Below are 60948 nucleotides of genomic sequence, written 5' to 3' on the forward strand. Positions count from 1 at the left end.
ATCTAAAGCTAACATTGGGCACTGTGGCATTAATTAATTTAATTATTTAATAAGCTTCTGTAAAAAACAAAATTTCCCCTAAGGATAAATAAAGTTCTGTCTATTTGTCTTTCTAAAGTTCTAAACATTAATTGATAAAAAGACGTTATCAATATACAGTATAAATCTCTGAATGTCAAGATACCGAATGACTTGCATATAGTAAATTAGATACAGTGTAATTAAGGGAGAACTGGAAGTTAAAATTGTTCTGTAATGGAGCAGCAAGTAACAGTATCTCTGGTACAATTTTCTGAGGGAGTGAAGTGCAACATGATTATTTAGTAAACCGAAGATAATTATTGATGACCAGAGAATAGTGTAAGGCATATAATGAGGAGTTTTCACAATTGGAACAACTAAACAGGTGCATTTTCAGTACCTTCTACTTCATTCCATTGTTTCAAATTACAAATACTTGTATTCAGTAGTAGTAAATATGGAGATAAGTTAGTGTCATGCTATCTGCTTTTGATCTTTGTAGTAATGTCCTTTTAATTGGTGGCCTCTTTTGCCTTCTAATTATAATAAGAACAAAAGAGTTTGGAAAGGGGTGTTCATTTTAACAATATTAATTCTGCTCACTAGAGAGAGCTGAAGAGTTGAACACCTATTAAGATCTTGTTTAATGCTCTCCAATATGCTGCAGAAGTTTCCTTTCAACTAAATCCCAAATACCTGAACTGCTCTGAGAAAGTGAAAGGGAAGTCCTCTAATATAGTATTGCATGCTGGCATGTTAAATAGAAAAAGCACATTTTATGGAAATGGAAAAAGCAGAGATATTATAAAATTCATCTTGAAAGTCTTATAATAAGATCAGCAGTGGTAATTTGGGTGAGTAATAATAATAATAATTCATTACATTTATATAGCACTTTTCTCAGTACTCAAAGCGCTATCCACACAGGTAATGAACAGAACCTTTCTGTTGTGACAGATTAATGTCTCCGTGACCCCTTGAACCCTCAGACCAGACGTCAGACACCAGATAAAAGTCCAAATAATGGTTTATTATTAGTAATAATAATAATAAATGTGCACAAAGCACCCTCCACTCCACAATTCTCAATAATAATAATAAGAACAATAATCAATAACCAATCCTCCACTCCCAGACGCGTTGCCACCCTTCCACCCAGCTCAGCTCGCCATCTGGGATTTCCCATAGTTCTTTTATAGTCCTGATCCGGAAGTGTTTCGTCCTCTCTGTCCACGTGACGAGGAACACTTCCGGGTCATATAAAAACTCTTCTTTACCCCGGAGGCACGTCGTTTCTTCCTGTCATGTGATCTTGACGCACCTCCGGGTTATAGGGCACATAAGAGTCCGACAACCTCCCTACAGCGACTCCTGGAGGCCCCCATGGTATCCAGCAGGGCTGTGCATATAAACTACAGAGTCCATGATGCCCTGCTGGAATTCGGGGCACGTTCATGCTGTCGGGAGAGCTCCTCCTGGCGACCTGGGGATGAGGGCCGGAGTAGAAAGCTGGCAATCCTTCACACTGTCTACTTGAAGGAATATTCTTCTTCTGTTCATTCCTTTACAATTCTCTTTATTTAAAAGACTTGTAAGCAACAATTGACCAACTATTCTATAGCAATTGTGGGGAGATCTGATGTTAGTCAGTAGCCATTTTGGGTTCTGCTTTATAATATGAAATATTCCAAATGTATTTTGTTTACCTGTAGAGAGGCTTCTTGTACTTGTGTAATGGAGCTTAATTCAAGCACAAATGTTTGGTCCAAACCCAAATTTGCACAGAGTGGTGGCTCTGAAACTAAGGATCTTTGTTGGTGTCTGGAATGTTGCCACTTCAAATCCAGTTACTGCCAGAAGGGATCCTACTCAATTGGGCCCTTGAGCAAGATCCTTAACCTGAAAATTGCTTCAGGGGAGCTATATAATGACTGACCCTGCTCGCTAACCTCCAAAGGTCATGTGGAATGACAAGTTCCCCTCTGGGATTAATAAAGAATATCAAAAAACAGGAAAAAAATATTCATATTCTACTCTATTAAATACTTCTTTCTAGATCCAGAGATTTTAAGACTACTGAAAACTCACACATAGAGTCAGGTTTATAGTAAGCCCACAGTTGGCAAACATATGTATGACAACAGCTGCTTACCTTTAAAAAATCTACTTTTATCTTTTGGTATTAATTATAGAGAGTAAAGAGTGTGCATTAACATGAGCCTTTAACTTAAACTTAAATTTAACAAATGGTCATTTAAGTAAGGAGTTACCTTAATTGCCAGTCTTGCTTTCTGATTTCTCATTGTGAATACACATCCCTTAAATTTCTTTGAGTACATGAGTGGCACAATTAGAACAGGACTTCTTGTCATCATGTGCGATAAAACCAATGCTTTACATTCACTACATAGATGACATTCTTATAACCTTCTTTGCTTCCATAGGATTTGCAATTCATTCCACAACAAAAACAAAAACAAACAAAAATCAGCTTTCTGGACACTACAATTCGCATAAAGGACATATGACCTCTATTTTTCACAAACCAACAGACAGACGGACATATCTAAGAAATGACAGTTTCCACCCAAAGCATACACGGAACTCCATCATCTACAGCCAGGCAATACATTACAATCGTATTTGCTCAGACCCAATGGATCAGGACACACAACTGCAGAAACACAGGACAGACTTCATCAAACAAAGATACACTCCCAAATCAACAGACCTACAAATCAGGAGAGCTACGGCTATACCCAGAGAAAACCTTCAGGAATACAAAGGTGCAGAAACCAAGAACCGGGTCCCACTAGTTGTAACTTATCACCCACATCTGGAAACACTTCGCTTCAACCCATGGTATAGAAAGACAATAAACTGAAGGATATATTCCCAGAACCTCCCCTCCTTGCATACAGACAATCATCAAACCTTAAACAACTGATTGTCCGAAACTCTATGCGTGGCTCAGTAGCAAGTGGCACATCTCCCTGCCTACAGAACAGGTGTGGCACCTGTTCACATATCTACACAATAGATCAGGTAGTTATACCACATTGCCAGCAGGAGCATAAAATAAAGGGTTCGTTCACATGCAAATCTGCTTATGTGGTCTATCTAATCATGTGCATAAGGTGCCGCAACACTGGACTGTATGTAGGGGAAACTGGTCAGACACTGTGCCAGCGAATGAACTCACATAGATTTCATATTAATCAGAAAAGTGTTGATCTTCCGGTGGCAGCACACTTTAACAGTAATAGCCACAGCATAAAGGATCTGAGGGTCACTGTGCTTATGGGTAATTTCAAGACGCAACAGGAGCAGAAAGAATGGGAATACAAACTTACACTTAAATTCAATACTCTACAAAATAATCTGAATAGAGACAAGAGTTTTATTACCAGATATGTGGACTAACAGACTGATTGACCAGCTGACTACATCAGAGGCCTATCTTACAGACAATGCACTTCAAAAAAACCTTACATGACTTTCTCTAGTGATGGTTATCTTATCTCTACATTTTATTAGTTCATTGTTCTCTTCTTTCAGGGTTAATTCATCTAAGGTTTATTAATTTTGCTAACATTTGAATAAAAAGGTTGTTAAGATGAAAGAAAAAACACCTTGCCTGATGAAGGGGCCTTAGCTGCCTCGAAAGCTTGCATTTGTAATCTATTTAGTTACCCAATAAAAGGTGTCATTTCACCCTACTTTCTTTTGAGTACATGATCAAATAGTTCAGTGATGCAGAAGAACTTAAGAATACAGAAAGAGGAGACAATTTAGTTCATCTAGCTCATTTGATTTATAGTCAACAATTTCTAATATCACAAAAGATGCCAAAGTTTTGGCTTCAAATATATCCAGATTTCCACAACCCTTTGTGAAAAGATGAATACTTTTTGGATGCTGTATTAAATGGACTGCCCCTTGATTTCCACCCCTGTCCATTAGAATGGGATTTATTATTTAATGGACAGAATATCATTTATTCATTAGCCTTTCAGAAAGGGGCATGCTTTTGAGTCCAGGATTATACTCGGTTGCTCTTCTTTGCATATGCTAGAGCTGACAGGACCTCTTTTTTGCATGGTAATCAGAACTGCACACTGTATTCCAAATGCAGTCTCACTAGCACACTCTAGAGTTTGAAAATGGTTATTATTATCAATTTAACACTTCAGGAAATGTGCAGTATTTACACTTTCATATTGCAAATAGCAATTACTATACATGTAATGTATACTCCATAAATACAATTGCCAATGCTTGCATTATTACTAGTGGCATTTGGTTTCATTACATCCTACATCTGTAAACAAAAATGTTTTGAATTTATATATTCAATGACCATCTTCTTGAAAGAGATACAGTCATATGAAAAAGTCTGGGGACCCCTCTTAATTCTTTGGATTTTTGTTTATCATTGGCTGAGCTTTCAAAGTAGCAACTTCCTTTTAATATATGACATGTCTTATGGAAACAGTAATACTTCAGCAGTGACATTAAGTTTATTGGATTAACAGAAAATATGCAATATGCATCATAACAAAATTAGACAGGTGCATAAATTTGAGCACCCCAACAGAGATATTACATCAATACTTAGTTGAGCCTACATTTGCAAAAATATAACAGCCTCTAGACGTCTCCTATAGCCTTTGATGAGTGTCTGGATTCTGTATGGAGGTATTTTTGACTATTCTTCCATACAAAATCTCTCCAGTTCAGTTAAATATGATGGCTGCCGAGTATGGACAGCCTGCTTCAAATTATCCCATAGATTTTCGATGATATTCAAGTCAGGGGACTGTGACGGCCATTCCAAAACATTGTACTTCTCCCTTTGCATGAATGCCTTTGTAGATTTCGAACTGTGTTTTGGGTCATTGTCTTGTTGGAATATCCAACCCCTGCGTAACTTCAGCTTTGTGACTGATGCTTGAACATTATCCTGAAGAATTTGTTGATACTGGGTTGAATTCATCCGACCCTCAACTTTAACAAGGGCCCCAGTCCATGAACTAGCCACACAGCCCCACAGCATGATGGAACCTCCACCAAATTTGACAGTAGGTAGCAGGTGCTTTTCTTGGAATGCGGTGTTCTTCGTCTGCCATGCAAAGCGCTTTTTACTATGATCAAATAACTCAATTTTTGTCCAAAGCTCTTTGTTCCAAAATGAATCTGTCTTGTCTAAATGAGCATTTGCATACAACAAGCGACTCTGTTTGTGGCGTGAGTGCAGAAAGTGCTTCTTTCTGATCACCCTGCCATACAGATGTTCTTTGTGCAAATTGTGCTGAATTGTAGAGCGATGTACAGATACACCATCTGCAGCAACTGTGCCTGTGGCCTTCCATTTCCTGATTAAATTCCTTACAGTTGAAACTGACAGTTTAAAGCTCTGAGATAGCTTTTCGTAGCCTTCCCCTAAACCATGATACTGAACAATATTTGTTTTCAGATGTTCTGAGAGTTGCTTTGAGGATCCCATGCTGTCACTCTTCAGAGGAGAGTCAAAGGGAAGCACAACTTGCAATTGACCATCTTAAATACCTTTTCTCATGATTGGACACACCTGTCTATGAAGTTCAAGGCTTAACAAGCTAATCCAACCAATTTGGTGTTGCAAGTAATCAGTATTGAGCAGTTACATGCATTCAAATCAGCAAAATTATAAGGGTACCCAAATTTTTGCACAGCCAGTTTTTCACATTTGATTTAATTTCATACAACTAAATACTGCTTCAGTAAAAATCTTTGTTCAGAAAACACCCCAGTACTCAGATGTTCCTAGGAAATGAAAGACATACCACTGTTATCTTTTTTGTTGAAAGTAGAGTAAATTATTATGCAGGCCGAGAGGGGTCCCCAACCATTTTCATATGACTGTATACTGTATACACTGATCAGCCACAACATTAAAATAACTGAGAGGTGAATCAAATAAGATTGATTATCTTGTTACAATGGCACCTAGGGGTGGGATATATTAGGCAGTAAACAGTCAGATCTTGAAGGTGATATGTTGGAAGCAGGAAAAATGGGCAAGCATAAGGATCTGAATGGCTTTGACAAAGGCCAAACTTTGATGGCTAGATGACTGTGTCAGAGCATCTCCAAAATGCGAGGTCTTGTGGGTGTTCCCAGTATTCAGTGGTTAGTACCTACCAAAAGTGGTCCAAGGAGGGACAACCGGTGAATTGACAACAGTGTCATGGGTGACCAAGGCTCATTGATGAGCCAGGGGAGTAAAGGTTAGCCTGTCTAGTCCAACCCCAAACAAGAGCTACCTTAGCGCAAACAGCTGAAAAATTTAATGCTGGCCATGAGAGAGAGGTGTCAGGACACACAGTGCATCACAGCTTGCTGTGTATTTGGCTGCATAGCTACAGATCATGGAAAAATGGAAGAAAGTGGCCTGGTCTGACAAATCAAGTTTTCTTTTTGCTTATGTGGACAGCTGGATGCATGTGCGTTCTTTACCTGGGAAAAATATGGCAACAGGATGCACTATGGGAAGAAGGCATGCCAGCAGAGGCAGTGTGATGCTCTGGGCAAAGTTCTCCCTGGAAACCTTGGGTTCAGGCATTCGTATGGACGTTACCTAATGCATCATCTACCTAAAAATTGTTTGCAGACCCACATACAATCCTTTCATGGCAACTGTATTCCTTATGGCAGTGGCCTCTTTCAGCAGGATAATGCACTTTACAACACTGCACAGATTGTTCAGAAATGGTTTGAGGAACATGACAAAGAGTTCAGGATGTTAACTTGAACATCTATATTACATGCTGGAAAAACAAGTCCGATCCATGGATATCCCACCTTGCAACTTACAGGACTTAAAGGATCTGTTGCTAATATCTTAATGCCATATACCACAGAACACCTTCAGAAGTGTTGTGCAGTCCATGCTTTGACAGATCAGAGCTGGCAGGTGGTTTTAATATTAGGCAGGTGGTTTTAATATTGTGGCCGATAAGTGTAAGTAGGAAACTAAATTAAATAGTCTCCTCTAACTCTGTTTCCTTTTGCAAGGGTCTCATTTTCATTACAAGCCTAACCCTCTGGTTCCATGGAGCACAAACTCAGATACAGTGATCCCCCGCTATATCACGCTTCGCCTTTCGCGGCTTCACTCCATCGCGGATTTTATATGTAAGCATATTTAAATATATATCGCGGATTCTTCGCTGCTTCGCGGGTTTCTGCGGACAATGGGTCTTTTAATTTCTGGTACATGCTTCCTCAGTTGGTTTGCCCAGTTGATTTCATACAAGGGACGCTATTGGCAGATGGCTGAGAAGCTACCCAACTTACTTTCTCTCTCTCTCTCTCTCTCTCTCTTGCGCTGACGTAGGGGGGTGTGAGCAGGGGGGCTGTGTGCAGCTGCTTCCTGAAGGACATGCTGCACGGAGCTTCGCATACTTAAAAGCTCAAAGGGCACGTATTGATTTTTGACTTTGTTTTTCTGTGGCTCTCTCTCTCTCTCTCTCTCTCTCTCTCTCTGCTCCTGACGGAGGGGGTGTGAGCTGCCGCCTTCAACAGCTTTGTACCGGCGGTGCTTCGCATACTTAAAAGCCAAAAAGCCCTATTGATTTTTTTTTTGACTGCTTGCTTTGCACTCCTTTGAAAAGGAAGATATGTTTGCATTCTTTTAATTGTGAGACAGAACTGTCATCTCTGTCTTGTCATGGAGCACAGTTTAAACTTTTGAAAAAGAGACAAATGTTTGTTTGCAGTGTTTGAATAACGTTCCTGTCTCTCTACAACCTCCTGTGTTTCTGCGCAAATCTGTGACCCAAGCATGACATTCTAAAAATAACCATATAAACATATGGTTTCTACTTCGCGGATTTTCCTATTTCGTGGGTGGCTCTGGAACGCAACCCCCGCGATGGAGGAGGGATTACTGTATTCACTTCACACACAGGGTGGAAAACCAAAAGAAAAACTCTATCTGCACAAGCAACTATTCAGGCCTTTGACTGCAAGAAACAAGCTCATTCTATTTAAACATTAACTTTGGTATTTTTCAAGTCAAAGCAACATCTTCACAACTATGGTATATATTAATTTTCCAAGTGAAATTGTATTCTAAAGTGAGGCATTTTTCATACATTAAAAAAATATTTTTAGCTTACTCTTAATTTTAAACCGGGTTTTAAAGGACACAAGTCCAAATGTAGAAGCAAAACACATACAACTTATTTAATACATTAATTTTTCTGTCCAAGTGTTATCAAGTATTAATTTGCAACTTGTGATTGCACACATAGTGAACAGCACATTAATGTAGTTTTCAGGAAAAAAAAATTGTAGGATTCAGCCATTGTAAAAGAACACTGGCAGTGCGTGTCATCTTGGTGCTTGTCCCCCTCTATAATCTCTCAACCCCAGAGACATGTTTTCCTCTAGCATATATGTTTCATCTCAAAAATTCTCTTCTGCAACTGTTATTGAAATTGCTGAATGTTGCTGCCCAAGTGCAAATTGTTGTCTCCGTTCAGGTAGACAGCTAGACAAGAATACCTGAACAAATGTCAACTTTGCAATCAATCTCAGTCTTCCACTACATGTGATGAAGATCATAGACAAATCTGAAAAACTGTTGATGTTTTAGTTGTTTCAGTCATGGACAACAGAAAGCACCTGCAGCAATGGAGCAAATGCAGGTTCATGGAGATTGCTGCTGGAGCTTGTGTTACATGAGACAGCATCAACAATGGTGTTCAGTAATGTTAAAAAAGATTGTTAACAATCATTCAAAGTTGAATTAGAATTGCTATGAATCTCAACCAAGAATAAGTAACAATGAAAGTTACAAATTTCTTTTTCTCACTCAAAAATATCATCAGTTGTTCTTCCTACCATATAATTAACAAGAATGACTCAACATGCATTATAAAATTAGATACAGTAATCCCTCACTTATCGCGGGAGATAGGTTCCAAGGCCGACCACGATAACTGAATTTCCGCGAAGTAGGGACACCATATTTATTTAATTATTTAACGTGTATTTGGACGTTTTTAAACCCTCTCTGTATTGTTTACAACCCACCCTTTACTCTATTAATAACAGGGACAACTGCTAAGCAATATGAAATCGGTAGATAAGTTTACACTTACTGTATAGCGAAGTACACGTAGCTATATATGACGTGATGATGGTGATGAATATGCTGCACAGTAAAAATGATGACACTTGCCTAACGCCTGACTTTATTGAAAAGAAACTAAACTTGCAGCGCCGCTATTCAATGACGCGCCGCTATTCAATAACACTTGCCTAACGCCTGACTTTATTGAAAAGAAACTAAACTTGCAGCGCCGCTATTCAATTACACTTGCCTAACGCCTGACTTTATTGAAAAGAAACTAAACTTGCAGTGCCGCTATTCAATTACACTTGCCTAACGCCTGACTTTATTGAAAAGAAACTAAACTTGCAGCGCCGCTATTCAATGACGTGCCGCTATTCAATAACACTTGCCTAACGCCTGACTTTATTGAAAAGAAACTAAACTTGCAGCGCCGCTATTCAATGACGCGCCGCTATTCAATAACACTTGCCTAACGCCTGACTTTATTGAAAAGAAACTAAACTTGCAGCGCCGCTATTCAATGACACTTGCCTAACGCCTGACTTTATTGAAAAGAAACTAAACTTGCAGTGCCGCTATTCAATTACACTTGCCTAATGCCTGACTTTATTGAAAAGAAACTAAACTTGCAGTGCCGCTATTCAGTGACACTTGCCTAACACCTGACTTTATTGAAAAGAAACTAAACTTGCAGTGCCACTATTCAATTACACTTGCCTAATGCCTGACTTTATTGAAAAGAAACTAAACTTGCAGCGCCGCTATTCAATGACGCGCCGCTATTCAATTACACTTGCCTAACGCCTGACTTTATTGAAAAGAAACTAAACTTGCAGTGCCGCTATACAATGACACTTGCCTAACCCCTGACTTTATTGAAAAGAAACTAAACTTGCAGCGCCGCTATTCAATGATGCGCCGCTATTCAATTACACTTGCCTAACGCCTAACTTTATTGAAAAGAAACTAAACTTGCAGCACCGCTATTCAATGACGTGCCGCTATTCAATAACACTTGCCTAACGCCTGACTTTATTGAAAAGAAACTAAATTTGCAGCGCCGCTATTCAATGATGCACCGCTATTCCATTACACTTGCCTAACACCTAACTATATTGAAAAGAAACTAAACTTGCAGTGCCTCTATTCAATGACACTTGCCTAACGCCTGACTTTATTGAAAAGAAACTAAACTTGCAGCGCCGCTATTCAATTACACTTGCCTAACACCTCTCCTAAGGGGAGATACTGTGGGATCTAGGCATCAGTCAAAGCACCAAATACAGACCTGATTGCCGTCTCCCTCCCATGTAACAATCACAGCCCGTGTTACAATGCACTTAGTCACCGAACCTGTTTTGTTGTTCTTAGACTAGGAAATACTACTACTATATTTAAAAACCCGCGAAGTCGTGAATCCGCGAAAAGTGAACCGCGAAGTAGCGAGGGATTACTGTAATTAGATTGTGACACATTTTGTTGCATCATGGCTTAGCTCTATCACATAATCTGCCTGTTTTCATTTCCCCAGGAAATTTTTATCATATGTGCACGCAACATGCCACAAAAGTGCGTAACATTGAGTAGACTGTAGATTGCCATTGTGAGCATAGTAATGGCATGCAGGTGGCCTTGACTCTTTCAGAAATCTAAAGCTTGATAAAATGTAGTGTAGTCAGTCCAGTCCAGATTTATTGTCATTTGTACAGAGCACAATGAAACTTAGCATGTGCACACGTGATCAACACATACTACCTGCCACTTGGAATGCGCCTTGCTCCTAGGCTATGAAAAATGCAATAAGACAGAATGTAATCGGTGATAAGTAGCCCCTTCCATAACCCTAGTCCTCCTTGTGCCTAACCCACCCTACAGGTTCATTGTTTATAAATTTAAGTTAGGTAAAATCATATAGAAAATCTTTGGGAATGTGTTTTTTTTACACATATCCATAATTGTAATTCAACCTAACCTTTACATCTTTGGGACCTTTGAAACCTGGGTCTATTACAGTTTGGGTACAGTTTTCTAATATTTGCTCGTCTACATACTCTATTCGTGTACTTCAGTTTTCTTTCATATCCAAAATATGTACAACTAAGGATAATTGGCAAATCTGAATTTGTCCTGTTTGAGTAAAAATGTGTCTGTTGTAATGTCACCTGCCTCATACAGCTGTAACTGACCTTGCCTCCCTCTGTTTCAACAATAGTAAAAAGATAGAGATAGATGGGTATTTATTGGCAAAAAATAAGTTCTGTAAACGATGCTTTAAAAATTAAATAACGAGAAGAGTAATATAAAAATAATGCATGTATATTCTGAAAAGTCTATGTTTTATTCACATTTTCTTCACCTGTTTAACATTTTTAATAAGTCTGTTTTCCATTAAATAATTAAACACAAAATTGAGAAATAAGCATGCAGTCTGCACTATCTATTATTATTATTATTATTTCTGTATCGTTGTTGTTAATTCAGTTTGTCAGTGCTCAGTGTTTTAATATTAAAAATTCCTCTTACAATAAAATTTAAAATATTTGTTTCCAGCTAAAGTACATTTTATGCATCTAAATATTACTTAAATAGAAATGACTGGAAAAAATAATATTTGCAGTAAAATATTATGTAATGTTTATTCTAATCTTCTGTGAGACTCTGCACAAGATATTTGAGCTGATATTCAAAATGTATCTTCTGTACACTCTCTAAACCAACAGTATGAATCATGATGCAAATTAAAAATGGGAGGAAATTAAAAGAAAGCTAAATGCATTATCTGTGGAAAAATAATTGGGATTAAATTTATTTTATAAGAAAGAAAGTGCTCCCAAGATGACTCTAATATTAAAACAATGGCACTAAAGATGAAAATATCTAAATGACATACTTAATTACTAACTAAACACCAAGTAAGGGATGTGGCCGTTTTCAGGAATGACAGAATGGGCAACACTGAAAACTTGGAACACCAACCAGGTCATCCAGTTTAATACCGAGAGTCCAACACAAAATGCGCATTAAGGCGATAAAGAAAACAGCCACTTGGGCACAAAACAACAAAACAAGCTCTTTGGCTTCAACGGGAAAAAATGGTTCATTCTTGGGAGCTCCATCTGGTGGTTTGCTCTCAGGAGGGAATGACACCACTTCCTTCTGGGCAGCCGGCCGGCTTAATAGTGCATACACTGGAAGGGGCAGATGCAAGTGCCCTCATTGGGCATTTTTGCGGAGCTGTGGACAGAGAAACAGAAGAGCAAGTTAGCAACAGTGCATCTCTCACCGCAGTGGGTTATCATACACCTCGATCAAGCCCACGAGGAGGTCCTCTGACAATCATGCATGACAGAGATTATATTAAATCACAAAATATCAACCTAAAACATTTAAAAAAATAAAGCGTTACAATTCCACATCCTTGTCCATGTCTGGTAGATAGGATTGGCTTCCCCATCCACCCTTTTACCAAAAACTGCATGCTCTCTCAAGCCTAACATTTCTGTGTCTGCCTGTCTCGTTTCCGACTGTTAATATTGTTTACAGTTCAAATTTACTTCTTGATCATTTGCTTAGTTTTTCAACATTTTAATTCAGTTTTATGCATTTTTTCATTCTTTTGCTCACTTGTTGATAATGTTACTCTATTTTCACATTAATGTTTGCTTCCAGAGATGTTTCCTGTTGCAGCACATTGCTATAAATGCATTAATTGATAGCAGATCAGTTGCCATGTTATTTAATAATGTAACTAAATATAAAAGAAAGAAATATTGTTGGTTAAGAATCCTACTGTTAACTACTGTATTTGCTTGTAGTTTTACCATAAATAAGAAAGTTCGCCAAACTGATTGACCTTTCACTGTCTTAAAATACTGATATCAGTATTTATGCTCTTACCGTTGCCACACATAAAGTAAAATAATTAAAACTAACAATGTGTGTTTTTTCATGGAAGGACTATTCTTCTTGTTCATATTAAGCTCTCTTACTCTTGCTATTGAGTCTGATGCCAGGCAGAGTCCTTTAAAACTCAGTTAAGATTTCTCTCCATGTCAAATCCTAGAAATAATTCTGGGATCTGAAGCAGGTCTACCAGCTTGAAGGAGCTGTGGCCTCCTGCTTACTTTTATTATCTCTGAGTTCATACTTATCCAGCAACATTTATACTGGCAGAGCATACCAACAACCTGACAGCCAGTGTGTTTCCAGTCCCTTCTCACTAGAGTTATTCATGCCTTACCCTGTCCTAGGAAGTCAACCTATCACTATCTTAAAAGAAAATGTTATATACTGCATTGGATAAAACATATACTACTACATTTGGGTGTTTGATGTAAGCCAAGACTAAAAACAGCACTTTTTGTTTTCCCTAAGATTATTTGTTTTCCCTAGTTTAAAATAAACATTGTCCTTTCTTTATCAGCAGTTGCAAAAATTAAGAAAGGCTGTTACCAAAAAAATGACATACATAGGTTGGTGAAATGTTTTGCCCATGTCTAGCATGTATGAATGTTGTTTTCTCAAGAATGTATATGGCCAACAATGCTCTGACAGGAAAGCCTGCTTCAAACCTCACTGTTGTTTGCCATTTACAAACATTCAACTGGACTGTTGCATAGGAAAAAGGAGATGTGGTTTGAGATATGAAGGTGGTCTTCTATGGATCCTTGTACTCTTCAAGTGCCTGGCCCAGATACCTCATCAGATCCAAGAACTTTAACTTGGGAAATAAAGGGAGAGCATCATCATTAATGAACACAGAAAATTGCTTTGATATTCCAAAATGTTTGCCCTGTTTATTTATAAAATGGCTTGTGACTTTGGCTTCTTGAAGGGTCCAAACACAATGATACGGAATCAAGAGGTTACATTTCAAAGTGTGCAATATGTTTAACAATTACTGATGATACAATATCTCGTGTCACGATCTTTTGATAATACAAACAGGAAGAAAATAAACTATTAATTTCAATAAGAAATTTTGTGTGCAGAAGCTGAAAATCATTAAAAACAACCTGGAATAAATGTAGAGCTGGTTGAATAGCATGGATCTGAAGGAAATAGTGCATCTGCTGCACGCAACACTGTAATATAGAGGTATATCCTGCACTTAGACATTATCGGTGTGGATTTTACATGTTCTCTTTGTGTCTACTTAGGTATTCATCTGGGCAAGCCAGTGTTTCTCTCACATCCTTAAAGACGTGCAGGTTCAGTTAATTGTTCATTTCATTTCAATCCTTTGTGAGTGTGAATGTGTGCAAAAATATGCCCTAAGAAGGATCTGAACCCCATCCACAGCTAGTTCCTGCCTTGAGCCTGACGGTGCTGGAATAATCTTTAGACCTTATGAAACCTGATATGGATTCAGCAGCTTGAGAATCCATCCATCCATTTTCCAACCCGCTGAATCCGAACACAGGGTCATGGGGGTCCGCTGGAGCCAATCCCAGCCAACACAGGGCACAAGGCAGGAACTAATCCTGGGCAGGGTGCCAACCCACCGCAGAGCTTGAAAATGTCATTTTATGTTTATTTTATATCAGAAATTATAAAGCAAGATAAATAATAAATGCACTTACTGGATGAAAAGGAGATGCAGTAAAAAAGCAGCTCTGTAAATCTGTAAAACTGGAATTAGCATTCATTATACAACCTATGAACAATTAAAAGGAATGAAGAATGCAGCTGGCATCAAAAGAGAGGAATATTTCTGGGTTCATTAGAGAGTTGTGGTTTCAATTCTCCATCCAAAAATTACTTTTAAACAGACATGATAATCCCTGTACCTTTCAGCTTAATCAGAGTGATAACCTTCTTTCCTACAAAACTGGGCGTTCATTCCAAAGTACATGAAAGGCCAGTCATCTAAGAAACTATTCATAATCAACAATTCAAAATAATGTTTATTCATAAAAGCAGCCCATTATACTTGTAGAGTATACTTCAATGTAGTGCACTTTATCATCATTCTGTTCGGGCTCACTATATTCCTCACTGTAAGAAGCAGTACACACTACAAATTGAACTCTTAACCCCTTGGATGCATTACTAGCTTCATGCAGAAACAGAAGTGGGACGAAAATTCATTGACAAATTTCTAGGAGCCAGATGAGCTACTTTTGTATGCTAATGGAACATCATGTAAAAAACAATGGTCTGATATTTTTTGAAAACAAACATGAATTAAATTCGCGAAGCAGTTGCTCAAATAATCAGGCTCATGCTTAAGGAGTACCCCCGTGCACATGTATACCCTTTGTACTGCAATCTATACTTTGCTTGGCCATCACCTCTTACATTTTGATTGGCCTTTTTGTCCTTGGTTCTTCTGAGATGACCATGTATTAGCTAACAGGAAAAACTCACATTACATTTGTAATACGTATAGGCATTTATTTCAAAACCCACTTATCCTGGTCATAGTCTACAGTATCTAACATTATAGAGCTGAGTGTTGATGCACTCACAGGATAAACACCATCATCAACTGCATAATAAAATCTAAGATGAAACAGTAATTCCCATCTCTGCCAAAGCCTACTTTATTCTTTATTGAAAGCAATTTTGCTTTTCTCTATCTGTGCTTAGTCATATATGCATTCAAAAATAGTTTCCAGCAAATATGTTAATTTTCATCCATCCATCCATCCATTCTCCAACCCGCTGAATCCGAACACAGGGTCACGGGGGTCCGCTGGAGCCAATCCCAGGGCACAAGGCAGGGAACCAATCCCGGGCAGGGTGCCAACCCACACTAGGGCCAATTTAGAATCACCAATCCACCTAACCTGCATGTCTTTGGACTGTGGGAGGAAACCGGAGCGCCCGGAGGAAACCCACGCAGACACGGGGAGAACATGCAAACACCTCGCAGGGTGGACCCGGGAAGCAAACCCAGATCTCCTAACTGCGAGACAGCAGCGCTACCACTGCGCCACCGTGCCGCCCTGTTAATTTTCAGAAAAGTCTTTTTTTAATATTAATTAATTTGTTTTATTGTTGTTATTTTTTGCATCTGATCCAAAAACAAAAAAATGTCTTCTCTTTTGGCACTGTTACAGGAACAGAAGCTCAGTCTTTCCTTTCATGCTCTAAATTTTATTTTTTACATCATGAAGAAAGCCAGTCAAGATTGCATGTCAGGTAGAAGGAGCAAAACACATTGAAACTGACCTTCAAAAGTCACTCCCCAAATACCATCTACTACAACAAAGGTTATATCTGATAGAGGATTCTGCTGTGTGAAGAAATACTGAATTGGACAAAAAGACATATACAGTAATCCCTCCTCCATCGCGGGGGTTGCGTTCCAGAGCCACCCGCGAAATAAGAAAATCCGCGAAGTAGAAACCATATGTTTATATGGTTATTTTTATATTGTCATGCTTGGGTCACAGATTTGCGCAGAAACACAGGAGATTGTAGAGAGACAGGAACGTTATTCAAACATTACAAACAAACATTTGTCTCTTTTTCAAAAGTTTAAACTGTGCTCCATGACACGACGGAGTGGTGGCTCTGAGGTTAGGGATCTGCGCTGGCAATCGGAAGGTTGCCGGTTCAAATCCCGTAAATACCAACAGGGACTCTGCTCTGTTGAGCCCTTGAGCAAAGCCCTTAACCTGCAATTGCTCAGCGCTTTGAGTAGTGAGAAAAGCGCTATATAAATGTAAAGAATTATTATTATTATTAAGACAGATGACAGTTCCGTCTCACAATTAAAAGAATGCAAACATATCTTCCTCTTCAAAGGAGTGCGTGTCAGGAGCAGTGACTGTCACAGAGATAGAGAAAAGCAAACAAATCAATAGGGCTGTTTGGCTTAAGTATGCGAAGCACCGCGGCACAAAGCTGTTGAAGGCAGCAGCTCACACCCCCTCCGTCAGGAGCAGACAAAGAGAGATAGAGAGAGAGATAGAGAGAGACAGAGTTTGTTTTTGAAGCACAAATCAATACGTGCCCTTCGAGCTTTTAAGTATGCAAAGCACCGTGCAGCATGTCGTTTCAGGAAGCAGCTGCACAGAAGATAGCAACGTGAAGATAATCTTTCAGCATTTTTAGACGAGCGTCCGTATCGTCTAGGTGTGCGAACAGCCCCCCTGCTCAATCCCCCTACGTCATGATCAGAGAAAGTCAGCGCAAGAGAAAGAGAAAAGTAAGCTGGGTAGCTTCTCAGCCATCTGCCAATAGCGTCCCTTGTATGAAATCAACTGGGCAAACCAACTGAGGAAGCATGTACCAGAAATTAAAACACCCATTGTCCGCAGAAACCCGCGAAGCAGCGAAAAATCCGCGATATATATTTAAATATGCTTACATATAAAATCCGCGATGGAGTGAAACCGCGAAAGGCGAAGTGCGATATAGCTAGGGATTACTGTATTCATAAAGAATAATTTTAGCTGCAAAGAAAACAACAGAACAAATGCACAATAAAATGAAATGTATGCATTAGAACTATAAGGAAATCTTCAGGTTTTTTTTAGGAAATTCAAGCCAAGTCAAATTTATTTTTAAAGCATATTTAGAAACAACTGATGTTGACTAAACTGCTGTAAAATAAAACTAGCCTGCCACCACAATTTAAAATCTCTGTATATAATCTTCATTTGGATCTTGATCTTTGTTTGTCCGCGAATGAATTAGAAGAAGAAGCACTAGATGGCAGTAGAGAGACAGCTAAAACATAGGCATTGCATTAAGAATCTCCTCCAGGCTTATACTACTGAAGACTGTAATACTCCAGTCACACCTCAAAACACAGACATTCAAACTAAACAAATTGTTGTGCTTTAAATTAACTAATCTTTATATATAATCTTCATTTGGATCTTGATCTTTGTTTGTCCTCGAATTCCACGCATGCGTAGACCACCTTCCAGTTTAGTACGTTGCAGTTACTCACGGATGTTAACAATGTGCTGGAATAACGAAAGGGGTGGTGGACAGTGTTACACTGGTTAGCTCCTGAGGCCTGGTTAGAGAATGAGATTGCCAAAGATAAAAGGTACGTGCCTACGTAACATATGAATGAAAGAAAGACAGTGGGTAAAATGAATGACAATGTAACAGCACGTTCCAGAAATTATTATTGTTACGTTGTATCCGGCGAATGCTGCGCGTCTCACAGTTGTACCGTGGCTTGCTCACATCTCAGTGAAGTGATCCCTATTTATGCTTTAAAGAGCCTGGATACCTATGTGTCCCCCTTTTATAACCATTGTTCCGTGTATATTGCCTTACTCTTTGGATTGCCACAAAGCAACCTGCAAGATTGGAGAAAGGTTGAGAAGAGATCGTGAGAGGAAACGACAGCATCGTGAAAACGAGACGGACTGTGAACGGAGAGAAGCAGAAATGCTCCTCCACCACCACATAATTACTATTCGGACAGTGATTCCGAGTAGGCCGTTCCTATCGAATCAATGTCCAAGGGTTTTGTTTTGTAATTTTGTTTCCCTTATAAAAAATCATAATGCTGTGCGACGAAGGGCCCAGTTCACAACTGGCAGCCGCGTTTAAACAGGGAGCCCTTCACAGACAACTTTAACACGCGCAACGTAGTTGGGCACACATGGCTAGTTTAAAATAATACAATAAGAGAGTTAACCATACAATCTTATAAGGGCTTGTAAACCAAGAAAAACACAGATCCTTAAAGGTAATTTAAAAGAATCAATAGAGAAGAAGAACCTGATAGGAGGGGTAGATTAAGCAACATCTGATTAGGAGAGGGCAGCCTCGCAGTAAGGTCTTCCCTGCATGGAGTTTGCATGTTCTCCCTATGTCTGCATGGGTTTCCTCAGGGTTAGCTCTGGTTTCCTTCCACAGTCCAAAGACATGCAGGTTAGGTGCACTGGTGATCCTAAATTGTCCCTAGTGTGTGCTTGGTGTGTGTGTGTGTGTGTGCCCTGCGGTGGGCTGGTGCCCTGCTCGGTTGTTTGTTCCTGCTTTGTGCCCTGTGTTGGCTGGGATTGGCTCCAGCAGACCCCCGTGACCCTGTGTTAGGATATAGAGGGTTGGAAAATGACTGACTAACTGACTGATTAGGAGACCTGAGCAGTCTTGAGGTAGAATAAAATCACAAGATAAATGAGTTATGACACATGGTCAGCCTATTTATTATTTCAAAACAAACATAAGGACTTTAAACTTGATTCAATGCCTAACTGGAAGCTGATGAAGAGTAAGTAAGGGGGGGGGAACTGTTGTTCTACTTGGTGCCAGTCAAAAAGTCTGGTAGATGCATTTTGAACAATTTAAAGGCCATAGACAGAGAACTAATTAACTTCCAAATACAAAGAGTTACAATAGTCAAGCCAACGTATAATAAAACCATGTAAAACAATCTACTGTATAGTTCCTTAAAATAAAGAAATTATTTTCATTTTGCAATCTCTCTAAGTTGGAATAATCGACTATTGAGAAGACAGTTTATTTGTTTTTCAAATCTTTACATTGAGTGAAAAATGACATTGAGATTTGTGGCATGAGTGTGAACATTTTGTGACAACCTGTCAAATCAGACACATAGGAGCTACTCCTCTGCGGGAGACTTCAAGATGCCGACTGGCTTTTCATTTGGTGTGCCACGATATAAACAGTGCCCTACCGCTGCAGTTGTCTGGGCCATGGGGACACCACCAAAATAATAAAAACAGGTATTTTTCAGTTTGTCTGCCACTTGCCTGTTCTTTAACCATTCACTCTCCTCTCACTCTGAAGCTGACTTCCTCTTAGCTCCAATGCTTCTGCTCAACAACCACACACGCACCCTTTTTTTCTGAAAACACTGTTAATTAACCCAACTCCTGTCACTCAGCTCTCTCTAGGGAGGTGCCTTGAGCCCTCACAAAGTGCTTTCCCTCAAGACTCCACCCTTAACTCTGCCTACTCACCACAGCCCATGCAGTAGCAAGACATGTGAAACTATAAAGATGAAGGTTCTAGTTTATTAGCTTAGTCTTGAGCGCCATAAAGAATGGCCTAACAAAAAAAATCAGTCTTGCAATCATTTCATTTTATGCCAAATTTACCCCTGGGGAGAAATATCTATCTATCTATCTATCTATCTATCTATCTATCTATCTATCTATCTATCTATCTATCTATCTATCTATCTATCTATCTATCTATCTATCTATCTATCTATCTTTACCTGGAGCAAATTTTTTGTCATACAGCATATCCTCAAGACAAATGGAGAGTGGTTCCAGAGAACTGAGATTCACGCAACTTCAGAAGAAGAAACAATCCCCTATTGTCATCGTCACAATAATAAGAGACATTATGTTTTTCTAAAATTAAACCAAGTTGTAACAGACGCGCAAGTGGGGCTACAATGTAACCTTCAGGTACCCCACAGGTAATTGGTGCTGAAGAAGAAGAAAAATGCCTAACTTTAACAGAAAATTATTTGGCTAAGGCTATGGTAAGAGGCAGTACCGTGTTGGCTTCACACTTCAGATGGTCCAAAAGAACAGAATGACCCATTACATCAAAAGCAGAGCTGAGATCTAGAAAAAGCAAAGTGTCACAATTACCAGAACTGATGTAGAGCGATAGGTAATTTGTCACTAGGACATAGGTCACATATACCCTACATAACTATAAACTGTCTCAGTCTGAGTATGTGTATAAGTGTACCTTGCAATTGACTGATTCCCCGGTTCAACTTTGGTTCTTGCCTAGGGCCCATTGTTGGCAGGATATGTTCTAAGCTCAGTGTGTTCAAATTGTGCACTCTAACTGTCCCAGTGTAGGTACTGTATGTCTGGATGTGTGAACAAATTTGCCTTACATTGGTCTCACACCTTGTTTAATGTTGGTCCCTGTTTTGTATTAGATGTTACCAGGCTTTGGCTCTCCAAACCTGACAAGTAGATTGACAGGTTCAGAAATTGGTGAATAGATAACAACACAATAGTTAAATAAAAAGAAATCATTCAATCCATTTGTCTTCCTTTCGTAGATGATAGCTATTTTGTTCCAAAAGCACATCAAAATGTTGTATAAAAAAATGACCCAATGTCTTCAGTTCAACTATATGATTTGGTAGTTTGTTCCAGATGCTCACAGCACTTTGCTTAACAAAGTGCCACCTAGTTAATTATATGAATTTTTTCCATATTATGAGATATTTTCTTATTTTGTAAAGGTCATTTGTGTTTATATTCAGTCTCTTTATACTAGTGGTCAGTGACTTGGCTTGACCACCAAATGGATGGCTCACAAAGTGGTAATACCAGCCATGTGTAGTTCACTGTTCTGACTTGCCAGCTTTAGCCTCCTGAGAGGGTAAATCCCATATTTAAATGTCTTTTCAAAATGTTGTTAAACACAGATGGAATACAGAACAGCCTTTCCTTATTTTACATTTCTCCAAGGTTCCCCCCCTAGCTGGGGTTCAAATTCTATATTTATGTCTGATTTGTTCATTTTTGGTTCCTTTGTTTATTTTACAATTATTGATTATTTAGCTCCTACATATTTGTGTATCTTGTCATATGTACCATCTGTTTTGTGGGTGGCCAACCAAGATTCAGAGCCATTTGACCATAACCGCAAGTGACTGCCCTTGAGCCCTATAAAAGTGGTGTCAACTCAGAGTCCCTTGCAATTCATTCAAATGCTTTTAGGAATTGCTGAGTTTTATGATTATTTCTGTTCTTCTGCTTTGAGAATTACTGGATTTGTGACCTTTTTGCCATGTTTTTGACTTTGTTTCCCACGGCCGTATTGGGACATAGTTCGCTATTGGGCTGACTTATTGTTTAGGCAATTCCTTTGCTATTTAAGCTCCATGGAGTGTTTTTGTGCCCCAGGGCATTTTTCAAAGATAAATCTCTTTTATTCATAAAGATTCTATGTGGCCTTTCATTACTAGGCTGGATTTTGACTGTGATTTTTTCCCTGTAGTGGGTATTTTGAGTATTTTTGGGTCTTTGTGTGCCCCAGCTTTCTTGAGCACATAACACCTTACCCCCAATTGTAAAAGGTCAATTAACATATCTGTAAGGAAATATTGTTGATGTCATGCTATGATACATAGCCTTTTCCCATTATGTTAATGCGGGTAGAATATTGAAAGACTACAATATTCTTATCATTCCTATGCTAAGTGTCTCTAATACTTACATGTGTTTTCAAAAACTGACCCATTTCAAACACCACAGTCTTGTTTGAGGCTTCTACACATGATAGTAATTTTGTAATCCACAGTCAAGATCTTTGTTTTATAATATGCACAAATGTGTGCCCAGTTTTGAAAGATGTTGTGTTGTCCATTCCTTTCACAAATTTCTGTTATTACACTGTCATTTTTGCTGAGTTAAAGCTGTCCGTATCATAATATTACTTTTGTAAGTGCCATGATGTATGGACTGGCAATCCACCTGGGATGGAAGGTAAATCCTTACCTGGCCAGAAAGGATGGGAAGTACTTGGGTCTTGCCAAGGGGTACTGTGGGGAATACACTTCCCTGGTTTGAGAGGCTTCTGTATGGCACAGATGTGCTTCTATTATGTGAGTACACCTGGGTCTATCATAAATGGAAGCCATCTCTCTCTAAGTGTGGAATCAGGGTCGGGAAGCAGAGGGAATAACTCAACTAGAGGAGTGGAAGGAAATATTGTGGATTGGAGAATGTGGTGTGGATGTTGGATAAAGGTATAGTGAACAAACAAAATGTATTTGTACCCAGGTCTGTCTTGGTGTGGTTATGTCTGGGGTTTGGGGCTCTGTGGCACACCTGGAGGCTATGGTTTTACAGGTAAGTAGCTTGTGAATGATATAGCCAGTATCAAAACAAAGATAAATGAATGTCATCACTTTGGAAATACACTGATGTATGCATTTAAACCTACTTTCACCTTACTATCATTGTATAATGTGAGTTTGACATGTTACAGTAGGTCTGGACCTTGGCAGATTCCAGGAGAACTTGCTGGATCAGAAAGTGCTTGGCAGTGAGTATTGTGTTCACATAACACATAGTAGATAGGGTAGTACTTATATGTATATATAATATAATCTATATATATAATTCACTAAGCCGGAAGACAAGTAGCCACCCATGGAAAGCACGCCGGAAGGGGCGTGGATTCACAAAGCCGCCGACAAGTAAGACACCCATGGCGCACGCAGGAAGAAGCCACGCTCACCAACTCTAAGACCATTGGATACGACGACAACTCGCAGAGCCACGCCCACCAACTCGGACGCGACGCCTCGGAAAACATGCCGTCATTTCTGTTTGTCTGTGCCACAGTCCACATGCAGCTCTGAGCCACGTTGACTTTTCATTAGTCAACCTCAGTGGAACCTTGGTTCACACAGAGGCAGCGCCAGAGAGAGACAGAGGCACACACAGGCAGCGCGAGAGAGAGACAGAGGCACACACAGGCAGCCCGAGAGAGAGAGCCGCGCACACACAGGCAGCGCGACAGAGAGAGCCGCGCTATCCTTTAAAACGGAGGTTAAAACACAATGAAAGAAGCAGTCTTTAAAAACCAATAAGCCCTGTGCCTCTTTTTCATTAGCGTCTCACCTGCTTCACCGCCCTGCAACAGTTGAGACGCATTCTCAGCAGCTGACCTTCTCTGTGCCTGACTTCACTACTGTCAGTCGCCTGATTAAAAATGGTGAACTCCTGCAATTTTACTATCTTGGTTGGCTTTTATATAAAGTTCAGATTTGTTCAAATGTTCCTTTTTTTCCCCCTGTGCTTAAAACTCATTTAAAAAAAAAGTGTTTATACAACTGCTGCAATGTTAGAGAGAGAGAGGGCTCGCCTGCTTCTGAGAGACAGAGGGGGAGGGGGCTTCCGTGCTGCTGGGGGGGGGGGGGGGGGGGGGCGCTGGGGAGGCTTGCGTGCTGCTGAGAGAGAGAGAGGGCTGGGGAGGCTCGCGTGCTGCTGAGAGAGAGCCTGCGCGTGCATCTGAGCAAAGACAATTTCCTGTTAGATTTGCCTTTGCAATGACAATTAATAAGGCACAGGGCCAAACTTTCAAAAAGATGTGAATGTATCTGCCAAAACCAGTTTTCAGTCACGGACAGTTGTATGTTGCTCTCTCCAGAGTTCCATCTTTTCATTCACTTACTGGTATGCCTGCAGGAACACGTGCAGCGAGTGAGAGAGAGCGAGCGACACACACACACATACAATTGCGCGAGAGAGTGAGCGCTGGACGCATAAGAATAATAATACTTCATTACATTGATATACCAGTGTTTTCAGTATTCAAAGCGCTATCCACACAGGGAGAAACCGGGAAGCGAACCCAAAATCTTCCACAGTCTCCTTACTGCAAAACAGCAGCACTACCATTGCGCTACAAGGCAGTTAAAGAATGCACCGGCCTCGATTTTGTTTTCACTTCTGTTTACAGCGATCGGATCGTAGCATGCATTGTTGCAATGTTACTTTTTTTGGTGGCTTATTACATTATGGATGTTTCACATGTTAATTTTTTTCCCTGTGCTTAAAAGACATTAAAAAAGTGTTTCTCAACTGTGACTCCGGAACAACTCAGTACGCAAGCTATATTAAGCGTCAACAACGAAGACTCGCTACACCTTAATGAACAAGTGCTGAAACTTATCCCTACCGACGAAGTAACTTTCACCAGCATGGCCTCCATCGTCACAGACGATCCCGCTTTCAGTCACGGACAATTGAATGTTGCTCTCTCCAGAGGTCCATCTTTTCATTCACTCACAGTGGTATCCACAAACCCACCCCATTTGGACAACTGTGTCGTTCAGCAAGTGTTCACCCACCAATACATAATTATGCGGCGTATGTTATGCCGCGGGTTGGCTAGTATAGTATATTGTACTTATACAATTTTTGATATACACCTTTTTACATTACAGATAACTTCAGAACAACCATGATGGTGATGCAGAAGATGCAGGAGGAGCTCACCAGCAAGCTCAGTAACATCATACAGAGACTGGACAATATAGAAAAGACCCTGCAAATTACAAATAATGTATACTAGCCGACGCCCGCCGTAGCATATGGCGGTGTAAAAATAGGAACGGAAAACGGTGAGAAAGGAATTCAGAAATCAAGAAGAAATAAATACTTGTTGAAAGATGCAGTGTGCATGTAGAATTTCCGGCCAAGCAGGATTACATGTGAAAGGGATAAATAAATCAGGCTTTCCGAATTTACGTACTATGGCCATGGCATCCTGATAGTTTTGTTGCATGTATCTTGGACTTCATGGAAATGTGGACGGTAATATGACCATTTTGCCTACACGTACGTTGTTATTTTCAGCGTTTGCTTGCAGTGCGTCTGATAGTTCCACGCGCAGATCTTGTTGATGTAATCGGAGATAGTTGAGACACGCGCCCACTGTTTTAACATACGCATCTACGACGTATTGTTAGTTTGCCGCTGGAGTGCAAAATACTAAATGTATTCCTCATTGCTAATCTGTACATGTAAAATTGGCATTGAGTAAGCCTTATTCGCTTGGTGCTTCTTTTATCGGGAACATGTTGTAAATCTTTGTGCCAGCCAATGTCTCCATAAGGGAATAAAAGTGGGTAAACCATAGGATCGCAATTCATATTGAGCGTGGAAATCTGTTTACAGGAATTGCCTATGGGATAGATGCAAACGTCCCTTTCGGCAGTCATGTCACATCTTCTCCGAGGAAAATCGCTGCAATGTCGGGGCATTGTATCGTCGTAAATCCTGCCCAGGGTTTTCCTTGAAAACCATTCGTACAGATGTTGTTGGATTGGACTGAGCGATTTCATGCACGTGTTTATATGATTTAGCGAAGGGGTTGATGGTTCTGAGCATGGAATCTAGCTGGAGAAGTACATTTTCACTGCATGCAGAGTTTGCTTTATTTTGTAAGACTACTTCAGTAGCTTGCGCTGTGTCAAAAACATACAACTGTCCATATCCTGGAGAGGTAGAAGTGTTAGCATATAGTGGAAAGATTTGGTGATAAATTTGCCCGTGTATTTTAAAACAGTATGGTCAGTGGCCAGGAGGTTGAGTTATCTATGCACCCAAGGAAGCAAACGCTAGAGAAGAGTTGTATTCTCAAATGTGTTCACGATAATTTTTAGATTCTGTTGTTTGCTGTGTAAGAAGCTGTTGTAAAGACACAGGTGGCTCCCGCAAAGGTGGTAAAGCTACTTTATCATTGTGGCAGCACCTTGAGTACTTGTTGGATGTATTACGCTCAGCAGGCCAGTATAGTGCATGACATGGAAGAGGACGAATAGGAATCGAGAAATGCCGTGTCGGCTGCATGTGGGCAGGACCGGTTTTGAAGTGGAAGCAGGACAAACCAGAAGAGAAATATATATTGTGATATTTGCCCGGACACCATTGGGGGCTGACGAGACCCGCTACCGCTCCTCTGCCACGGCCTCTCAAGACGCTGCGGCCCCTCCTTTCCCTCCAGCGTCGCTGTCCCGGCCTCGCTGTGCAGATCGACACAGCCTGGCTGGCGACATGGACCCAGGCAGCCCCCAGCTGTAATACAAACGCCAGCCTTGGCCCAGCCGACCCTCACGAGTCAACTGTCGCCGGGCCGGGGACTTACCTCCTGGATCCCGTCTTTCGGAATACTACGCAGCCTGCCGGCCTTATCCATGGCTGTGCCAACCCCGAACCTCACGGGAACAACGACCACTGGTAAGTCCACAGCGCTCTGGTCTCTTCTGTCGGCTCTCTTCCCCATCGGGTGGGAAACAGTGCTTCGGTGAACCTCTCATGGCCCTTGGGCGATCCACGAGCCGTCCGCGGTGCGTGTGCGGGCTGCTTCCATGCGGCGCATGTGTGTGGTGGACTGAGGTGCTGGGCAGCTCACAAAATATTTGTAATAGGGGTTCCCTGCCTTGGAACAGGCAGGCGGCCCCACGTTGGGCGCCATTGTGATATTTGCCCAGATACCATCAGACTGACACCGCATCTTTATCAAATCCATGCTTTATTTTTCTCAGTTCTCCACACAACACAACTCAGTCCCGCACAACAACAATGTGCCTTCAGCCCCAGTCACCTTTTTCCTGGGCCTTCTCTCTCCTTGTCCCTGGGCCACCTGTACTCTCTATCCAGGAACTTCGTCCTGCTCCCGACTCCAGCTCAATGACAGGAGGGAGGCAGCCCCATTTATCCTCACCCAGATGAGCTCTAGGTGCTCTACCTGACGTCACGTCCTGGTGTGGCAGAAGCATCAGGAGAGCACCTGGAAGCACTCCGGGTGACCCTGGAAGGATCGTCCTCCATGGGTGTGGCAGAAGTGAATAAGTCCCGGGCTCCATGAGGCTCGGGGTGCCCCCTGGCGGTGACCAGAGGCCCCAACAGTCTTGAGCCTCCCTGCTCCCCTTCCGTGGGCCTCTTCTACTCCAGGGCGGTTGCCCCCTCGTGGCCTGGAGGATAAACATGCCACGGCCCAGTCCTTCCAGGCATCCCGGCCGGGACTGACCCCCAGCCGTGTACCACAATATATATATAATATATATATATATATATATATATATATATATATATATATATATATATATATATAATATATATGTTGATGTGAAGCTTCCTTTTTCTCTCCCCCTCAACACAGGGGAGTCTCATGTTGCATGCTCTTTCTGGACCAGGTGCTTCGAGAGAAATTGGTAATTTTATAATATATTTATCAGAAATTGTACAGTGCAATTTTGAGCATTTGAACAGCGGTTCTAAGACATGCCTGCTGTGAAATAATACAAATTTGAATCAATATATTAAATAATAGTTGAACAAAGAATCTTGGGCTTGATGGTTACTATCTGTGTGCATGTGGGTGGATGGAAAATATGTTATGCAAACCAGCTGATGCTAAGAAAATGTATATGTATATGTATTTGCAAGTATAAGAGTTCTTTGTGTTAACAATATGAATGCATTAAGATTGTTAAGGTATGTGATGAAGGAAAGTTAAAGGTTATTAAGCATTAGAGCCTAGGTGTAGAAAATAGCCACAAGATGAATAAAAGAAATAAACGAAGGGTGGGTCAGCTTTTGGGAAATCACACCATCTTAGTTAGTGAAAAAAGAAGTTACTCCACCAGTAAGGAAGGGCTGCTTGTGAAGCTGCAACTATAAGATAAGCTTTGCATACGTGACTGAAAAATTATGAAAGCCTGCTGTGAAAAAAAAGAAGAGCGGGCTGTGACGTGATACTGTCAGTGACAAGCTGACAGGCTCAGCACAGACTCTCTGCTCACCAAGAAAAGAAAGAAATAAAAAAACTTCTGTTTGTTTGAATCGGTGTCTGCCTGCTGTTGTCTCGAACCTTCAACCACAAGGCTAATATCTAGGCAGGACAGTCAAAGAATCAGTGAGCCCAATGATTCACTGATTAATAATAAATGCTGTTGTGCAGTTATGTAATGGGATAGGTATGGGATAGAAAATCTCTTTCAAGGACTTCAACCCATAAAGAATCATGCACAGTATGTCCATTTTTTTCAAATAGATTTTTACAGCTACTAACAAGCATTAATCTGGATACCAGAATCAAATTATTATTATTATTTCAATGGCACTCACTAATACATTGGGGTAGCTAACAGAAGTTAACAATAAATATCTGTGTGATGGCAGATCCTACCATAGCTAGTTAGTTTTTTGTTGATTTATGTTGTAATTCATGTTAGGTAATTCATGTTAGGTAATTTATGTTAGGTCAATCTGTCTTGTCTCTGCTAGCCAGCTAACTAGGCCTCTTAGTTAGCTAGTTTAGTTTTTCTGTTAATTTATGTTGTAAATTTATGTTGCATGTAGCACCTTGGTCCTGGAGGAACGTTGTTTCGTTTCACTGTGTACTAACTGTATATGGTTGAAGTGACAATAAAGCCTACTTGAACTTGAATAATGGAAGTTAATGAAGAGGACTTGCAGTGGAAGACTCGGTTTCTGAAAGGTGCCTCTCTGAAAACGGAGAAGAATGAAGGAAATATACTCTTTAATTGTGTTTACACTAAATGTTGCTTTATTAGGTCATTTTTCTTTTACTATTCCATATGAATTATGCTTTTTTTTCTTTTTGCTGTCTTTGTAAAGGCGGTGTGGCATGTGAAAGGAGAAGATTGTAGAAAAAAAGTGCATAAACTGCACAATATATTATTTTCAGTATTATCATTATTGTTGTTATTTTTATTGGATTTTTTTTTACTCTAAGAAAAATATCAAGACTTTGACTAAATGCGTTGTAGTGTAATTACAGTTTTACCTATATGAGTAGTGCTCAGTTAATGAACTGCCAACAACTGTCGGCAATTGCTCTCCTGCAGCGTTTAGCCCCCACCTGCTGCCACTTGTGCGCCGCGAGGGGTCCTCCCAAAAGCTGATGTGCAAAATACAAGGGGAGCACTGGCGGCGGCTGTCGACGGACCGCTGTTTTGGCCGCTAGCGGCTCACTAATGGCCCGCTGGACGTTTGTGATCAGGGTTAAGTTGATATAACATTTAATTTCATTGGTAGAAGTGAGGTTGTATGTATATTGTTACACAACAATGATGACAATACAAAATGCTAATTGTGCCAGACTGTCATACGTTGTTTAATTTTAAGGTTTTAACTCTGCCATGTAATCGTCTTCATTTGAACATATTTTAAATAATTGTATTTTAAATAAACAGGAAAAAAATACTTGCTGTTTTATATATTTGTTACTTCTTTTTTGGATCTGTGGATTGCAGGATGACATGAGCATACGCAGTCTTTAAAATGCAAAGCAACAACCGATAAAATATAATGTTTCACCCATCTCAATACCCATTTAATACTAATTTCTTTTACGGATGCTAGTTAAACTACCAAAAACAATTTACAGTTAATGTAAAACTGATAACATTTCATCGGGCAACAAAGATTAATCCTCAATGCAACGCGATATTTAAAATTGACATTTCCAAGATGATGTGCTTCAAAACAAGAAGGTATCCTTAAAAACTCTGTTGCTTTTCAGAGCACATTTTCACTACGAATCCTCAGCCTTCCTAGGTCGCGGTATCTTGCACTTGTGAGCGGCAGATTACCTACAAATAAAGTTTTACATACAAAAAAAAGATGGCCGCCTTGACAACGGAAGCGTCTGGTGAAACTAGTTGGCAGGTGATTTATTTTTACTTTTAAATTAATCGCTGTGTACATTATTGGGTATACATGTCTTTGCATTATATTTTTTTAGAGATAGCCCTCAAAATCTGTTAATTTGTGATGAAAACCACAAAATGCAGCGTTCGTTACTTTTTGTTTAATCTGTTTAATAGTTAAGCTGTTATCAGTGAGGTGAATTCGGAAAAGTTTTTCATTATGATATCGTATTTACCTTTGTTTTAGTGCAAACCAGTAAAGCACTTTATTGTTTATGGGGCTCAGATTTGTGGTGACAATTTAATTAATTAATGCGCGTTACAAGTGTAAAGAAAGCGTTAGTAGTGTAGAAATCTTAGCTTATTGAAATATCACGTTACGGGGTTTGTGGCACACTGGGGTTCTGCTAAAATGAAAAAAATGACCAAATATCAGGTCTTCTGATCACAACATTTGTTTTATTAGCCCCCTTTCGTTTAAATATTGTGCACCTGAGTAAACTGAATAAAAGGGTAGAGGTGTACTGTTTAGTGTTCCGTTTAACTGCCACCCTGGCTACTGTCAGCACGTTCATGACTCCCATGTACTACATTTTGTTTTCCTCCCACATCCAAAACGCACGTTTGTAACTTTGACTATCATGTTGTAGGGTAACCAAATTTTGGTTTTCAAAATAGAGGATGGGGCATTTTACATACCTCGAAAGTAATTAATTTTTATAACTTTTTCTAAAGAAAACGTCTGTCAAGCTCAGTTTCGTTTTTAAAATACTTCATGCTTGCCGCTTCTCTTTCATATTGGTGAAAAAAAAAAAAACATAAAGTAAAGCTGCATTATCCATCCATCCATTTTCCAACCCGCTGAATCCGAAAACAGGGTCACGGGGATCTGCTCTCGCCAACACAGGGCACAAGGCAGGAACCAATCCCAGGCAGGATGCCAACCGACCGCAGTAAAGCCGCATTATAATTTTTTTTTAAAACACAGCAAATGATTAATCTCTCGGGATAAAATGACGGCAGTTACATTGATCATAACTTAGTGCTCATTGACTTTTTTTTTAAAAAAAAAAAAAAAAAAGGTCAGGTTTTATAACACACTTAGAAACCTAACGAAACAAATTAACATTATCCCCCATATCCCATACACAAACATTTTTATCCACTAGGTTTTTCACTGATGTATGACTATCACAAAATACAAAAACAGCATCAGCTGCTGTTACTGCACCCTGTCTTTCAACTTGTCACACAAAATCATTGCTGAGCTGTCTCCCTTAACAGGAGTTTTTCACTTTGTAGAGTAAAGATGCATTTTTGAGTTGCTAGCACCTTTATTTGCTAAAACACATATGTGTCAGCATTACATGAAGGATGGAAATGTGGATATTTATTTTTAAATTGTCTGCATACTTACACTTTTGTTTATGCGTCTTTTGCACTTCAGTGTTTAATTGTAACACAGTTCTGCCCTGTCCTCGTAACTATCTACTGAACCACCTTGCCTTTCATGCAAATTCCTCTGCTTTTCCTATCAAAGTCCAATTTGTAGTATGCACAGTACTAAGTTATGCTGCATGCAAGTTCAAAACATTTACTAGTTTTCCTACTAGGATCTGCAAAATTTGATCAAGTGGATTTAATAAATGGATAGATGCTTTACCAATGGAAGTATATTGGGTGTAATTGAGCAGTTGTGCCAATGTGTGCTGTGAGAAGGCGGGACCTATAGAGAAGGGTCAAAGCAATGCAAATACATATAGAAATCAAATCCCAAAACTGTAGGCATATTTGGAAATCCTGGCCAGATGTATTTTTTAGGTCCCAAGAGAGGATGTATAGTCACCCTACACTTAAGACTGAGTGTGATCTGTGTCATGCGATTGAGTTGATTCTGATCTTGTGCCAGATGCTGCCAGGATAGGCATCAGGTATGTGTGATCCTGTAACTGAAAAGAAGGCACAAAAAAAGGAGTTGATTCTGATCTTGTGCCAGATGCTGCCAGGATAGATATCAAATATGTGTGATCCTGTAACTGAAAAGAAGGCACAAAAAATGGAGTGAAAGAGTATATTCTGAATTCAAGGACCCATCTGATCATGCATACATTAATATCTAAAATGGATGTCTTCCTTTTCTAAATCCAAAACAGGATGAAACTAATTTCCAGAGTGTTTCCTGCCAAGAGAAAGAATTTCACATACAGAAATGGAAAGAACGGAATGCTCAAGCTCAGAAGGCTGACTTTCTTAAGGAGGCAGATAAGCTAAATAAACAGTATGTAGTCTCTTTCTAATCAACTGTGATATTACTGTGACTAGACTGAATTAAACTATTTTGCCATAAGGCAACAGCCTTTGTGTTATGGCCAGTAGGTGGCGTCTCAATTCCCCAAACGTCAACACAGGGGTCCGAAAATGGCTTATTCAACAAAGCCAAAATATATAAAAAGGGGGACACCACAATGCAACAAAAGATGGAAAGTAATTTAACACCTCTTTCCCACAGGGTCTAAGTAAACGGCAGTAACCCCTGGCTACACTGTTATGTTTCCCTTGCTCACCTTCTACTATTTTGGCTTTCCTTCCTCCCTCTGACCAGCTGAGCTGTTGTCACCAGCTGCCTCCCAGTTCTAACCTCCATGATCAAAGGAAGCAAGGTCCTTTTACAATGTTCCCCCTGAATACCCCACTGTTAACACTTGTGGGGTCCTGGCTGACATCATCAATCTCTGATGTTGTTTCATTAGAACTCCCCCAGTAGCAGTTGAGATTCTTGCATGTTAGACTCACTACAGAGGTATAATGAAGAGGGCCAAATTGATTGTTTACCCTAATATGCCTGTGAGACTACACCACATCTCACTCCATGTGGTCCGAGGAACCCCAAGCCTCCAAAAGAGTGCTTATATTGTGACCTGTGAGGTCTTCAATGACCTCCTGCTTTGATAGTAGAGTCATCTGATGGTCAAATAAGGGTACCACTACTCAGATTAACTTCACAGTTTATAAATATATGACTTTGTTAAGTGCTGATCCTGTTCTAAATGCAGTTTCACAATTGTGGTAGAATATATATGTGTACTCACTAGCTTTATTGTAAAATGTTTTCTTTTTCTGGCTTCTTTCCTTGTTCAGTCCATTTATTAATGTTTTACTGAAAACTGATTAGATATTTTATAAAGTATAAAATGTGTATTGATTCCTTTGTAATTTAACTTGGTGTGAATAAACAAAGTAATAATCAATGGAAAGAACGGAAGATCTGTAAACATTTTATTTAAGGACTTGAAAACAAAAATATCTAAAGAATCCAGGTAAATGACGTTAACTGGACACCCAGAAAAAAACACTCCATAAGAATTCCTCTCCTGCAGCCACATTTTTAAAACATTGCATGGATTTGAGTGTGAAAACATGCGCACATCAAAAAAAAACTGGAAAATGCAAATGCTAAAAAAAATTCAGATTCATAAAACCTGGAATATGTACATTTCTGTGTAATTCGCTCATTATAAATCATCATCACCTTGTAAAACATGCCTCAGTGCCAATCAACCCCATACATATGCAATCAAGATACTGCAGACGTGTATTGGCTGGTAGAGCAGCTTTCTTCCTGATGCATTGAGTCCCCACCACCTGCATTCAAGAGCATCTGCCTGAGTGTGCAAGATCATGTGTGTCATTATAGTGCCTCTCTTCTTTATTCTGGAGGTTCAGGAAAGGCATAAGTTAGCCGCCAATACCTGAATAGTACAGAACATATAAAAAAGTAAAGAGTTCAGCCAGTTACCTTACTAGCAAGCCAGCTGCCACGTACAGTACCATTATGTTTGCCAAAGCTAGTTTGCCGCAAAATAAATGATTTATCCAAGCCATGGAAACGTGATGTTTGTCAGTCTCATTTTGGCATCACTTATGACTTGTGTGTTAATGGAATGTAACAGGTTAAAATTAACAAAATCTGCTAAATTCTTGGTAGTTGCCCTTATTGCACTATGAATGCAGTAAAGAGATCTGATTATGTTAGGAGAACTGGACACTGCTGCACATTGCCTCTTTATCTGTAAATTGCGTCTTTACACCATAAAAAATGTTATTTTTCTTCATGTATGTACATCCATGCCATGCGAAAACTGGATGTAGCACCTCTTCAGTCAGCTAACATCTCTCAGTCCAGTGGACATGATGGATTGAAACTTATCTGAGAAATTTCTGACCTAGCAGCCAGTGGAGTGAGAAGTCAGTATAAACTGATGAAAAACAAAAAAGTTGTTGAGTGCAAATGCGAAGCATTCCTGTCTTAAAAAGGAACCAAAATACAGTTTTTTTTAAAAAATTTTATTGTAATTATTCCATACAAATAGATCCACCCCCACCCCTGAGAAAGAGAGCATGGCCAACGAACTAAAACTTAAAAATAGTAAAAATAAATAAATAAATTGAAGAGTTTAATAGGTGGATACAGATAAATGGAGAAGAAAAAGAAATAGGGAGAGAATCTACTTCCTCAGTGCTTTAAGAGCTTATTCTAAAATATTATTAATTAGATCCTGCCAGGTTTTGAAGAAGTTCTGCAAAGATCCTCTAAGTGAGAATTTGATTTTTTTGAATTTCAAATAATATAAAACATCAGTTCACCCACGGACTTAAAAGATGAGAGTTAGGATTCTTCTAGTTTAACAAAATAAGTCTGTGTGCCAATAGTGCAGTGAAGGCGATCACAGTTTGTTTGTCCTTCTCCACTTTAAGCCCATCTGGAAGGACACCAAACACAGCTCTTGGTGGATTAGGAGTGATTGGGACACCAAGGCTGTCTGAGAGGCACTTAAAACTTTTTGTCCAGAATGATGTTAGTTTGCTGCAGGCCCAGAACATGTGACCCAGTGAGGCTTGATTCCAGGGCAAGATCCAACCTGTGAACGCTGCAAACATTTTGGACAATTTCAAGCGAGACAGATGTGCTTGATTTATATAATTTTGAGCTGAATAATTGTATGGTTTGCGCATATGGAGCTCGAATGAATTCTCTACATTGCTACCTTCCACTCCTTTTCTGATATGTTGAGTGAGAGATCCTTTTCCCATTGTCCTCTTGGATCTTTGAAAGGGAGGGACTGCAAAATATTTTTATATATTGCAGAAATGCTGGCAGAGTCCTCGAGACTGAGCAATATTTTTTCCAGCATAGAGGAAGGTGGGAGATGGGGAAAATCGGGCAGGTTCTGTTTGACAAAGTTTCTAATTTGAAGATAGTGAAAGAAATGTGTTGCTGGAAAATTAAATTTGGAATGTATTTGTTCATAGGATGCATGTTGTCTATATAAAGATCTCTAAGCAATTAAATGTAAGAATAGGAACGGAAAACGGTGAGAGAGGAATTCAGAAATCAAGAAGAAATAAATACTTCTTGAAAGATGCAGTGCATGTGAATTTCCCATTGGGATTAATAAAGTATCTATCTATCTATCTATCTATCTATCTATCTATCTATCTATCTATCTATCTATCTATCTATCTATCTATCTATCTATCTATCTATCTATCTATCTATCTATCTATCTATCTATCTATCTATCTATCTATCTATCCATGTAGAATTTCCGGCCAAGTAGGATTACATGTGAAAGTGATAAATAAATCGGGCTTTCCGAATTTACGTACTATGGTCATGGCATCCTGATAGTTTTGTTGCATGTATCTTGGACTTCCTGGAAATGTGGACGGTAATATGATCATTTTGCCTACACGTAAGTTGTTATTTTCAGCGTTTGCTTGCAGTGCGTCTGATAGTTCCACGCGCAGATCTTGTTGATGTAATCTGAGATAGTTGAGAAGTGCGCCCTCTGTTTTAACGTACGCATCTACAGTACGACGTACTGTTGGAATAGTTTGCCGCTGAAGTGCAAAATACTAAATGTATTCCTCATTGCTAATCTGAACGCGTAAAATTGGCATTGAGTAAGCCTTATTCGCTTGGCGGTTCTTTTATTGGGAACCTGTTGTAAATCTTTGTGCCAGCCAATGTCTCCGTAAGGGTATAAAAGTGGGCAAACCATAAGATCTCAATTTATACTGAGCATGGAAATCTGTTTACAGGAGTTGCCTATGGGATAGATGCAGATGTCCCTTTCGACAGGTGTTTCACCATCTTCTCCGACGAAAATCGCTGCAACATCGGTGTGACATGTCGGGGCATTGTATCATCGTAAATCCTGCCTAGCGTTTTCCTTGAAAACCATTCGTACAGATGCTGTTGGATTGGACTGAGCGATTTCATGCATGTGTTTGTATGATTTAGCGAAGGGGTTGATGGTTCTGAGCATGGAATCTAGCTGGAGAAGTACATTTTTGCTGCATGCAGAGTTTGCTTCATTTTGTAAGCGTACTTCAGTAGCTTGCGCTGTGTCAAAAACATACAACTGTCCATATCCTGGAGAGGTAGAAGTGTTAGCGTATAGTGGAGAGATTTGATGATAAATTTGCCTGTGTATTTTAAAACAGTATGGTCCGTGGCCAGGAGGTTGAGTTATCTGTGCACCCATGGAAGCAAACACTAGAGAAGAGTTGTATTCTTGAATGTGTTCACGATAATTTTTAGCTTCTGATGTTTGCTGTGTAAGAAGCTGTTGTAAAGACACAGGTGGCTCCCTCAAAGGTGGTAAAGCTTCTTTACCATTGTGGCAGCACCTCGAGTACTTGTTGGATGTATTACGCTCAGCAGGCCAGTATAGTGCATGACATGGAAGAGGACGAATAGGAATCGAGAAATGCCGTGTCGGCTGCGTGTGGGTGGGATCGGTTTTGAAGAGGAGCTGCAGATAGCATGGGGAAGGGTTTGGAAGAGGATGAATAGGAATCGAGAAATGCCGTGTCGGCTGCGTGTGGGCGGGACCAGTTTTGAAGTGGTAGCAGGACGAACCAGAAGAGAAATATATATAAGAGATGTTTTCCAGATATTAAAATCTGCATATGTTTGCGAGGGTTGAGAAAGGTGGTTCTCATGCAGAGGTGCTACAGATAAGATTCTCCATCTTAAAATGCTTTCTACATTGGTTCCATATTCTGAGTGAGTGAAGCACAATTGGGTTGTTAGTATATTGGCGATAACTTGCATTTATTGGGGCACAAAGCAGGGAATATAGAGAAGTACTGCAGGATTTTATTTCTATTGCTGACCAAGCCTGTGTATGTTCACCTATTTGTGTCCAAGGTTTTTATAGCTTGTATGTTTGCTGCCCAGTAGTAAAACTGAAAGTTAGGCAGAACCATGCCACCTTCTGTCTTAGGTCTTTGTAGGGTCACTCTTTGGATACGTGGATGTTTTAGGTTCCAAATAAATGAGGTTATGATTCAATCTAATTGCTTAAGGAATGATTTATTGATGTACAGTGGTGTGAAAAACTATTTGCCCCCTTCCTGATTTCTTATTCTTTTGCATGTTTGTCACACAAAATGTTTCTGATCATCAAACACATTTAACCATTAGTCAAATATAACACAAGTAAACACAAAATGCAGTTTTTAAATGATGGTTTTTATTATTTAGGGAGAAAAAAAATCCAAACCTACATGGCCCTGTGTGAAAAAGTAATTGCCCCCTTGTTAAAAAATAACCTAACTGTGGTGTATCACACCTGAGTTCAATTTCCATAGCCACCCCCAGGCCTGATTACTGCCACACCTGTTTCAATCAAGAAATCACTTAAATAGGAGCTGCCTGACACAGAGAAGTAGACCAAAAGCACCTCAAAAGCTAGACATCATGCCAAGATCCAAAGAAATTCAGGAACAAATGAGAACAGAAGTAATTGAGATCTATCAGTCTGGTAAAGGTTATAAAGCCATTTCTAAAGCTTTGGGACTCCAGCGAACCACAGTGAGAGCCATTATCCACAAATGGCAAAAACATGGAACAGTGGTGAACCTTCCCAGGAGTGGCCGGCTGACCAAAATTACCCCAAGAGCGCAGAGACGACTCATCCGAGAGGTCACAAAAGACCCCAGGACAACGTCTAAAGAACTGCAGGCCTCACTTGCCTCAATTAAGGTCAGTGTTCACGACTCCACCATAAGAAAGAGACTGGGCAAAAACGGCCTGCATGGCAGATTTCCAAGACGCAAACCACTGTTAAGCAAAAAGAACATTAGGGCTCGTCTCAATTTTGCTAAGAAACATCTCAATGATTGCCAAGACTTTTGGGAAAATACCTTGTGGACTGATGAGTCAAAAGTTGAACTTTTTGGAAGGCAAATGTCCCATTACATCTGGCGTAAAAGGAACACAGCATTTCAGAAAAAGAACATCATACCAACAGTAAAATATGGTGGTGGTAGTGTGATGGTCTGGGGTTGTTTTGCTGCTTCAGGACCTGGAAGGCTTGCTGTGATAGATGGAACCATGAATTCTACTGTCTACCAAAAAATCCTGAAGGAGAATGTCCGGCCATCTGTTCGTCAACTCAAGCTGAAGCGATCTTGGGTGCTGCAACAGGACAATGACCCAAAACACACCAGCAAATCCACCTCTGAATGGCTGAAGAAAAACAAAATGAAGACTTTGGAGTGGCCTAGTCAAAGTCCTGACCTGAATCCAATTGAAATGCTATGGCATGACCTTAAAAAGGCGGTTCATGCTAGAAAACCCTCAAATAAAGCTGAATTACAACAATTTTGCAAAGATGAGTGGGCCAAAATTCCTCCAGAGCGCTGTAAAAGACTCATTGCAAGTTATCGCAAACGCTTGATTGCAGTTATTGCTGCTAAGGGTGGCCCAACCAGTTATTAGGTTCAGGGGGCAATTACTTTTTCACACAGGGCCATGTAGGTTTGGATTTTTTTTTCTCCCTAAATAATAAAAACCACCATTTACAAACTGCATTTTGTGTTTACTTGTGTTATATTTGACTAATGGTTAAATGTGTTTGATGATCAGAAACATTTTGTGTGACAAACATGCAAAAGAATAAGAAATCAGGAAGGGGGCAAATAGTTTTTCACACCACTGTATATTGAAATGTTTTGAAATAAAAAGAGAAGCTTAGGAAGGATATTCATCTTAACAACATTAATTCTTCCAGCTAAAGTGAGGTGAAGGGTTGATCATCTATGCAAGTCTTGCTTAATTTTTTCCATACAGACGGCAAAATTTTGTTGATAAAGAGATTTATGTTTACTTGTGATGTTTACTCCTAGGTATTTAAACTAATCTGCAATAATAAAAGGGAAGGTGTCCAATCTAATATTGTATGCTTGGGAATTCACTGGAAAGAGCACACTTTTATTCAAATTAATTCTGAGACCAGAGATCTTTTGAAATTCTGTAAGTGCTGTTAAGACTGCAGGCACAGTATTTTGTGGGTCTGATATATACAAAACCATATCATCTGTATATAGAGAAATTCTGTTCCAGTCCTTCTCTAATAATCCCCTTTATCTGATAAGCATTTCGACAGTGAACTGCCAGTGGTGACAAGGGGAATCCTTGTCTGGTACCACGTTCTAGTTTAAAGTAGTCTGAGCAAATGTTAATACAAACTGAAGCTTCTGGTTTGGTATACAGTAGTTTGATCCATGCACAAATATTCAGGCCAAACCCAAATTTCTCTAATGTAGTGAAAAGGTAGTTCCATTCAATCATATGAAATGCTTTTTCTACATCCAACAATGATAATATCTTCAGGGTGTTTGTCTTTGCAGGTGAATATATTACATTGAACAGGCATTGGAGATTGGAAGCTAAGTGTCGGCGTTTAATAAATCCAGTTTGATCTTGTGACTTTACCGAAGGCAGCACTTTCTCCATCCTTGTAGCTAGGACTTTGGAGAGTATCTTAACATCATTATTCAGAAGTGAAATTGGTCTGTATGATGCACATTGTGATAAGTCCTTGTTTTGTTTAGGAAAGAGGGTGATTAATGCTTGTCGAAAAGTTTGAGGTAGATTTTGATTGTCTCTAGGTTTATCCAATTCCTCTGCACTAAGAGTATCTATTTGTGGTATCTGTAATGTATCCAGAAATGCATTAGATTGTGTGTTGTCTTCTTTGAACTCAGTAGAATATAAGGATTTATAGTAATCTCTGAATGTGTGCATTACATATTCAGCACTTTTGAGATTTAATGTGTTTGTCATGTTAACACACATTATAATAACAGATCAAAGATATGAATTATTATTATGAGTTATATTATTATATGTCATATCACTGAGCCGTAATGGTAATATATTATAATTTATATTATAATAATGCATTCAAGTCATCATTTAGCTGGTTTGGCTGCATTTCCTGGCTTTATCAAGGGTGTCATAATTTCTCAGTTTCTTGTTGTGTACATATGGGTCAGAGTTGCCATAAATATGGACACATACATGCGTCAAGTTTTATTTTATAAATCCTGACGTTTGTGTGAGGAGTTGCTCACGCACATTTCTAGCCTCATTCTGTGCATGTGCAAGCTTTATAAATGAGGCCCAAGATGTACATGTTACGGTTTGAGTGTGGATATGTGCATCACACAAACTGGTGCCCTGTTCAGGGCCAGTTACTGTCTTGGGTTAAGTGATGCCAGCTTAGGTTCATGCCCTCTCTGATCCTGTTTTGAGAATTTAAGAACAAGGTCACAAAATTTTGACATGCATCCTTTTGAAAGGCTTTATTGATCCTGAACTGCTTTGTCAACAATTTTTCATTTCAGGGTTACAAAACTTGAAAAAGAAAAAAATGCACAGCTTTTCCATAAAAAGAATGACTTCAGAAATGAATTTGGTGAATTAGAAGAGCTTGAATTAAAGCTGACAAGTTCCAGAAACACAGAAAGTAAGGAATTTGTAATCTGCAAATGTTTTCATTATAAGCATTTTGTGCTAAATAGTAAACACGCTTGTAAGATGAATGGCATCATTTTGTTTCTACAATTTCTTTTGATCTTGCATACAAATGGATGACTGATGCCTATATTTTAGTGGACTATATAACTAAGACATACTATACTTGTGCATTGTACAGTTGGTTTGTAACCCTTTAGTTTTGTTTTTATAAAGAAAAGTTCTCCTAACTTCTCAAGTTTAAGTCATAAAACTTTCTGACATGCCATCTTAGTCCCTGTTAGTCCTCAAAAGCATAACTGGGGGGAAAAAAGGTGGAGAGGTAGTGCCCTCTGCTGGTTATTGTCATTTTTTTCTTGTGCTAAATTTCAGCATTAGTTTTGAAATGCCATAATACATTTAAAATCAAGCTTTTTGCATTTCTGTTTGATGTAATATATATAATCTGTTCATTACTATACACATCTATGCAAAATTTATATCATATAAATGTTTATTTTTTATTTTATTATTTTTATAGAGATTAAGTTTCAGCAACATCTTGCAAAAATCCACAACATTGTTAAAAGATTCCAGAGCCAGCTAAAGGACGTAAAACCCACACCAGAATGTATGTTAATTTTATATATATTTTCTGTGTGTATATATTCTTACAATGTATTTAAAATGTTTTTTTTTTTAATTTCTCTAGTGTTTACTTTGTCTTCTATGTTTTCTTGTTGAGCAGCATAGGAGGATGTTTATTAATGCCTCACAGCTCCAGTAGACTGGGTTTTAAACTTAGCCTGGCCGGTTTATGTAGATTTTTCATGTTCTCCCCAAGTATATGTGCCTACCCCCCCCCCCCCCCCCCCCAAATGTTATTCCCCTTTCCTGTTGAAATTCAAAAACATGCTGGTTAGGTTCATTTGTGTGTAAATAGATAATATTGAGTTTTACAAGAACACTTAATGTACATATTTCTAAATTCTTCCATCCATCCATATTCCAACCCGCTGAATCCGAGCACAGGGTCATGGGGGTCTGCTGGAGCCAATCCCAGCCAACACAGGGCACAAGGCAGGAACCAATCCCAGGCAGGGGGCCAACCCACCGCAGTTTCTAAATTCTTGACATCACAAAATGCCATATAATCTCCAGAGTATTAATATTTTTCTTTCAACTTTGTTGCAACTGAGTTTACGTTGATTTATTCTTACTAAATGTACTTCCATTTATGAGCCCAATGCCCTAGTTAGTAATTACAAAATACAACATAACATTCTCAAACCATTTAATCCAGTTCAGGGTGATGATTAGCCTAAGATAGTTCTTACAGCTCTGCCTGCAAGGTATGAAAGAGTCCTGAACAGAGTTACAGTCCATTGGAAGGGTCCATTCATGCATGGGGTCCACACACTTGTACTTGCAGTTCAAACATAGGCCAAATTTGAAACTAACCTAACATTAACATTTTGGGAATGTAAAAGGAAAGCCAAAGTAGACAGGATCACTTCTTTATTTGACAATTCATTTTTTGGCCAGTTACAGTCTATCTATCCTGTACAAAGATTACAAATCTTGGATTTCAGTTTTTCTTCTGTTTATAGTTTTAGAAAAACTCAAAGAAGTAATGGAAGAAGCTGAAAACTCTATTAATGCTTTGAAAGAAGAGCAAAGAAAAATGTAAGTTTATGTCAATGGAGAGATTTGCCAGAACTATTCATGTTTAAGTCAGTGCACAGTATATTTTTAATGCTATTAAAAAATTACTGGCCATGTGAGCTGTTGAAGACAGGTAATAGAATACATATAAACTATTATATATCTCTTGACAAAAGTGTATCTTTATCGCCTTTCACAGGTATCTGTAAGTGTCTAACCTTTTCATTTTTTATTTTTTTAACTGGTGTTCCCTGTGTCAAAAGCATTTCTGTAAAGCCTGCTTTTCACACTTGCTCACCTCCTGTCAGCTTTTGTATATCTCCTGTCTTTGGAAACAGACTTGATTTGGTACTTTGCCTTTCTGGCCTGGGCTTCTTCATCATCTGATCTGTCTCACACCCTCGCTTTTGAACAAAAGTATTTTTGAACATTTTACACTTACTTTACTTGTGCCATGTGTATTCAGCACAGCATAAATGCTCATCTGTTCAATTTGCATCAACACTGACACCATTCCCTAATTTAACACTGCAAGGAAAAGTAAAAGGAGCAGCTCTCAATGTTTTTAATAATATTTTGTGGTAGTGTTTCAGCATTCGTGTGTCAGTGTTTGCTGGTGATTTTGTTTTCATATTGAGTCTGTATTGTTTGTTTAGTAATTGAATTGTGCTTCAATTTACAATAGCTATGTACATATAGCATGTTTATCAGGTTGCTTGCAGCAAGGGGACACACATATAAACCTTAGTGTTGTATTATATAGTAGATTTAAAATTACAAAATATGTGAGTAATACGTTTGTTTATGTATTTAAAAGTCTAATTTGTTTATAGGTCACATATAAACTTTATGCTATTAAACTTCTTATGTAGATTGTCTCAAAATGTAGTCTAGTTGCATAGTTTGCTTGATTTTGGATGAACACCTGGCAAAATTTAATTTAACATTATTAACATTATAAAATAGTTCATACTGTATATGTATTGAAAAATCATCATCTTGATAGTTTTCTATATAAGATATAGTATAGTCAAAACAATTCACAACAGTCATGCAAAGTGCTAGACAAAAGTTTGAACACTTCATCTGTTGTGTTAAAAATGAAAGGTTTTGGTTCAGATTGATCAAAATTGTTTTATAGGATTGTTTCAACCAAACTGTTCCCCTTTACAAGTCTTAAAAAGTAACAATAGTATATATAGTATATCCTCTTTAATGTATATAAGACATTGAATATTTCTGCAACTTTTATCAGTTAAAATTTTTCTGATATATCTATAAAACACTTTGCCATGTTCATACTTCTTTAAGCTAATTATGACAGTACAAACAAGCAAAATAATGAAAAATTCTTTAAATTTTTTTATTTGGTATGATCGTGATATGTTAAGCTTATCAAACAATTTGTGCAGTATCATTGCTGTTTTTATGATTATGTCATCGATCATAAAACATCGATTATGTTATCGATTTTAGATTTTTCTGTTTATTTTGCTGTTTTCAATTTTCTGGCAAACTTTTCCCACATGTTGGAAACTACTAAATTTGCCATTCCAATACTCGGCATTTGTAGCCAGTGGTGAGAAACCACTCTACAATCACCTAGAGCTTCCTTCTATTATCCTTGTTTTACTCTCCTATCAATACTTAACTCTCTATGACATTTTGAGTCATTGTCTGTCTAGCATCAGGCATTTAGGAAGATGTATGCATCCTTATCATTTATGTGCCTGTTCTTCCCCTGTCTTTGTGGTGTTTCTCAGGGTATTTGGTTTGCTTTAGGTATGTCCTGTGATGGACGGCCACCATATTCAAGAAAAGTTTGTATCTGTGTAGCTGGGTCTGGGTCTCATAGTACTTCATCTTTAATGTGCTTGTTTTTGGAGTCACTTATCTGTCAGTTTTTCTCTTATTACTCTTTTGAAATCAGAGAACAGCACTTAACCTTACTTTCATTTTTCTAATATTTCCACTTTCTTTGTGAAGATGATCTGTTTGTTGTCTGTTGTTTCTTATTATTGATTAATTTCTTAGAATCTATACATTCGCTCACTTTTTCAACCATTCTTTTGTTTAGCACTTTATAATTCCATCTGTGTTGGTTCAACTCTGTGTTCTATTTTATTGGTTTTATTTGTTGGATGTTCTCTCAGCATTCATATGTCTTACCTTGCTAGTGTTCTAAACAGATTTTTTAAATTTGCTGGTCTGATTTTTCTTCTTTTTGCTTCCATCCCAATTACTTTATTATTCAATCCAATGTCTGCTGCTACCTCTGTCCTGAGGACTTTGCAAAGTATAGCTTTTGTTGAATTAACGTTGTAGATACATTGATTGTCACTAAATCAGTCTCCTGTAAGGTCTAAATTTGTTTTCCTAAAAGACAACTCTTACACACTGTGTTCCTGTCTCCCAATGCATCAAGCTATGTGACAGTATTTTAGATTTGTTTTAGATGTTTTTTTTTTTTCCTCTCAAAATCAAACCAATATCTCTGGAAACAAATCCTTGGATTCTGTTATTATTTTTGTATGTGACAGAGGAAGTTGTTTTGATATTTATGTATATTTAATGCACATTTCTTATAATGTTACAGTATTCATAATTAAATAATTTATTAGTTCTTTATGTTATCACACTTTGTTACTTTATAGAGAGAGAAATGTTTTAAAGGTATTTTTATATTTGATTTTCTCTAAACAAACTTTTTCTTAGTTATGAGGAACTTATGAAACAAGAAAAATATTCTTCTCAAGAAGTAATTGCTTTGGAAAAAAGAATTGAGACGTGGACAGTTTCAACAGGACCAATTTCAAAGAAACCTCCTTCTCCAGCACTGCCAAAACTTTCTGCAGTAAGCACTAATGAGGATTTGCCTTCAGAAGTAACAGACTTTGAAAAGTTTCTACACAAAACAGGAGGAAGACAAGGTGGCTGGGATAATTATGACCATCAGAATTTCATGAAAATCTGGACTAAGCACAATGGAAAGAAGTCATATATGGAAGAAGCTTTGTTGTACCTCCCTGGAAGGACCCAGGAAGAAATTAAACAACATGAAGACTGGTATCAAGAGTTTTTGTTTCTTGAAGAACGGAAAAAGGAGGTAATTATAATGTTCCATAAGAAACTTGATTGGCAATTTTTTTTAGAATGTTATTACTGTGCTATCAGATTGAAACAAAATATTTTTCTAATTACAGTGTAATAACGAATAGATTATAGTGTGTAGAACATTGCTTTCTAATGTTTCAAATGGTATAATTCTTTTCCTTAAAAATCAATAAGAACCTGAAATTACATAAAAGCTGTGGGATAGATGCGTTTTTCCAAAGAAGCGGTATTCTGTCATAGTTAGTAATTGTTACTGTTTTTTTCTTGTGCTTGTTTAATAAATATAATACTGTTATGTAGTCTTTTTGTTAGTTTTGAAACATTCATCCAATATGTTAACCTATTTACTTTAATACACGATGCAAGAACCTGCCTGTGTCAGGCCCAAAGTGGAAATTGACACTGGATAGGGCAACTACACTTAGTTGTATTGAGGTGATTTACAGAAACCAATTAAGTTTTAACATTTATGTGAAAGGCATGTGTTTAGAAGTCTCAAAGATACAAGAAGAGCACGTGAACCCCAAACAGACAGTGTATAATTCATAAATCAAACTTCTACCCCTGCAACTGTAAGGCAATAGCAGTACCCTCTTCACTATCATGCCACGTTAAATGTTCTATAAGAAATTTTATTTTTTCATTTTTTAATCTGCTTATTCCAGTAAAAATGTGAGTGACTAAAGACTTTCTTGACTGCATAGCATGCAATGTACGAACCAGCATTGATAGATCAGTGATCCATCTATAAAGCACATATGGAAATGCATAAAATATGAGCACCAATGTGCGAGACTGAAGTAAATTTATACATTTTTCTTACCTTATTTTTTTTTTATATTGACTCTGTGTGAGTGCAAGTGGTACTCTATAGGATTTGTTTACTGCGGTTTCCCCATTGCTGCAGGAAAAGGCTTCAGCCCCTTGTGACCCTGCATTGGATCGTGTGGGCCTGAGAATGTTTGAGAGTTGTGCTATGCATTCTGTTTTTCTAAAGTTAGTTACTGATATACTGCATACATGCTCTCTATGTCCACCAAAATTTTTTAATATGTTTTTAACATAGCAAATGAATACAGACAAAGCACATGTTTAATTTCTAACCTGAGGCAATGCTTTTTAGAGTTGCAGGTGTACAGTACTTTACAGTATTCTTATTTATTACATAGGATGCAAAAAGGACCATCTGGAACAAAACTAGAAAGCATTATCATATACTTTGATAGATTTAAGTGGTTAATAAGATGGCACCATGTTTTAGAGAACGTTAGTATTTCAGTTACACTTTATTAATGTTTGCTACATTAAAGTATCATATCAAATCAAAATATTGAGTATTAATTTTGACAACCCAATTTAGCTTTCAGATATAGCAGCTGTTTTATACTGTTTTGTGAAAACGGCGATTATTTCAAATCTTATTCTGTTGATATTTGAGGATAATCCATTATATTTATTAGTTTCACTGACACCGCCTTACAATGGACTGATGCCCATACAGGGTTTTTTCCTGCCTTGTATAGTCTTCAGGGGCTTCATGTATAAACAGTGCGTATGCACAAAAATGTTGCGTACACTCGTTTCCACGCTCACATCGCAATGTTTAAAAACTAAACTTAGTGTAAAGCCATGTACATTTCCACACCAGCTCAATCCATTGCGTACGCAAGTTTTCGGCTCAGTTTTGAGAACTGGCACCAGCCAGCATCAAAGCAGTGCTACTGTTCCTGTGTGGTTTCCCTTTATTTTTTACATTCACATCCCAGATGTGGCTTTATCAAATACACTGAAAATAACTATCATTTATAAATTTAAGACATCTGATTGTAGTCATCCTGTAACAATATAATGGTCCATGGAATGGTCAAACTATTCCAAATACCACAGCTGCTTTAGCGTTGTTACTTTAAGTGCACCACTCACTGCCTCAGCCATATGTGCACAGTCTATTTGAACTCCTCCCATTCGGCAAACGCTTCAGTGCCTTTCCTGCATGAACCTCACGGTTCAGAAACACTTTCATCCCAAGAGCTATAAATGCAGTCAATCAGTCCATCAAGTGCTCCTGGTAGAACTGTTTGTACTTATAAATACAATTACCTCACTGTAAACTTGCACAACAGTTATGATATTGCACAACCTGAGCCACTTTATGAACCATTTGCACTATCTGCACTATATATGTACATATATGTTATGCATTCATATTGTGTATTTTTCATTGTTTTTAATCATATTATTATGTTATTGTTGCTGTTGTTGTTATAATTTTAGCATTCTATAGGAAAATAAGTTTATAGAGGATCTGAATATTGAATCTCATTGTCCCATACAATAACAATAAAGGAAATTCAATTGAATTCTAAAAAAAGAGCGTGTATGTACAGATGATGACCATTGGCTTCAAGTCGATGTAGATTTCCAAGAGCCATCTTCTTGGAGCTCTTGATATCATTTTTAAGATGAAATGGATTAAAGTATGTATATTACATTATACAGAAAAATTGTTAACTTCATTTAAATAATGTATACTGTTAGCAATTAAATGTGTGGGCACAGTGGCGCAGCGGTAGCGATGAGCTGACTCCCCGTTCAGGGATTTGGCTGTCCTCGTGCCGTATGCTTGCTTGGACTGGCGTGACCCTGGATGGACAGATGGATGGAATAATTAAACATGTACTACAAAGATATTTCAATGTTCCTTAAAAAATTTAAAGAATCAGCGTTCTAAGCTTACAGCTTGACATTTATTACTGAAGTTATTGTGTGGCAATTGGTTACTTGGAGAAAGAAAAGGAAGGACAAGAATTGGGGGTTAGTATGTTTGAAAGAGACAGTACTGCTGCAATAAATTATTTCACTGAGGGTCGCGCACATTCCAGCAAGCATCTTGTGGGAGCCAGGAACAATCTCTGGATGGGGAGCCAGCTCTTCGCTATCACTGCACCACTGTGCCCTGTTGTTTAATACATGCTTTAATTCATTTCACATGGACATGATATCAAGTATACATCTTAGTATTTAAATTGTTCAGAGAACTGTAATATAATGAATGTAATATATTGTGTGTCCTGTTGGCGTAAGAGAGAGCCCATTTAAGAAGGGTGTACTGATTCACACACACAGAGCACACAGAAGAACACGTACTTTACGAAGCATATAACATGCTACTTTAGTTACAATAGGATCTGAGAAACTCTAGTAAATTAAACATTGATTTTAAGATTATTTTAACTACGTTCAACCTTTTAGTTTATTTTGTCATTAAAATAGAAGTGGGCATTTTCACTTTTTTTTTTCCCACTGTGTCCCTATTTTTTTCTTTTCTTTTCTCTGTACCCTAATACACTTCTGTATGACACTCAGACAGTGGGAAACGACTAGCCTTTTCACAGTGACTTCTTTTTTTATTTCAGGCACTGTGCGACTTTCTGAACTTGAACTTGCGAGTTTCTCCGCACTCTGTATCACTCAATCGACTTCCTTTTGTTGTTTAAACCACTGCTTGAGCCAACAAATAGTACTTTTTCCTTGCCTCAACTTTGCATTTGTTGAAATTCTTTTTTTTCAAATGCTTTTTCCATTGACTTTTAACCGAACACTGAATGGAAAGGGCTATTTATATTGATTTGCATATCAAAATATGTGAAATTCTGAGAAGAGTCGGGGTGGGGTGTCAGGCGCGTGCACCTACGTTACTTTTGACGCTGACCGGGATTTATTTAGTGGAAGTTGGCTTACGCACGATTTTGTGCATCTGAAATTTTTTGTGCTTACGCACATTTCCACTTTTGTCCATATGCCATGTTTTAATGTGAATTCTACACACAGCATTATGCATGAGGCCCCAGAGAATGTATGAGAACGATGATAATGTATGACTAGCCATATGTATTACATTGGAGTATACCATTAATAAATAATGTAGAAAATGTATTGAGCAAATTAAAATCTAAAGAATAAGTGGGTAAACAATTAATCGGACAATTAAAAAGCCTCATTTCTGTAAATTCAAATTTCTAAACTTTGCCAATTCACTTTGCATTCACTGGAAATTTTCAGTTTCTGACGTGATTAAAAATTTTCTTTTTTTTTTTTTTTGCCCAGTGACTATATATGTTACATTGTATACTGTATACACAGGTGCAGTCCTTTACTAAAGCAGATTAAGAAAGTGAATTCTAATAAAACCTATATACAGTAGTAAATGGTGCCAATGTATTACATGTGTGTAAATCTGATTAATTGTGGTGTTTTTTAGACTTTATCATATGTATCGTTTCTTAGGCTATTCAATTGTGGAAATCTAAGAAAAACCAGGAAAAAGAAAAATTCTTAAAGCAACAAGAAAAACTTGAAGAAGTGAAAACACAAAAAGAGCTGGTTCGTGTTGACATTTATAGAAAGAAATTGGAGCAAGAAAAGGAAGATAAACAAGCTAAGCTTCAGGAATGGAAGAAGAAGAAAGAGCTAGAGCTTGCTGCAGAAGAGGAGAAACAATTTCAGGCTGAAGTCGAGAAAAGAAGGAAAATAAAAGAGGAGCAGCAGCGACAACTGGAAGTTAAGGCGATAGTGGAAACATATGCCCGTCAGAAGAAAGAAGAGGAAATGCATGAGCGTCTTAAGCAGGAGATACAGGAACAATCAGAGCGTGAGGAGAAGCAGCGACTATCTGCTAGAGCAATTGTCAAGTTCCGGGAAAGAGTAAGTTAACTGCCGATATTGGAAATAATTACAATGAAGGAGATTATAAGTTTCTCTGTGGTTCAAAATGTGAACCATCCATTTTTGAGTCTGCAAACTCATGCTCAGTTACATCAGGCCAAGTGCCATGCATGCTTTAGGAATATGTAAGAAAAACTGAAAAAACCATAAAAAAAATCCCATACAGATGTTAGAAGAGTGCAAATAGCTTAGAGATAAGTATCGGGCCAGCATTCAAACTCAGAATGGAGATGTAGACAGCACTGCTAACCACTGCACAGCTAATCTCGCCTTGTTCAAAACTCAGTGATTAATAAGAGAACAGGGAACCATAATGTGTCATTTTAAATTGAAATGGTTATGAAGTTTGTGTCTTGGGTTCAAATCTTACCAGAGATGTTAAGTGTAGATTATCCATTATGTCTCTGTCAGCATTCTTGGGGTGCTGTGTTTTCCACCAGCATCCCAAAGAAATTCAGAATAAGATGATCAATTCCTCTAAGCTGGTACTAGTGTATATGAAGAACTGTGGGTGTGTAATTGTGGGGCCTTGTAAAAGTCCCGAGACTTTATTTATTATTAGCTTCTCCTTTGCACCTCAGGTTCTGTGACAAACTCTAGTTTCAATTCTGTTTTTAGACAAAGGGATTTAGAAAATGAATGATTGTGTCATGCAAAGTTTGTTGTTTCTTATATGTTTATTAAACCAAAGTGAAAGAAGATACATTGAAATGATGGTATTATTTGCTTTGTTAAAGCAAAACAAAAGCATTGTAAATAATATCATTTTAAAAACTAAAAAAAACTTAAAGTGTGATTGTCACAAAAAGATGATAATAATAGTAGCATGACATAACATGAAATTTTCAAAACCTTTCAATCCATTTCATGTTTCCTGGGGGCCAACATCTGTATTGGCAGTATTGGGTACAGGCAGAATCTAGCCCTGAATAAGACGTTAGTGTATCACATGTCCTACTCATATACATGCAGATACAGGAAAAATGTTTAAATTCCAGAAGGGTAATACCAGGGTGCAAGGTTCAAACCCTGAATAATGGATCCAAGTGGCAGTAGTGCTAACTTAACTGTATATCTCTGCCACTATTCAACCCCAAATGCTAATGAGGGAATTATTTATATTTGCATTGAAGCTTTAATTTGATCTTTTCAGGATATGCAAAAAGTATATGAGAAAGTGTTAGAAAAACAATCTAAAGAAGAGGAAGAACATGAAAGAGAAAAACAAATTGCCAAAGTGAAGCAGAAGGTAAGAGAAAGGCAAATAAAATATTGTTCATGCCTATACTTATTATGTGTCCAGTGTTGTTCAGGATCAATTTCAAACTTTTTCTGTAAGCATAGGTAATGGGCAGCAAATAAACTATGCTATTTGACTTCTGTGTAGTTACTTAAACGTTGTACAGTACACAGTGTTATTTTCGTATGCATTACAGTGGAAAAATGGTCCTTGTAAAGTACCATTTTAACAGGTTCAGACAGCTTTCAGGGTGGGTTGTGGACTACCTTTCTGACAGGAAGTCAGATTTTTCAGTTTCTACTTGAGTATAATACTGATTTTTATCATCATACCAAAATGAATACTTTGATGGACTTTATAATTCTCTTGGTGTTAGGTAAACATATGCCAGACTTGACATTTAGCTTTGGCTAATTACTGCTTCAAAGTCTTTGTGGTCAAGCTGGAGCTTGTGCAAAATGGTGTTGCATATTAAGTTATTTTTCCACTTTGACACAAAGCTGTATGTGTATCGTTCTTCATGTTATGGGTTTACATGATTGATGACTGAATGAGTTTTCCTCTGTACAGGCAGGTACCATTACATATAAAAGGCATGCCATTGGTTGCAAACAACTAAAGATAAAATCACTAAAGGGTAAATAATTAACGATAGAGCATCACAAGTAACAAAAAATCATTAGTATTGTTTTTGCACTTGGAAAATTCACAAAGCAGTAGGTACAAATATCAGTGCGGGCAATATGTTGGAAGCACAAATGATGATAGGTTATAAACATAAAAATAACTAAAAGGCATGGCTGACTGGTCTCAGTGTCAAACTCTAAAATCATCTCAAAATGGCAGACTTCAGAATCTGCAGTCATGGTGCTTAATCTATGTATTTTTTTACTACATATTATCACAGATGTCCGCGTATGAAGGGCAAAACAAAATGCTTAGGAAAGATCAACAGTTTTGAACATTTTCCTGTGGACTAATGAAACAAAAATTGAACTTTACCACAACCTCAAAAGACGCATTTAATGAAAAGGAAGTGAAACATTTCTGAGTTAGAGCAGTTTGGCAAGAAAGAGTGGGAAACAATTCATAAAGTAAAAGCAGAAAGATGTTTCACTGATGAATAAAAAATTTTGATTTCTGCCAAAGTAGTTTTTACCGTGTAATGACTGACAGAGTACCCAGATTTTTACCCATACCACTGTTTGCCACTTGGGATATGTGAGATCTCCTATTTTTTGTGATGCAAAAGCTTCCATGTGTCTTTGTAACTTGAAGTTTGCTTGTTTACAACTATGGAGTGGTGGGTGCTTGGTTGGTGGTGTCACAGAGCGAATTTCAAAACCAAAACACACATTAAAATTAAAGATTTTTAGCATATTAAATTTAGCAAATAAATAGTAATTGTGCAATAAAATGTGCAGCAATATACCATTCTTGATTTGTCCTAATGCACGGTTTATTTTAACATCTTTTTACTTAGAGATTCAGTGAAACATGCAAGTTGACCAGGTGTGCCAAAACTTTTACATACAACTCTTAACTTTTCATGGTATTATCTCCCATTAGGTAAAAGACTAGATAACATATTGACACATATCTGATATTTTACTTTGTTGTTTATATTTGTCCTATTCTGTGCATATTATATATTCATCTTATAGTCTTTTCAATTGGAAAGTTTTTCTATTTTATATGTTTTAACTGCATTTAGGTTGAAGCTCATGTAACCAAAGACCCAGATAGACTCCTCAAGCCCACAAAAGGATGGAAAGAGCACGTCAGAGTGATTGGGCCAACTGGAGGAGGGCCTGCCTTATATATGCCTCATAGGTACAGTTGTTTTTCTTATTTTTTTTTACATTAACAACATATTCAAAATATTGGGCACCAGAGTAACATTCACTAGGGCCTGTGTTGATAACCAAACCCATTTTAGATCCATTGCTTCTAGAAAATTTAGGAAATTTATGGGACGTGCATTTAAGACTGAAGCCATGAATCACTTCTTTACGCAAAGAGTTCTGGGAATGTGGTACTAAAAACTAATGATAAGGGGAAGATGGAGAGAAAGAAATCAACTGCTGCTGATCCAAAGCAAATCACACATCTAGGAAGTGTCTTGGCATGTGTGGCCATGTCTGAAATTGGCTTACTCTTCAGTACTGACTTTAGCAAAATTCAAGTGAAGGAAAAAAGTTTCAGAAGTGTGCAAAAACATTTTGTCTGCCTATGTATAAATATATTTCTAGACCCTTTGACATGTACTCCATTATACTTCAGGGTAAATATGTAAGAACATAGCCAAAGTTCATTGAGATTATAAAGTGAAGTCTTAAACCAGCCAACTCCATGTGATGTAAATGTAGGAGACCTATGCCACAAAGTCCCTCAAACAAACATTAACTGAAAATCGCTTCAACAAATGATTGCCAGAGGTTTTCTGTATATACTGTAAAAGTGTGTTATTTTAGTGGGTCACAGTTTTGATGCATTTATTGCATACAGAGGACTTTCAGTTACAAAGTATGTTTTATGCTGTTGTAATTTATGTTAAATTTGTCCAAAAATATATATTTTGCTGTACTATAGCGTAATGGAAGATTTAAAAGTTGCATTAAGTTATTTTTAACATTAAGCTATATATATATAAAATATTAAAGGAGACATTCTGGACATTAACATAATACTCTTCTTTTCATTTTAAATCCAAATTGCTTGTCTGTATAAAAAAATTGGAATATAGCTTCATTATCCCAGTAGAGGAATATTGTATGCACAAGTGTGTATACAGATGAAAATACTTTATATATGTAGCTAAACACAAAATAAAGGGAACCCCAATATATATATATATCACAAACAAACAGTCATCAGATCAGCTTTATTGTTTCTTGGCATACACTAATATATGTGTCTGGAACTACCTGCACTAGAAGCAGGCAGCACCAATATTTGATGCTTTGTTGGAAAATGCTTTCTAAGATGATTTTTTAGAGTCTCTCAGAAGTACTTGGTTGGGTTGTGATCTGGTGACTGTGACAAACATTGTATGTAGTATACATTATTTTGACGACCACTCATGCCCTATTAATGGCAGTATTACTATCATGGAAGATTCCATTACAATCAGGATTAAAATGCTTCACTAAAGAGAGAATATAATTATTAAGATCTGTTTTATACAGTATTTACGTTTACCTTGGCCTCTGAGAGTATCACTGGATATTATTTATGCCACACGATTTCCACAACCTAATAAATAGAACCCCCTATAGAACATGAATGTGAAATAAAATCATTCGATCCTGTTGACTTTTTTTGGTGTTTACCACATATGTACTTGTCTACTATTTAAAAACAGGGTGAAGGAAGACTCTCTTAGTCATTGACTTTAATCCCAGTGTTCCGTAGACTGATGTTTTTGTTCTTTGGGCTACGTAGCATGCAGAACTACATTTTTAGTGTAACAAAGTATTAATGCTGTCAGTCTAAACGTAGTATCCCTGTCAAATTTCTGTCCCTCACTTACTTTCTCTCTCCTTCCTTCTACCGGAGAGATGTTGTTCTGCTGCACATCCCAACTCTAAAGTTAATGAGTTCTCTAGCTGTAACTCACGGCAGCTTTAAGCACCCTTTCTGGGTCCCTTCAAAGGACCTTGTTTTGTAATGGGATCCCAAGGTTACTTGTGTCCATAGTGGTGACTGTTGTGCATGCACCTCTTGACCCTTTAGTAGCCCTTAAAATGTCTGATCTCTGGCATATTCTGGGCTGTCTCCCTATAAAGGGTAACATAGTCTTTCTGTTAGAAATTGCGGATGTGTTGCTACTACCTAATTGGATGGGGCATTATGATCATCCTTTGGCTAGTACATTTATAATGACTTGGAACTATGTGCTATCCAGTTAGTTAAGAGGTATTCCATCTTCCTTATAACCGAATGTTGTTTCTCTTAGTCTGAATGTCAGGCATTACTTGTATTTTTTGGATCACTTGCCCTATTGTGTCATGTAGGAAAATTGAAGGTTTGTCTTCTGGTTGCATACTCCTCACCTATCTACTCATGCCCCTATCTATTGCCTTGTCTTGAGTCCATGCTACATTTACAAGGTACCCAAACCACATGCACTTCAGAACAGGTCATCCACCTGAAGTTAAGCATGTTCGGGCCTGGCCAGTACTTAGATGGGAGACCATCTAGGAAAAGCTTTGGTTGCTGCTGGAAGAGCTGTTAGTGAGGCCAGCATGGGGCGCGTACCCTATGGTCCGAATGTGGATCCCAGTGCCCCAGTGCACTGTGCTGTACAATGGTGCTGTCCTTTGGATAAGACATAATGCCAAAGTCTTGATTCTCTGTGGTTATAAAAGATACCTGGGCATCACTAATAAAGAGTAGGGTGTATTCCAATGTCCAGGCTAAATTGTCCACCATGGCCTAGTCATTCTGGCCCCCTAATCATCACCTATCTCTAATTGGCTATCTGTCTGTCACCACTTCACCACCTAACAGCTAATGTGTAGTGAGTGTACTGGCACAAAAATGGCTGCCATCGCATCATCCAGGTGGATGCTACACATTAGTGGTGGTTGAAGTGGCTCCCCTCTCATTGAAGCGTTTTGAGTAGTGAGAAAATCGCTATATAAATGTAAAGAATTATTATTATTTTATTATGTAGGCTTACCATCACTTAGCTATGCTCTTTGTCCCACATTGGCATATTAAATTATAGTACATCCCATGTGCCACCTCTTCATCTCTAACTACACCTTACTGACCAGGCAACAACCCATGCATATATGTGCATAGTGTGCGTGTGTGTGTGTGTGTGTGTATATATATATATATATATATATATGCATTTTGTGGCAAAGGTCATGCCTTGACCCAAACAACTTAATGTACATTATTATGCTGACTTCAACTGCCAAGACACATGTTTTGTTGGTGCCTGCCTCACAGTTTTACATATTTTTTCATTATGTGTGTCACTTAGTGGGTAGTCAGTTGAACAGTAAAGACAGGTGTGCATGACAATTCAGTTTATACCTTTTATATATATATATATATTTATTTGTATACTAGGGGGCAAGCCCCCCTGGCGCCTTTGGCACCCAACCCCCAGTTGCGGCCAGAATATAGTAAAATCTGTAAATGTACAAAAGAAAAATTATTATTTATTAGAGTCTAAATCATGAAATTCTATGAATATGTAAAAGAAAAATTAATTATTATTTAACGGAGTAAAATCATGAAATGAGAATAAAATATTTACAGTAATCCCTCGCTATATCGCGCTTCGCCTTTCGCGGCTTCACTCCATCGCGGATTTTATATGTAAGCATATTTAAATATATATCGCGGATTTTTTGCTGGTTCGCGGATTTCTGCGGACAATGGGTCTTTTAATTTCTGGTACATGCTTCCTCAGTTGGTTTGCCCAGTTGATTTCATACAAGGGACGCTATTGGCAGATGGCTGAGAAGCTACCCAACGTACTTTTCTCTCTCTCTCTCTCTTGCGCTGACTTTCTCTGATCCTGACATAGGGGGATTGAGCAGGGGGGCTGTTCGCACACCTAGACGATACAGACGCTCGTCTAAAAATGCTGAAAGATTATCTTCACGTTGCTACCTTCTGTGCAGCTGCTTCCTGAAGCAACATGCTGCACGGTGCTTCGCATACTTAAAAGCTCGAAGGGCACGTATTGATTTTCGATTGTTTGTTTTTCTCTGTCTCTCTATCTCTCTCTCTGCTCCTGACGAGGGGGTGTGAGCTGCCACCTTCAACAGCTTTGTGCCGCGGTGCTTCGCATACTTAAAAGTCAAACAGCCCTATTGATTTGTTTGCTTTTCTCTATCTCTCTGACATCTGCTCCTGACAAGCACTCCTTTGAAGAGGAAGATATGTTTGCATTCTTTTAATTGTGAGACGGAACTGTCATCTCTGTCTTGTCATGGAGCACAGTTTAAACTTTTGAAAAAGAGACAAATGTTTGTTTGCAGTGTTTGAATAACGTTCCTGTCTCTCTACAACCTCCTGTGTTTCTGCGCAAATCTGTGACCCAAGCATGACAATATAAAAATAACCATATAAACATATGGTTTCTACTTCACGGATTTTCTTATTTCGCGGGTGGCTCTGGAACGCAACCCCCGCGATGGAGGAGGGATTACTGTACTCTCTTTTCGACTGGAGTATTCCCGTTTAAGCTGAGGTCCACTATGCTCGATGCACGCCATTCTTGATATTTTAGTTTATAATTTAAAAACAGAATAACAATGTGAAAATCTAACAACATCACATTAAAGTTCGATAAATTCTGAAAAGAATGATACCAAACATATATTTGTAGGTTTTAAAATAAGCCTGATTTAAAGTGTGACAAAAAGTGACATAAAAAGTCGCATAAAATCATTGCACAAAATTGTTGCACTTTTAGGATTAGGATTTTATATATAGAGAGTAGATTTTGCACATTGGTTGCATGATTGTATGTGTGCTCTAGTTTTACAGGGAGGTGAATAGCGCCTAGAGCAAGGCAGAAACCAACTCTGGGTGGAATGCATGTCCTTTTAAGGGTAGACTTAATGACTTGCTCTCTCATGCTGAGCTAATTTAGTATTCTCAGTCAACCTAACCTACACAATTTTGGGATGATATAAAGAATGTCAAAGAAAATATGGAGCAAATATGCCAACTCCACAAAGTGTGCAGACTAGTAGTTGATCATTGCTTACCACAACCATCCACAGTGTTAGTGGAATGATATATAATAATGAGTTTTATTTCTTTGAATGTGTACAGCACTTTGAATCTGTTCAATAACAAGTTTGCTATACTGTATAATAATGAAATAAACTATTTTAGAAAAAGAAATCAAATTGTTTCACCAGGTGACTACATTTTGAGCATTGATTAACCTTCTGCCAAACAGCTCCAGAAAAAACGGGGCTCTAATCCTGGCCAGGTCATTGTTCATGTGGAGTTTGCACATTCTCCCTTTGTCGGGTTTTTTGGGTGCTTTACTTTTCCTATTGCATCCCTAAGATTTGCTGTTATGTAAAAATGCCTAATATCTGTGACTGGCACTTTGTCCAGGGTGTGTAATTGTCCAATATGCTAGGATAGACTCCTGCTCCCCATGACCCTAAAATTGTACTTGGCAAATTAAGTAAATATTGAACGAATATGTATATTGTTTTCACAAAATGATTTCATATCTTTTACAGGGCAATACCAAATTGGAGACAAGGGCTGTAACTTAATGTCCTATGAGTGAAGAGGTGTATAAAAATAATAATTCTGCAGTTCTCATTGGCAAGTCAGCTATTCCATGTTTTAAATTATTTATTTTTGCATTTTATTTTTTCCATTGTAAAAGAAACCAACTGATAAGATCTTAATGTAGGTAGCTGCTTATGGAATTACTTACAAAATCTGCTCATATCTTTGAAAATGTTGATTGACATTTCTGCGTTTTTGATTTGGGTCAATATGATTGCAAGGTCTTCAGTTCAGCCAGAAGGATAAAAATAAACCCTCTTGACTCATCACAGGGCCGTCTTAACATAGGGACACAATGGGGAATGGCTGGGGGCCCCTGGAGCACAGGGGCCCATGATGTTTCTGATGCCTATATGTGTTTATGTTTTGCTGTCAAAACAGGGATCTTAGCGCAATACTTTACCCAGGGGCCTATGATGCTGCTAAGATGGCCTTGACGAAGACATTTTATGTTTGAACTACACAATGAAAGTTGAATAATTTCTTAAGACTGTTGCTACACATGAATGTTAACCTGTGACCTATGCAGTTTGCATCACTCAATACTGATACATGTTGCTTTTTGTAATCAGTGGTTACAGGAAAGTAAAGGTTTTCGCCTAGTCTGAACTTTGAGGATTCTACAACATGTGTCACAAAGTTTATAATATGCACAATAAAAGATCCATTCTTTACCCAATTACTGTAAACTGTTCCCTCCACTATTCTTCTTTTTGAATTTCTGCCTTAAAGCCCAGCTTGCATTTATGTACTGTGTGTTGTCTGGCTGCTGGGAAGACAATAAGATATTCACATGTCAGTAATATTTATATTTTGACAGCATATCTGGAAAACATGCATGGTCCGTTGATGTATTTATTTTTGATTACTCTTTGTTAGTGATAAAGCTGTTTTTCATTTGGACTTAATAAACTACATCACCTATAGGACAGTGTTACTCATTACCAAATCTTGAAGACTGCAAGCTTTTTTAAAACCGTGATTAATTCCTGTTGAACTTTGTTCTTCATGGTGCATTTAGATTGTATGCCTTTGCAATGCTAATCTGAACATTTCTAATACAAACACAGCAAACCATACAAGATGTACATTAAAATGTATTTTTTCTTTTTGTTTTGTTCATATTTTTGTGCTTATGAAAGTCATCATTTTATTTATTGATGTTTTTGTATCAGAATTAATTTGAAATCCATCTTATTAAGAATCCTTTTAAGTATTTTTTTTCACGTGTGAAATAAAATTATGATCAATTTTTATTCATCACTCTATATGTGTCTTATCTCTGAGATTCTGTTAGCGTATGTAAAATTTTTATGATGTGCAGGAAGTAGTACAAAAGAGATTGAATTATTAAATATTGTACATTTTCTTTACAAATTAAACATATGAACCTAAGCTGTTTAGAATATTCTGTGTACACTGGTTTCACCATGTAATTTTACTGAATTAGACTTCAATTATTCACAGCTGGTCCAAATTTAAATGCTATCTCAGATAAAATGGCAAGTAGTATTGTGTTTGGAGTTCTTGGCTGCAGTGTTTTTCACAATCATTCAATTTATTTTTTATATTTGTCATAGACATGAAATTGAATGCACTGAATAAACTGTTAATGGAAAAAACATCAATATAATTATACCTGAAAGATTAGAGACTGTTGGTGATCCTTGTAGTTGAAATAAAGGGTTTTGAGAGGCTGGTACTGGAACCTATTAAAATGTTTCAAATTGTTATGATCACCTACAGGTTTCATATTGTCACAAACAATCCACAGAGAGTGTCACATACCTTGCAGTCCTTGCCATCCTGTCACAAATGGATAATAAACACCGTTACTCCAGAGTCCT

The 60948-nt window shown here is 38.2% G+C and overlaps 1 protein-coding gene across 1 annotated transcript; it reads left to right on the forward strand.

Moving 5' to 3' along the window:
* Positions 1-30181: 30181 nt before the first annotated feature.
* Positions 30182-60343, forward strand: LOC114654632 (coiled-coil domain-containing protein 112-like). Its single transcript, XM_028805273.2, has 10 exons — positions 30182-30279; positions 32414-32538; positions 40962-41083; positions 41612-41701; positions 42681-42756; positions 45451-45841; positions 50137-50553; positions 51728-51823; positions 53529-53647; positions 59047-60343. The coding sequence occupies exons 1-10, from the start codon at positions 30235-30237 to the stop codon at positions 59075-59077; spliced, it is 1512 nt and encodes a 503-aa protein (XP_028661106.1). The 5' UTR covers positions 30182-30234; the 3' UTR covers positions 59078-60343.
* The last annotated feature ends 605 nt before the right edge of the window (positions 60344-60948 follow it).

Source organism: Erpetoichthys calabaricus, chromosome 7, assembly GCF_900747795.2.
Source record: "Erpetoichthys calabaricus chromosome 7, fErpCal1.3, whole genome shotgun sequence".
Taxonomy (NCBI): Eukaryota; Metazoa; Chordata; class Cladistia; order Polypteriformes; family Polypteridae; genus Erpetoichthys; species Erpetoichthys calabaricus.

Excerpts from the sequence above, each read along its gene's own strand:
- LOC114654632 (XM_028805273.2), top strand. The coding sequence starts at position 30,235 with ATGGCCGCCTTGACAACGGAAGCGTCTGGTGAAACTAGTTGGCAG. Across the intron at positions 42,757-45,450 it reads AAAGAAGAGCAAAGAAAAAT|TTATGAGGAACTTATGAAAC; the intron begins GTAAGTTTATGT and ends ACTTTTTCTTAG. Across the intron at positions 50,554-51,727 it reads TTGTCAAGTTCCGGGAAAGA|GATATGCAAAAAGTATATGA; the intron begins GTAAGTTAACTG and ends TGATCTTTTCAG.